Consider the following 72,089-nt stretch of genomic DNA (forward strand, 5'->3'; position numbering starts at 1 on the left):
ATGCTGAGATGAAGCCACCAACACACATATACACAGTCAAGAAGAATGGACTGCTGAATTAAAAAAAAAAAAAAAAAAAACATCAACAATTTCCAGAATTTAAAATCCTGAATCATGACAGGACACTAGTGGAATTCAGGTGTTTCTGGTACATGGACTACTCCCACCCAATGTGAGGTGGAACTGTTGACCTTGTGTACATCCTACTTGACAAATGATTCTGTCATATACGCTAAGCCTATAGGCTAAAAATGATGCCCCAACACTGTGGAGAAACCTCAGGTGACTGTCCAGGCAGTTGGCTGTTTCTGTCAACTCACAATTTTTTTGGAAGCTACTTGCATGCACTTCCTGTTTTTATTTTTATTAGGTAATATTATTTTCCTTCTTGGATCTCTGAGGGAGTTGAAGATTAGTTAGTTATAGTTGAAGATTAATTAGGATAGAAATTGAATTAGATATGTTTTGGACTTACCAAAATAGGCTAGATAATTAAATTATTTTCTCTGAATTTGTCAAATACAAATGGACTAGACATTGTTTAGGTATTTATTACTTGTAATATATTGTATATAGTTATTGTACTCTTGTATATAGTTTTTCTTATGTTAGTCATAACATTTTTCCTTTTTCCTTTTTATTAAAATAGAAAAGGGGAAATATAGTGATACTTTATTTGTACTGAAATGTGATTTTATGTTAATAAATAAAGTTGCCTGGGGGTCAGAGCTATTAGAGCCATAGCAAAAGCTGGGCAGTGGTGGTGCACACCTTTAATCCCAGCACTTGGTAGGCAGAGCTAGGTAGATCTCTGTGTGTTCAAGGATACAGCCAGCATTAGAGACGCATGCCTTTAATCTCAATACCAATCATAGAAGACCTGGAGATCTGTACAGACAGGCAGTGATGAGGCAGTCATGTGGTTGGGTTTATAACCAATGAGAAGGCAGAACAGAAAGTCTATATAAAGACAAAATCATGGGAAGTAGGTCTCTTGGCTGAAGAGGCTAGCTGCAGCAGACGAGTTAGGCTCTTAGCTCTGATCTCTTGGCTTTCTTCTTTGCATTGGTTCTGTGTTTCTTATTTAATAAGACAGTTGGTTACATCTACAGGATGTCACAGCTGGTCTTCAATATATACCAGAATCCCAAAGAAGTGATGCCAGTGAAGAAATGGACTAGCAAGAGATAGCAAGCAGGCTTCTATGCCCTTTATATAGCCTGCCAGCAGAAGGTATAGCCCAGATTAAAGATGCATCTTCCCACCTCAAAAAAAAAGATCCAGATTAAAAAATGGATCATCCCACTTCAAATGATTAAGTAGAAAAATCCTTCACAGGTGTATCCAGCCACTTGGGTTTTAATTAATTCCAGATGTAGTAAAGCTGACAACCAAGAATACCCATCACACGTGATTTACATATTATACCACACTAAGTCATCACAAAGTCCTCTGTGATAAGCATGATTAATGTCTGTGTAGTAGAAAGGAAAAAAAATGGTGATGCAATTTGCCAAATGGTAAGGAGAAGACCCAAAATGTGATCTATCAGTGATTCATCCCACAATATGAAGCACATCTCACTTATGCCTAGAGCTCAGAAAAATGGTTAGAAATTATTTTCTGAATATAGTTGACCATTTATTCAAAAAAAAATAAGACTTCAAACTGAGTACCACATTTACTTAATGTAAAGACTGGAAATACTAGGCACCAAATAAAACTTCCTTCTAGTCAGCAAATATCCATTCAAATCAAACTATTTTTTATTCTTAAACATAAAATATGAAGAAATTACATTGGTAGAAATCCCAAATCTATTATTATGAAAAACAAAACAAAACAGAATGTGTCTCATTACAAGGCATTTAGGGGTCAGGTAAAAACCTGGAGCAAGGGAATCTCACAGGAATCTACAAATATGGCCCCAGATAAGACTCCTAATGATAGCAGTAGGTAGCCTGAACTGGCCATCTCCTGTGGCCAGGTTGATGCCTAGCCCAGTTGTCTCCAGAGAGGCTTCATCCAGCAACTGATGGAAACAGATGCAAAGATCCACAGCCAAATATTAGGCAGAGTTTGGGGAATCCTGCAAAAGAGTGGGCAGGTAGATTGTAGAAGCCAGAGGGGCCAAGGATACCACATGAAAACTCACAACTAACCAGAGCTCAGAGGGGCTCACAGAGACTGAACAGACAACCAGGGAGTCTGCATGGGACTGACCTAGACACTCTGCATATATGTGACAGTTGTGTAGCTTGGTCCTCTTGCAGGACTCCTAACAGTGTGATCAAGGGCTGCCTCCAACTCTTTTACAGGCTTTTGGGACTCTAGTCCTTATACTGGGTTGCTTTGCCCAGGCTTAATACATGGGGAGGTGCTTAGTCTTACTGCAACTTGATATGCCATGCTTTAATGATACTTAAGGGAGATCTGCCCTTTCCTAAACAGAAACAGAGGAGAAGTGGATTTAGGGGATGGGAAGAGAAGGAAGTGAGGAGGGAGGGACTGGGAAGAGAGGAAGGGCGGAAACTGCAGCTAGGATGTAAAATAAATAAATTTGTATAAAAAATAAACAAGTATTTATAAAAATAATGATGTACTTTCACCTTTGAAAAGCTGTTGCAGGACTGGCGAGCTGGCTTAATGGGTAGAATTGTTTCCCACCAAGCTTGGCGACCCAAGTTTGATTCTTAGGACCCACATAATACAAAGAGAAAACAGATTCCTGCCAATTGTCCTCTGAATACATCATATGTGCCCATGGGATCTTCACACAAACACACACACACACACACAGTAACATAAAATAAGTAAATCAAAAGGTAATTTTTAAAAAGCTATCATGTTTATCTGTCAAATCATCCAAGCACAGATTATGATAATTCAGGCTTAGTAGTTTATCACAATATACGACAAAAGCAGCTTTTTTTTTTTGCCTATTTTCATTTTTATTTTGTTAGAGTAATTATCTAAATGGTATCAAGTCAAAGGATATAGGGAATTCTGTGACAAAAAGCCAAAGACGTCAAATTTCTCAAATCCTAAGTATATTATTTTAAATCAAAATATGTTTTTATTTTTGTACTCTGCAAATGTGGAAGATATGCTTATGCTTCTATTTTATTATTTGTATCTGGCAAAATCCTCACAGCTCTGATAGGAAAGATGAGCATTTAATTCACATGATCCCTTCTGGGCCTCATACATATTCCTGACTTTTGATCTTTGTTAGTTTTACTGCTCTTCTAGCTACCTAGACAACTTTAAATACTGTTGAAAGTTCTAATTTGGGGGAGTATTGAAAGTAGAATGCAAATAGAAGCAATAGTGACTACCTTGAAGAGGGCATGTGAGCAGGGTCCACTTTTTAGGTGTGTGATCTGTGCAGATGTAATTCTACATAGTTCAATACTGTGCTATGATTAGTCCTGACATCCTTTAGGTATTAAAGATATCTCAAAATAGAAAGGGCCCCGATAGGCATCAGGTTGTGTGTGTGTGTGTGTGTGTGTGTGTGTGTGTGTGTGTGTGTGAGAGAGAGAGAGAGAGAGAGAGGGGGGGGGGAGAGGGAGGGAAGGAGGAAGGAAGGGAGGAGAGAGAGAGAGAGAGTTGAGAGAGAGAGAGAGAGAGAGAGAGAGAGAGAGAGAGAGAGAGAGTTGAGAGAGAGAGAGAGAGAGAGAGAGAGAGAGAGAGAGAGAGAGAGAGCTTGCCTGTATATGTGAGTTTGCCCACGCGGGCTCCTGTGGATGCCAGAGGTTAATGTGGGAGCACCTTCCTTAGCTGATTGTACATGGGTTCTCTCATTCAACCTAGAGCTCACTGTTTTGGTCAGGCCAGGTGACCAGTGATCTCTGGGGGTTTTCTGCCTCTGTGCTCTAGTGTTGGGTTCAATCATGTACTGCCATGCCTGGCTTTTGTGTGTACGGGTGCTACAGATCTGAAATCAGGTCCTTTATTCACCGAGTCATCTCTTCAACTACCAAAAAAGGTATTTTAGAACTCAGTAAATTGATTCCTTTTCTCTTTTCTATTTTTCTTAAATTGTGGGTTTTTATAAGACAGGCTTACAATGTAACTGAGGATGACCTTAGACTTCTGGTCATCCTTGCCTCCACTACCTAAGTGCTTGGATTGCAAGCATGCACCACCATACCCAATTTATGCAGTGGTGGGTATTTTACAAACTGAACCACATCCATAGTTCTAATAGACTGTCTTTTATTTATTTATTATTATTATTATTATTATTATTATTATTATTATTAGGAAATTTCATACATGTAAGCAATACACCTTTATATAATGTTTCAATATCTAAGGTTTGCCTTCATCTTGTGGTGAAATCACAATAAAACAACAGCAATGGATGTGATATGTCTAGTATAGGGACAAGGAAAAGAATAACAAGTGGAACATAGTATAGAAAAATAGACCTGTGAATATAAATTTTACGTGTCAGTAGTGGCAAGTACTACTATTTAAGTCAGGAACTAGTACCAGGGTAGATTACTCAGTGGATACTGCTAAGATAATTAGATACCCTATGATACACCCTATTTTAAAAAAAGATAGTAGTTCATAAATTTCACATGAAAATGGAAAACTTCAGAAAACTTAAAGTGCAGTAAAGCTTCCTGTGTAGAAATGAAAAGCTGGACATCGTCAGAATTAACAAGTATTACTCTTTGAAAGTCACACCAAGAAGTGAAAAGACTTCTTCTGAGCCTTTTACCTAATATTAAGTATAAAAATAAAAAGACAAGCCATATCAGGTAAAATATTCGCAAAATACATATTTATCAAAGGACATATATCTAGAATAATAATAACAGAAATAACAAAATATAAAATGAGTGAAATATTTGTAGCTGTTAACCAAAACCATTACATAAATATATAATATATCTGGGTCTTATAGGCATGCAATTCTAGTTCCTACAGAGGTTGAGACAGGAGAGTTACAAGTTCAAGGCTGACCTGTGCAATTTAGGGAGCTCTTGTTTAAAAAAAAAAAAAAAGTTTAGCTGGGCGGTGGTGGTGCACGCCTTTAATCCCAGCACTCAGGAGGCAGAGGCAGGCGGATCTCTGTGAGTTGGAGGCCAGCCTGGGCTACCAAGTGAGTTCCAGGAAAGGCGCAAAGCTACACAGAGAAACCCTGTCTTGAAAAACCAAAAAAAAAAAAAGTTTAAGAAGGGCTAAGGATGTAGCTCAGTGGTAAAGTTTAGCATGCATGAGCCAGTGGGATTAATCCCTAGTATTTAAAAAATGCCTGCCTGGGGCTATAATGGTAGAGCACTTGCTTAACATCCTAGGTTCAATTCCAGCACTACAAATAAATGACAGAGAAATATATAAATATATAATAACCTAATGAATTTATGGCTACTCATCAAGCAAATGCAAACTAAAAGCCAAATATAATGACAACTAGAATGGCAATTTTAAATGTCAATATCCAACACTAGGAAGCATGTTGAGAATCATATTGCTAATGGAAATGCTAACTAGTACAGCCACTTTCAAATATAATCAGTGATTTTTTTTTTAATCAAGTTAAACACACCTACCATATGACCCAGACTTTCCACTTCTAGCTGTGTTTGAGAGGATGGAGAGATGGTTCAGCAGTTAAAATACATACTACTCTTACAGAGGACATTTCAGGTCATAGCACCCAGATAGAGCAACTGTTGACAACCACCTATAACTCCAGTGCCAGAAAACCTAATGTCCTCTTCTGGACTGCAGTCATGTGCACAAGTATACAGTTCAATGCACACATAATTACAAGTAAAAATAAAATATTTTAAAAGCATGAATTGACATATGTACTCTGTGTAAATGCTCATTCTAGGCTTATTCACAATATTCAAAGACAGAAAACCCAATGTCCTTTAAATAACAGAGAGATGAAATGTGATATGTGTATGTACATAGGTAATACACTGCTTCCTAGCTACACAAAGTAAAGTGACTGATTTATGCAAATACATGGAATCTATTCAAATGCATTTCCTAATAACAAAAAATTAGACTCATAAAGGGTACATATTATATATTCTGTTAATATGACGTTCCTAAAAATAAAAACCTGTAATGAAAGAAAACAACTGAGTTGCTGGCAGGGTTAAGTGTGAAGGAAGTTCTTATGGTTGTCCAATAGTGGCCAGTTTTCAAAATTCTAAGAATAATGTACTAAAAAAAACAGTAAAATACACTGTGAACAAATCATCGCTCAATTAAAAAAAAAAGACAGAGGAAATTATCTTTCTAAGATCTGGTAAACACAACCCATAAAAAATCTTCAGCTATGGAATATGGTTTTACTAGAATCATAAAAGGTCAACTAGACAATGAAATACTTATTCAGCCTTGGATAGGACAGAGACTAATAATATATTCTTCAGGAACCTCACTGCTTCAGATAGTTATTTTTGTTAGAACTGAAGATACCTGTCTGCGTGTCTTAATTCTCACCTCTTTGCAGCTGCACTGTATCTTAGGAGAAAATCCCCGTCAAACCTGTCTCCCACAGTTCATTTTTTGAACTGTTTTCATGTTTTATCGAATTCCAAGTCTTCCCTGTGCCTCTGCTAAGGCTATTATCTAGAAAAGCCCAAGAAGTGGGTAATGCAGTGTGTCTTCCTCCTCTTTCTATCTGATATCCTCCATCCATTTGAATCATATCATCTATCATTATAGCTGCTTCTGGCTCCACATTCAGGAGGAGAACATTGTGACCTGGCAGGGGGAGCAAGACAGGGGATCTCAGATTCCTTGCTGAGTTTATACCTCTGCTGTGTATCCAATCCCAGAACTATTATCACACAGTCAACACAATAGATTTCCCTCCTGCCCAGTTGTGTCCATTTAACTCCCTCCTTTGTTTCCAATTAACAATTTTCCCATTTTGGTCAAGGTACAGTCAAAATTCTCCATTTGTCCATTTAGAAATGACAACTTAAAGCCAAGATGTTAAAGGAAAGAAAATATGAGAAAAAAAATATTTACCCCAAATGTGGCCTTGGAAAGAAACTATTCAGTAACAATTATATGGACTTAGAATTTCCCCATGTCCCACTGTCAGTTATACCCAACTCATTTTTTAAATAAAATCATTATGCATTTTATTTTAATTTTCTAAAGTTATAAAATAAAGAAGTACCTTTAAGTCTCTAAACCATTTCAGTTCATTATACATAGTATGCATAGAACATTCTAGAAATGCTGAAACTTAAAGACCACTTGCTCAAGCTCATAAACAGTAAACACTGTCTTACCTTCCCAGAACTCTTGCATTGATCCACTGACTTTATAAGTAATTTCACAGAGAAATTATTTGGGTACATTAAGGTGTAGAAATTTATGTCTCATTCACATATATTTTGGAGGGTTCTATTCCATACAGAAGTCATCCCTGAATTCTTGACACTTAAAAAAGTACAGGGTTCACTTTTCTGAATCAACACTCAAAAACACAAGTTGCCTTGAAAGTCAAAAGTATTAATATATATTTGAATTGAGATATTATCAACAAAAATCTTTAACTTGGATCCAATTTCCTTCTTGGTCCCTCTTTTTTGGGAAAGTCAATAAAAACAAAGGTTTTAAAACTTTATTATCATTAATATTATAATAGCTCACATTTAGAAGTACAGCTATTTAAATCTTTTGCTTTTGAGTGAGAAACCTTGGAACACTCCACTCAGCCAATAAAAATTGGATGTCTCCATCAAATCTCTCCCCTCAGAGCTCAAAGACCCTTGTGGAAGAGGAGGCAGAAACAGTGTAAGACCCAGAGGGGATGAAGGACACCAGGAGAACAAGGCTCTCTAAATCAAGTGAGCAAGGCCCACATGAACTCACAGAGACTGAAGTGGCAAGTATGGGGCCTACACTGAAAATCAGTATTCTACAATAGAGTAACACTGGATATATCCACCACTCCAGGGCAGGCCTCATGATCAGGAATAGTTAACTAACATATAATGGATTCCACAGGTTGTGTGTGTGTGTGTGTGTGTGTGTGTGTGTGTGTGTGTGTGTGTGTGTGTGTGTGTGTGTGTTTGTGTGTGGGGGGCGTGGGCGTGTGCGTGCGCGCAAACTAACGTGCTTTCATTTGGTTACAGTTTACTGGGTAATTTTTTTCCTGTTTGGATGTTGTTCTAGTTTGTTTTCTTAGTTTTGAGGGGTTCTGTTTTTGTATTAGGTTTTTTTTTTTTTTTTTTTTTTTTTGAGAAATAACTTAAAGTTGAGCAAGAAGGGAGGGACGGGGAGAGGATCTGGAAGAACTTGAGGAAGGGGAGGAATGTGATCAAAATATATTTAAAATTCTTTTAAATAATAAAAAATAAAATCCCTCTGCTAATCCAGTCAGGAACTTACAATGTACCTTTAATCCATAGACTCAGATTTTTACTGCTCAGACAAGATTTCTATCATGTCTTTACAATTTACTCTCTATTTATTTTTTTTTCTTCCTCTGGAATTAAAATCAATTTTCTTATTGAATTTCCCATATCTTTCATCCAAATATCATGATTAACCATGATTTTCAACTCTCTGTGTTTTACATTTTGAGTTAGGCTTTGGGTTATAATGTTTGGATCTCAATCATGACAGTTATGTCCTTTATTTTTAGCTATTAAATTAGCCTTTTTATTGCCCTCACATTTTCTCAAATGTTCTATGCTCCTTTCTGTTCCAAATATCCCATGCCTCCTAGCAACTCTATGTACCTGGATGTGTCTGATGAATCTTCTTTCTGACTGAAGAATCTGTGAGGTGATTATTTATACTGCAGTAACTTCACTTTGTGGGCTTCAGTTTTAGATTTTAGAAAAACATACTTTAAAGTAACTTCAGGTTGAGTAGGTATAGGCTGATCAAGAAGACTCCCTGCAAAGCAACAGTATAGAAATAGTTAGGTAAGTAGAAACTAGACATACCTTCTGTCTTATTTTGCTTTCTATTGCTGTGACAAAAATTCCAACCAAAAGCTACTTGGAGGAGGAAATGGTTTATTTGGTTTACATGTTCAGGTCAGCCCACCATTGAGGGAAGTTAGGACAGGAATTCAAGACAGGAACCTGGAAGTAGGAACTGAAGCAGAGACTGTCGAGGAATGTTGCTTAGTGACTTTCTCCCCCATGGCTTGTTCAGTTTTCTTATACAACCCAGCACTACCTCCCCAGGGGTGATACCATCCACAGTGGGCTGGGAGGTCCCACACCCGTCTTTAAAACCCTACAAAACTTGCTTACAGTCAGTCTAACAAAGGCAATACCTCAGTTGAGAGCCCTTCCTCCCAGGTGACTCTAGTTTATGTCAAGTTGACAAAAACTAACCACCACATCTCCCTCTCATTTTGACAATCAATGTTTTTTTCCAGGAAAATCTGTACATTTATTCCCTTTGTCAGCCCAATGATCCAGGATGCTATTGTTCAAATATTCCTGCAGCTCATGAAGGAGAAAATTCTCTATCAGCTTGCTCCTGAAGAATGCAAGGCTTGATGTGCTCCCAACAATTGGAGGTCCTAACATTTTTTCCCCAGGAGAAGGTAAAAGATTGGAATTGAGAACTGTATGTCCAGAGTATCTCTTTTCACTCGCAAAACTTTGTAATGCACAAATATTAAAGATTATTTTATTTTGAACCATAAGTTGACTTTGAATTTTAAAACTCAGCCCAATTTTCTCTCCAAATTATACTACCGCTGCTACCTGTGTCCAGGAATTCCTCTATGGATGCACAAACCATTTCCACGAAGAAATTTAAGATGCAAACTCTCACTAGTTGGTAAAAACATCTGGTATCAACTCCACTGCATGGAGAACTTATTTATTAGAAGCATTTTCACAAATTTATTGCCATGAAATCCTACCAGAAAAAAAGATTATTGCCAGAAAGAAGATCCTGATTTTAAAAAAGCTACAAGATTTGTTCCATTTTTAGTATTTGTATAGCTTTCTCAGAAGACCAAACTGTGTTCAGATTAACACCAGCTCCCAGCCTTAATTTTGAAGAATTAATTTCTTTTGAATAATTAATTGGTCAGTTTCTATGAATAATAATCGTCTGATCAAAGTGCACATTATTACTTTATTTATTAGACAAAATTAACATTTACCAGGCAAAAGCATTATCAAACATAAATATCTCAAGCCAAACTGACTTTCATTTCCTTCTTTTCTTTACTATATTGTACTTTAGTCAGCATTCATAACTCAGGTTTCAGTACTAAAGGACCCCATGAAATAGCAATCCGTTCTACCACAAGGCTTAGTGAAATACATTCTTGTATATAATTATTCTCAGTTATATCAACCTAGATGTAAAAATTAAGTCACAATAGCAATATACAGTTGTGTAGTCGAATTTCTAAATAGTCTCATTAAATGAAAAACACAGAGCCAAATATAGGGGTTAAAGCCTTAGAAAGATCGGGAAATAGGGAAAACCACCAGCCAACCTTACCTCACCAACTCTGCAACTTCCAAATGCAAGCTACTTCCTGTCTTACCCACACTTTTATTGCCTTTCTGTTCTGCCCTCTCATTGGCTATCTTAGCCCAGCTACCTCACTTCATCTTCCTACACAGCTCTGTCACTCTCTGTCTGTCTGTACAGACCTCAAGACCTCTATGGTTGGTACTGGGATTAAAGGCGTGTGTCACCACACTTGGCACTATTCCCTATTATGGCCTTGAACACACAGAGACCCTGGCTGAAAGTGATCAAATTAAGGGCGTGTGCTGCCTGACTTCTTATTTACTTAAAATGGCTGGCCTTTTCCTCTAATCTCCAGGCAAGCTTTATTAAAGCACAAATACAATATCACCACACAGTTATATATCTCTAGCCATGCTCCATCCCATATAATTCAGAGGAAATAGTAGTCTCTTCTGTTTCTTAAAACTAATTCTGTGCTCTCCTTTGTTTTATTTCCTTGTTCCTATTCTGATATCTCCTATCTCTAAAACTCTGCTACTGCTTCCAGATGAAACAGGGCTGCTAATATCCCTGTCTTCAAATTATACCACTGCTTCTACCTGTGTTCAGGAATTCCTGTATGGATGCACAAACCATTTCCATGAAGGAATTTAAGATGCAAACTCTCACTAGTTGGTAAAAACATCTGGTATCAGCTCCACTGCATGGAGAACTTATGCCAAGTACAAGTGATGCCTTATATGGCATCCCTAAGTAAACCTCTTAGTTCTAAAATTCCATCATGAGGCCATAAGTTTGGGATCCAGAGCATCATCTGAATGACAAATCCTATACCAAGTTTTGAATCAGTCTCATTGTCCTAAGCTTTCCTCTAAGTCTAAAATCACACTTTCTGACCTATCTATTCCAAATAATGTTCTTCTGTAACAGGCTTCTCATCTCTCATGACTATTAAACTTATGGAAATCTTTTACTTCCACGAGTCTTCTGGACATGCCTAGATACCAACTGTGAAAATATATTAGGAATATATCAGAAGGTTTAGATAGCATTCATTCTAACTACAGTTGTTATCATTTAAATGCAAATACACTATTATTTAATATTTTTCCCGCAGCATGCATTACCTTGAATTTTTTTTAAGTAAGGTCTGCTCCTGTTGAACTGGAACTCATTATGCAGCCAAGGATGGTCTTGAACTTCTGATCCTCCTGTTTGTACCTCCAGGCTGGGCTAGGTTTAGCAGTGTGCATCATAAAGCCTGTTTTTATGTAGTGTTGGTGATCAAATACTGGGTTTTGTGCATACTAACTGAGATTAATTATTAACAAACAATTTATTTTGAAAAATTCAATAAAAAACAACAAAGAAACAATGCAATTTCCATTTACCCCTAACCTGATTTCCACTAAAGCTAACTTTTTACATTAGCATGTTACAATTGTAGCAACTAAGAAACCCAAAGAGCTAGAGAGATGGCTCAAAGGTTAAAAGTGTATACTGCTCTTTTATTTATTTTTTTTTTTTCCGAGACAGGGTTTCTCTGGAACTCACTCTGTAGACCAGGCTGGCCTCAAACGCACAAAGATCCGCCTGCCTCTGCCTCCCAAGTGCTGGGATTAAAGGCGTGCACCACCACCATATACTGCTCTTGTAGAGTCCCTGTTATCCATGTACAATGACTCCCAACACCAGCTCCAGGGGCATCTGATACCATTGGCCTCCGTGGGCACCTGCACTCACATGCACATACCCATACACAGACATACACTATTTATTTGTTTTTAAAACACCATATAAAAGATGACCAAATAAAAATGTTAAAACATTTTTGTATACATCTTATTAAAACAGATTCACAGGTGGCAAAACATATGAAAGATGTCAATACCATACATTATTAGACAAGAAAGGAACAATGGAAATTTTTACCTATTAACTGATGAGAATGCAAAATGGTACAGCAACTTTGAAAGAGTGCTCAGCAATTAGTACAAATTCAAACACTGTTTTGCTGTATGAATGAGTAACCACATATCTTCTTATCTACTCAGATGAGGTGAAAGCTTATGTCCTCATACCAAAAAAAAAAGAAAAACTATACAAGAAAGTTCATAACTGGGTGAAAGTAAACAGACTGTAAAACTGTAAGTAGTTAATAGGTGCAGTACAACAAACAGAACATGGAAAATTTTTGGTAATGTAACTATTTTATGTGACAATGCCATGGTAGATAATTTACAGATTTACTACACTGGAGTTAAAACTGTTATGCTCCCATCCAGAGCGAGATTTGTTTTCAGCCCTACTGGGTTCTTAATATATTGTGGATACTCCAAAGACCCTAGTTCAGTGGATCATTTTTGTATGCTGTAGCCTCAAGGAATGCGGCCCTTGATCCACTGCCTTAAAGCTGGAATTCCAACAGCATTAACATTGTTCCTGCTGGGGCAGGCTGGGAACTGGAAGCCCATGCCATTCATTCTAGTACTAATACATAGCCTGGGGCAATTCACCCTTTTTCCTCCAAGTGCACACTTACAAATAAGTCTTCCCTGTCACACTCCATCTTGCTTCTGTGGCCACCTCTCCCACACCACAGACAGGTTCATATCCAACTATAAAAAGGTACATCCACAAGTTATAGACCATCATAGTTGTAATTCCACATTTACATTTTTTTCTTGATGTATGTGTATTCATTCGTGTGTATGAGTATGGGCACACACATATGCCACAGCACATGTGTGGAAGTCAGAGGAGAACCTCCAGTGCCAATCCTTGCCTTTTACCTAGTGATAGGGACTCTCTTTTTGTTGGTTGCAGCTGTTTAAGGCACCCTGATCTGTAAATTTCCAGAGACTCAATTCTGTGTGAGTGGTTATTTAGAATATATACAGACACTGCTAAATCCAGCTTTATAGGGATTCTAGGGCTTAAAAAATTCAGAATTTTGTGCTTGCATGGCAAACACTTTAACCACTGGAGCCATCTCTCCAGCCCCACATTTACAGTTTTGGGAAGTTAAATTTTAATCATCTAGTCCTGTAGATTCCAATTTCAATGACTTTTTCTTTTTTGCCTCATCGTGACTCACTAGCACTTAAAACAGTACTTGGCACTTGTTAGGTATTAAATGAACTTCTCAGTTGGATGCAAGCCTTCTAGATTAAAGGAACATGGGTCAGGCTGGATACAAGTCCAGTACAGAGGCCAGAAGAAAAAAAAGTTAGGCTTGGTTCTGGTATAGAAGGCAAAGGAAGAGAGCTGCATGGAAAGGGCACAAAGATGTAGGTTCCAGGGTTGATTTACATTTGGTACAGAGCGTGCATAGAAGAGGTAGAAGCAAAACTTAAGGAAATTAACAAGTGTTTAACACATTCTCTCTTTTATTTCGAATACCAAGTAAAAGTATGAAAGTAAAGTGTGTGGGCTAGCACTGTCTGACAAAAAGATAACATTTCCTGAAGTTCTGACCACCCCATTGTCCCTCAAAATCTACGGGATGTACAATACTTCCTCAAATCGCTTGGTAGTATAGCGATTTACTTTGCTTTCTGTTTGTATGGGTCCCAGAAGTCAGGGTCAATGTGGTTACCACTGGTCTAGATCAAAGATCAAAGTGTTCTGCAATGGAATTTATTGCTTTTCTTGAACTCCACTCCCGCTCCAACCTCCAGATCAATCAGGTAAAAGCTGTTGTGGAGAAAAATCTACCCGAAGCCCCTCCAGCCCTCTCGGACCCCGTTTTCTGCTTGCCTGTTCCCACGCCCTCGTTTCATCCTCTACAGGAAACGTCTCTATTCCCAGCCAGCTGACAAAAGGCAGCGCGACCTATCACCACCCTCTGTGCTTTCCCGCCTTCCACCAAGCGCGCCATAAAATCTGCCCAGTTACCCTGGGCAGGTTCCCAGAAGGGCGCATGCGCGTTCTCGGCGTCCGGAAAGCGAGGGCGGAGCGGAGGGGGCCGAGCCCACTGTGGGGCGGGGCGTCTCGGGACACGTGACGTGGTTTGACTGTTTACACGAGGCGCGGGCAGAGCCCTTGGCCTCAGTCAGTCAGGCGCTAGGCAGCGTTTCGGTTTCACTTCCGGTGAGGGGCCGCGCCTGAGAGGGCGGGCTGTGAAGCCAACGGACGGCGAGCGCGGGCGGTGGCAGTGACGGCGGCGCCGCTGCCGGGGGGCGAGCGGTAACGCGGCGGCGGCGGCAGCGGCAGCGGCAGCGGCTGGGCCTTGAGCGCCTGCAGCCCACCTCTCGGAGGCGGGCTCTCGGCGCGAGGACCGAGAAGATGGAGGAGCTGGTGGTGGAAGTGCGGGGCTCCAATGGCGCTTTCTACAAGGTAATCAATCAGCTACCGGACAGGCCCGGTCCTCGGCCTTCTTACCTCCCTTGTGTCCCGTGCGGCGGCGGGCAGGCCCCGCGGGTGCGGTGGGCCCGGCCGGCGCGGCGGGCGCGGCGAGCAGTGGGTTGTGAGGGAAGCGGCGGACTCGGGGCCTGTAGCCATCCTTTGCGCTCCGACTCCCGCCTCAGGCCCGGCGCCCGCCTGGCGGCACGCGAAGGAACGCGGGGAGCTGAGGGCCATTCGCCGACTGAACTCAGTCAGCGAAGCAGGAATTCGAGGCCAGGGGATCCGGCCCTAGGACCGGTGCTGCCTGAGGTGGCAGTGGCTTATCCCTGCTTTCCCAAATAATCCTCTCTCAGTGGGTTCCGGGCCTGGCACGCGGGAAGCGGTGAGGAGCTGGGCGCCTTAGCCTGGCTGTCTCCTGCCTCGTCTGGGCAGCCGTTGGGAGTCTTGGGCTCCTGGGTTTTGATCCTCAATGCAGACTTTGGAGAGCTCCCCAGTTCTGGGCGAGGGAGTGGAGCGAGGAAGAGGTAGTCAGCCCCGAGTCACAATGGCAACTGATTTTTAGTGGCCTCTCTTTGTGCTTTTCGAAGGAGGTTTTTAAACCTAAAAGTTTCTGGAAGACCATGACAACCAAGAGAGCCATTAAAGATTCTGGCCAAAGGGAATATCCACGGCCTCCTAACCTCTTTCTAAGTGGGAGAAATTCAGGAATACCCATGTCTCCGCTTTAAAAATATTAACAAGTCTGCTCATTTAAAATTTTTCTCTGTTTAAGTTCTCAAGGACCAGAATATATGCGATAGAACTTAGGGAAATTAACTGGGACTGTATGATTGCTAGTGAATTTTACCAAGACTGGAGTATTTGTTCTGTTCTCTGAAGTGCAGAAACAAGTATATTCCCTTTGACTTTTTTTTCGAGGTTGTAGGGGACTATATAGTTGAAGTTTTAAATAGGCGTTAATGGAATTACTGAGAGTTTTTATACCTTTCAATATCAGATAACATCGTATGTTTTGGAAGGAACCTTAAAATATTTATATGTAACTGTGGTGCGATTGTTGATACTGCATAAACGTAGATGTAGCAATATTGTAAATTTTCCTTTCTTGAATGTTTATAACCTCTGTAAGGCCCTACCTCACTAGAATATTTTAGTAATGGAAGGAAGCATGGAAAATAGCTATTACCATTATCTAGCAGTTTTAAGTTTATTGTGGAATAACTTGGACATTTCAAATGGGACATACTTGGCTAGACTCAGGAAAGTGACCTTAATAAGTTATGCTTTTACCAAGTTTATGGAGACATTTAGAGGTAAATAAATTTCATTATTATGAAGGAGGTACACTTGTAAAATACTGATTTATAGCAAGAAAATACCTTTTGTTGTAGTGTAGGAGACATAAATAACACACACAGCATATATGTAATTAAATTTACCAGTGCATTTATTTTCAATTTGCTATAATAAAGAATTTTTCCAGTTAGTTTTGGTGAGTTTTCATTAAATTTCTAGATTCTAGAGTGACAGTTTTAGTTGCTAGAGTTGGAGCACTGAGACACAGATGAGCAAGGGATAATAGTTAAGTATTATTTTTGTTCATCTCTAATACCAGCTTAGAGTTGAGTCCACTGTTAGTGGCTTTTAATGAAGTTGGCTTGCAATCAAGGACAAGTAGCCCATCCTACTCTTGAAGGATTTATTGGCTCCAATAGTTTTACTTACAAACTGACTGGAATATTTTTTTAAGTACTCTGTTTTTGCTATTAAAACTTGACTTTGTTTTTCAGCGACATCTTAATTTGAAGGTGAACCAAAAGGAATGGATTATGGATTATCCTTTTATTCCTTGAGGGGAAATATAATACTTTGAAAAAATATATGTTGATGAATTGCTATTGTGTTTAAGCTTGTTTTTTAAAAATAATTCCAACTGGTCTATATTAAGGGAAGAATATTGACTGTACTGAAATAGGTTTAAATTTACATCACTTAGACTGTTGACTGTGACCAGAAAAAGTAAAATGGGTATGCTAAGTTGTTTTATAGTGAAATAGATGACAAAGATGAGAAATAAAGCCCATTATAGAAAAATTGGGAACTTTGTTCATGAAATTGATAGAAATAAAATTTTAAATCCAAACAAATCAAATTCAGTGTAATTGAATTCAGTCTTTGATTTGCTTACCAGAACTACTGTATTCTGAAGGATAGTTGCACATACCCTGAGCACATTAAGTTTGCAGAATAACTTTGTAGAACATATGCTAGGAATGATTTGATTCTTTGAAAGATCACTACAGCCAAGATCTGAAATTCACAAATCATACATCTGTTGTACTAAGGGCCAACCAGTTCAATTTTTTTCTTTTGGTGTTTAATTTTTTTAAACTTTTAGATTCATTTGTGACTGTGTTTGGTTAGTTGGGTGCCTGTGTGTGTCCCATGTCACACTTGCAGAGGTCAGAGGGAAACTTAGAGAGGTTGGTTGTCTCTCTCCACCATGTGGCTACTGGGGGTAGAACTCAGGTCTGCAAGCATTTACCTGCTGAGCCATCTCAAGACCAAGCTTTTTTTTTTTTTTGGTGTTTATTTTTTAAAGTTGAAAGTTAGATTTAGTAATCACCAGAGCCTCTACTTTTAAGCTTTGGTATTTCTTTAACTTAGAAAAAGTTGATCACATGTATCAGTTTTTGAGCCCTTCAGGCATGTTATTTAAAATATGAAGACACTTTGATTTGTATCTCATATGATCTTTACAAAGCATTGCTTAAACCAGTAATGTTGCAATACATTGCAATATATCTTTATTCTAGGAGCACCTGCCCCTATGTAATTTTTTTTTGTGTATTGTAGTTTTGGTGTGTTGAGAATGATAATGAATTAACTTCACTTTAGATATAGAACAGGTGCCATTCAGATATGGAAGAACTCTATATACAAAGATTTCTAGGTTTTGTATTCTAGTCTGAAAATTAGTAAATTGTGTGGGAGACATGATACAATTTTTTAAAAAATAATTTATTTAACTTTATTTTATTGCATTGGTGTGAAGGTGTCAGATCCCCTGGATCTGGAGTTACAGACGTTTGTAGCTGCCATGTGGGTCCTGGGAATTGAACCCCGCTCCTCTACAAGAGCAGCCAGTCTTAACTGCTGAGTCATCTCTCTAGCCCAATACAAAACTTTTTATTTCAAATTATAATGGCTAATATCTAATTCATTATTATGTGTTATTATGCAAATTCATAAATATATTGTCATATTATACTTAAGTATCTTAGCTTTAAGTTTGGCATCTGAGAATAGACTCTCCCATTAACAGAGTATTGTTACCATAGGTAGTAGTTAATTAATATACAATGTACAGTATAGTCAAGATGTTTTTAATGCCAAGCATGGGGGCTCACACCTGTAATCCCAGCACCTAGGAGGCAGAGACTGATAGATCTCTTAAGGTCCATGCCAGCCAGGATACATAGTGAGAACCTATCTTTAAAAAAAAAAAAAAAAATGGTTTTCTTGAAGCTATTAGTGCCCAGCATGTCATTTTTAGATACATTGACTGGTAGCAATCAATGTTATATCACAAATGAACTTTCACAAGCTTTAGAAATTTATAAGCCTGCATAAAATGCAAATAAACTCACATTCATGGTTTGCTCTGAAAGCCAGCAAACTTTGAGTATGGATGTTAATTTGAATGTTGAAAAAAAATGAATGATATAAATTACCACATTTTGTCCTCCCACATCTACATACCTTTTAAAGATTTAGTGTCTTTTTGAAAGCAACACCCCACCTTGGAAATATGCATTGTCCATTTCCATATTCACATGTTCTGAAAACCTACATTTTAATTATGTGCAAAATCTAACAGTGTAGTACTTGGGAGTTCAGATTCTGGCCCACTCTAGGAGATGATTGTGATCATGGTTATGGTAATAGTTACCAGGTGTGGAGTCCTAAGCACTGCTTTGCCTCCATTACTTAACTTTCTCCCACTGTTCTCATTTACATTAGGATGTAGATATATAGGGAGATGAGATAAATAATTACTAATGCTTGTCCTGTCGGGTGCTGAAAGTTTTGGATCTAGGATTTGAAATCAGACAATGAAATGATGAAATATAGATTGAAGAAGTTAAATGTATTCTATTTCCTGACCACTTTTTAATTTCATTATCTTTGCTCATAGTTGTTATTATGACATTTGCCTTAGCATCTCATAACTACAATTGTTCTACAATAAATTTTAACTATGGACACTAAGATGTTATAAATCTCCAGTTTATATATCAGTTTTCTTTTTCATTAACCCTTCTAGTTTGAGATATCGTGTATTTTTCCTATAAATTCTTATGAAGGAAAGATGAAGTTACAAGTCTTTGACCCTGCTGTGACATTTTTTTTACATATTCAAGGAACTCACTAAACTTGAAAAGTATGTAACTTATATGAACAGCATATAAACTTCAGGAAAACAAGTCAGTGGATACTGTTTTCTTTGTGCTTATGTTGTCTTTGGTCAGAGTGAATCATATTTTCCTTAGAATTTGTGGAAGAACTGTTGTTAAACTTTATTGTTCATTCCTTTACATTGCTAGTGCCTACATGTAAAGGGAGGGAATAAAAACTCAATGTATATATGAAGGCTTGAGTTGAATCATACATTTTATATGCCCATGTACCACCTCTAGGAGGGATATTTTAAAAACTATTAAGCTTTCTCTGCATTACACATTTTGTCATAGGTCTCTACTGATAATGTAACATTTAAGTGGTGGTTAGAGGACTACAGCTTATAAAAAGACCTCTTGTGACCAGTTCTTCCCTGTTTTTAAAATAGTTTTTTATCTTTTTAAGTTACTTTATTTTATATGTATGGGTGTTTTGGTAGGTGCTGGGAATTGAACCAGGATCCTCTGGAAGAGCAGCAGCCAGTGCTCTTCATGGAGCCATTTTTCTAACCCCTAGTATGACTTCTTCACACATCTTAAAACCTAAGATGTATTGAAGGATTCAGGGAGAATAAAAGTTTACCCAAATAGTACTGAAATTTCTGTCTTTTGTGTTTCATTTTAATAAAGCAGTATTTGAATTAGATAGTTCTGGCTATGATGACTTAAACTTTCTGTTTTTCCCCTGGTGAACAACCTTAGTGTGTTTGGTCACTGCTTTTTTTTAATCACTTTTTTCTCCAAACCCTAAAGTCTTTTGTCATTTTTTTTCTTCCCAGAGTCAAAGTAGCCATATAGTATTTAGTAACTTTGTGGAAATGTCCCTTTCTTTTTCTATCTTATCTTTAAGCCTTTATTTGACCTTTATGAATTTAGTTTACTTTTCCAAATAGCAGTCAGTGGATCCTATCATAATTATGAGTGGCTAAATCTCATCTCACCTAAGGAAAACATTAGCACTATTAAGTGCCTGACATCCTGTGGAGAACATCAATCTTTAGTCATGCTCGTAAGAGCTTCTGGTTTGATAGACCCATTTAAGCCTTTTTTTTTTTTTTTTTCAAGTACAGGGGGAGAATTTAGCATTCTGAAGTACAAAGGCATTTATGTTTTTTATCTTTTATGAAAATTACATATGTGAATAATTTCATTACAACTTTAAAAGGCTACTCTGTGCCCTTACTTTAAAAATGAGGAATCTCGAATTCCCAGATCCTGCAGCCATTATATGATAGAGCCAACCAAGATTTTGAGCCTATATTTAATTCACAACAAAACTCAACCTTTTAAGTTCTCTGATCCCAGTACTAGCCCTACCTTTCAGATTCAGTGAAGCACTCTTTGGGCATTCATCCAATCTTCCTTTGAATATATCACAGAAATCTTAGCAGCCTGCAGTTTTTACAAACACCAACTTAGCATGATAGCAAAGAATCATAGCAAAATGAAGTTATCCAAGTTGGTAGGTGAGTTGATAGCTCTCTAGAGGAACCTAGTGAATGAGTTAAGAGAGAGGCAAAGATAAAAAGCATCGTTTTAAGAAGTATGATGAAAACATATAGGAATATATGGAACCTGTGGAGGGAAGGTTTGCTAAAAGACCTTGGAACTGACAGGATGTATTGTCCTTAGTATGTGTGCAGGCCAGAGTTCACTGGTGAGATTCCTTTATTCTACTTAGTAATGCAGCAACCAGAAGATATTATATGCCTTCTATATTCAGTTAATATACAAACAGTGACTAAAAATGACTGATTTTGAAACAATCGTGCCAATATCCATACATAGATAAGCCTCATTAACTCAGAGGCAGTGGCTCTGTTGGGATATGATGATTACTCAAACGATTTCTGACAATTCATCCGGAATTACATTCAAGGACTGTGAAAACATTTCTTTATTTCCTTTTTTCCTTTCTCTCCTTTTTAGTTATACCATTTACAGCTCTCCATTGAGAGAATGCTTCATTATTAGGAAATAGGCAAATGTACTGAATGGATATGATTAAATTGGATAATAACTTAGTCAAGTAAGGAGAAAAAAGAATACAGCCATATAGTCGTAAGACGAAGGCTAACTTTTAAAGTGTGCTTTTATGGTTGGCTTGAAAACTTTTAACACTTGTAAATGTATTAAATGAGTAGGATTTACTACAATAGCCACTGAGCTGTCCATAGCTCTTGAACACTCAAAATGTGGCAAGTGAATGGTTGACTGAATTTAATTGTAATCAGTTTTAATGTAAATAGCCACAGATTACTTCTGGTTGCCACAGACAGCACAGTTTTAGGCAAAGACTTTGCTTTGCAAAGGACAATCCTTCACCCAGCTGTACCAAAGTTCAGTTTGCTGTCTAAAGAGTTTAACATTTTCAGTATATAATGCCCTGTAAAAAAATAGTGTTGTTGTGCTGTTGCCAAGGTATAAACAAACATCATACAACTTTCAGCAAAGATGATGAAGCAGTTACCTTTCCTTAGTAAATGAAAGATAATGGAAGTCTTGGTTTTAGTTTGGAATTTAATGATCTCCCCCAGAAATATTATTATTAACTTGGTATTAGCTATTGTATGAGGACAAAGGACGCCGGGGCATGAAATGGGTATCCTTCCCCTTCTCCATAATTTTATTCTGTAGTATATAAAACCAAGAACCTGAGTGAACAATTCACACAACTTTTAATTCAAAATCAGACACCTTTGTTGTTAAATAGGGCAAACAAACAATCTCTTAGCACACTAAAAGCATGCTTGCTTATGAAACAGGGTACATTCTAAAGTATGATGAGTAGTATTGAACTAGAGTTGTTAAAATGTTCTATAGAAATTTTAATAATTTAAATAAATCTGGGAAATAAGCAAGATCAGATGGATGGGAAGAAAATTTGGGTTCCTCATCATTTAAACCTGCAACTATTTGGGTATATATGGTGATGTTTTATTTGTGCTTTAATGAATAAAGCTTGCCTGGAGATCAGAAGAATAAGAACAGCCATTATAAGTAAACTCAGAAGTCAGGCAATGGTAGCACATGCCTTTCCTTTAATCCTATCACTTGGCAGGCAGGAATCTGTCTGTCTTGATCTTTGTGAGTTCAAGACCACACTGGAAACAGAGCCAGGTATGGTGGCACATGCCTTAAATTCTAAAACTAGTTAACAACCATGGAGGTCTGGAGGTCTGTACAGACAGACAGGAAGTGACAGAGCTGGGCAGGAAGAAGAAGTGATATAGCTGGACAGAGAAAGCAAATCAGATGGCAGAACAGCAAGGCATATAGGCATAGGTAGACAGGAAGTAACTCACATTTGGAAGCTGCCAAGTTGGTGAGGTAAGGTTAGCTGTGGCTTTCCCTATTTCCTTGATCTCTCTCTCTCAGGCTTTCACCCCTATATCTGGCTCCGTGTTTTTTATTTAATAAGACCATTTTAGAAATTCATCTACATATATGTATGTATGTATGTATGTATGTATGTATATAAGTATATAAGTACGAGCGCGCGTGAGTGCGTGCGTGCGTGCATGTGTGTCCTTATATATTGTTGTGCTTGTTTCCTGCAGCTTTTGGTTGGACTCATATTTCCATGTCCCTTTAATTTCCAACTGTCTGGGGTCTCCATTGTATCTTTGGCTTCATATTATTCAGGGGCTCCCCATAAGGATTTTATTCCTCATATACATATTGCTTGCTTGGCTTCCAATATTTCTTTTGCAGTTTGGGTTGAAATTTCCATAAAAGCAGGTGAATCGCCAAGGTGTGCCACCAAGGCCATAGTGGTGAATTGAATCCTGGGGAATTAACTTAGTCTGTCACCCAGTGTGAGCAGGGTTCCCTGGTGCTGCTGTCTTCTCAAAAGAACATTTATTGCTTGCCTTATAGATATTTATCCTACCCTCATACATATACGTCATGAGTTAAAAATCCTATTATTCATTGTCTCAGCTTTCTTATTGATGACTTATTTCCAGTCTCAAGCTGCTTTTCATTATCTACAGTTTCATTCTTGCTTCTCCATTCTCCACTGTCTTTGGCTGATTCTCTTTATACTTAAGGGTCAGTAGAAACCTCATCTTTGCAGTATAACTCCCTTATCAAAGTAACAGCACTGCCAACAGAGATCTTTTACCCAGACTTGGAGAGTAATATCTTAGGCACCAGTCCACTTAATAGATGTTCATTGAGTGCATTCTAAGTATTTCCAAGATAATAGTCCATAAACTAAATTTAACTTAGTTGTACTTTCAGTCTGATTTGAAACCTAAAAGGCAAATAGAAGATAGATAAATGAAAAGGGGAAAATGACAATAGAGCACTTATGGAGAAGTTATAGCTTATCCTTAGTACTAGGCAAGTGGTTCTAGAACAAGTTTAATTTTTAAAAATGTAGCCTTAAATGTACCTCTAACTTCATACTCAACACTGAATTGTAATGGCCAGTGTAGCTATCTTTTTAAGATGCTAAACTCTAAGGCATTTTTTCTTATTTAATGTTGTAACTATCTATATTCCTAAAACCTAATATATAGTATCTGGCAAAATAGTTATGGTGAATAAGTGAATACCAGAAACTGATTTTTCAATCAAAGATCCATTTTATTTCAATTTTTGTTTTGTTTTGTGTTGTTTTTTGTTTTTTTGTTTGGTTTGGTTTTTTTTTTGTTTTTCAAGACAGGGTTTTTCTGTGTAGCTCTGGCTGTCCTGAAACTTGCTCTGTAGACCGGGCTGGCCTGGAACTCAGAAATCAGAGATCCGCCTGCCTCTGCTTCCTGAGTGCTGGAATTAAAGGCATGTGCCACCACCACCTGGGACTCATTTTATTCTTAAATATGTCTAAAATTTAACTTAAATGGTCTCCGAGCTTAAAATTTAGTTAATTTGTTGTATTTTTCTTCCAGGCATTTGTAAAAGATGTTCATGAAGATTCTATAACAGTTGCATTTGAAAACAAGTAAGTTTCTCACTATATAATCATAATGTTGAAGACTTTGAATAATTTTATACCCATTCATTTTTTTCTCATTTTCTTAAAAATGAAGTCTGGTTTGAGTGTTTTTCCTATTAACAAACAAGAAGTTTCCAAAGAGCTCAGTATTAAATCAATGGAAGGCCCTCTCCTGCAAATGACTTCAGAGCTCCTTAATGTATAATGTTTATCCTTCCTTATGTTCATTTGATTGTGAAAAAAGGGCACATTCTTCTCTACTATTAGCTGAGAATTTAAATAGCTAGAATATTGGTAATTTTATTGAAAGTTGAAAATGTAGGAATTTGTGGATATTTACAATAAAAAATGGTTGAAGTTTTACAGTATTTTTTAATTATATAGTTTGTTTTGCCAGAAATTATGTTTCTACATTAGGTTATTTTATTCTTCATATATTTTAATCAATAATAATGACAGGTAATCTTTATTGATTTCTGTTTCTAGATCATAAAACAATACTTGAAGATCTAGTTATATGGGCTGTGTGAAAAAGTCAATAGTATAGATGCTGTCATTTTATTGGAAAAAAATCTATTCACTAAATTTGAGTGCTAATAAAGGTCTTTTTTTAGTAGTAGCCAATTGAGACACTAAAGTAAATATATATTTGGTGCTGATGCTAGGATTTTGCTAACTGTAGAGAGTAACATTTAGCTCTTCTGTACCATGATAATTAATAGTACATCCAAAGCAGGCTGAAAATATGTAGATAGTAAAGTAGTGTAGTGATTGTTTAGAACTTATTAGGAGGTGGGAGAGAGGCTGTAACGAAAGTAAAGAATACTTTCTGTTGTGATAAAAATGTTCTACAATTTACTAACAATAATTGTATTTATCTGAGAACATACTACAAACTATTGAATTGTACATTTAAATTGGTGAATTATGTGGTTTATAAATTATATCTTAGGAAATCTCCCAAAATGCAGTCTGTGACACAGAGATACTGAGCAGTAAACACAAATGTCTTGCTTCTAAAATATTAAGAGCAGACCTGCAATTCACTGTCTAGAAAAATCTGAAATTAGATTGTAAGCACAGATACTTTTAGCTAGGAATAGGACAAAGTAATAATAACCTTTGATGCCTGATACACATTTAGAAGGACATTTAGAAGGACATAGATGAAAGGATTGAGAATAAACCATGTTCCGTGCTCTAGACTAATAAAAATGCTAGTCTACAATACAAGTTTAAATAATAGAATACCTTTCTCTGAATGCCTAAAGGCAAAAGTTCCATAATTGCCTTTTTACTTTCTTAAGTATCCATCATTACACAATAGGCAACTATAATATCATACCTCTACTGAAGGAATCATTGATAATTTGGGGAATAATCTTTTAGTAATTAAACTCTTTATTATTTTTATTTTTAATTTTGTGCATGTATGTATATCTATGTGTGAATGTGTTCAGTATGAGTACAGATGTTGATGGAGGCTAGAAGTATCATATCCCCACTGGAACTGGAGTTAGAGGCGGTTGTAAGTTGCCCAACAAGGGTGCTGAGAACCAACTCAGGTCTTCAACAAGCACTCTTAACAGCTAAGTCATACTTCCAGCCTCATTGTGATTATACTTTTATCTGCTTATTTTCTTCACTAGTGAAACACTGTTTTGTAAGTTGAACATTTTGATTTACTACTCTTAGTTTCTCCTATGGACCATAAACTATTAAGCAGACTCCTTGTTATTCTTCATGTATTTCTTTTTTGGCTTTCCATCTAAAAAAGGGGGTGAAGGAAGAGAAAGATTCATCAAGAATACATGAAAGAAAACACATTCAGTATTTTATAGAATAGGATCCTTTCATTTAGGAAGAATAGCTTATTTAGGTTGCTTAGTTTTTAACCTTCCATATTTAATGCCTTTGAACAGTAGATTTGAATCTCTATCTGTGTATGTAAAGAATTAAAGTCATTGTCACTTCTTTGGAACCAAGAAATTTATATTTCACATTCTATGCCTTACAGTTGAAATTTACCAATCAATTTGTAACATGTTAAAAGTCACTAGTTATCAATAGGCATAAAAAGGATGTTCTGTTTTAATTACATTTTTTCTGATATATTCATAAGTCACAGAAAAGAGTAATTTCATCATTGTAGTTGTATGTTTTCTCTAGACCTGCCAGACCTCCACAGTCCCGTGGCCTTCTTATGAAATAATCACTCAGAAACTTAATATTAATTATAACTGCTTGGTCATTAGCTCAGGCTTATTACTGACTAGCTCTTACAATTAAATTAACCCATAATTCATATCTATATTTAGCAACGTGGCTTAGTACCTTTTCTCAGTTCTGCCTTGATGTCTTGATTCCTCTGTGTCTGGCTGGTGACTCCTGACTCTGCCCTTCCTCTAGAATTCTTCTAGTCTGCTCACCCCGCCTATACTTCCTGCCTGGCTACTTGCCAATCAGCGTTTTATTAAACCAGTGTACAAGAGCTTTATCCCACAGCATATCATTTAACAGATTTCCGCAAATTCTGACTTATTTTGTCCTCTTATATAATAGTTCTTTTTTATAAACAGAAAGGAAAAAAAGACAAATTAGTATTCCTCAGTAGTGTTTTACTAAAATGTCCTGTATCAAAATATAGGCATTTAATGAGTCTGAAAAGGTTACTCAGCAGTTAAGGATGCTTGCTGCTCTTAGAGAGGACTGGAATTCAGTTCCTAGCACCTGAAACTCTAGTTCCAGGGAATCTGATACTCTATTCTGGCCTTTGTGCATGCATATGCACAGACATACAGGTATATATTCACAGAAAGTTTTCAATTAATCTAAAATAAATAGGTGTTTTACAAAGAACAGATCTCAGTGTTTTCATATGAAAAAGGTGACTGCTCTAGTGATTGAATTATCCAGTGCCTTTATAAAATTTGTTGCTTAGTATTTTCTCTTTGCAAGTAAAAGCAAAAAAATTATTGGCATCTTAAAACTATTCAGTATTGTTTTAGATTAAGAAATGTAGACAATTTAATTGAACTCCTGTAGGCTGTCTCCATTGGGTTTCTGTGGTTTAGGAGACCCCCCCCCACCAACCCCGTCCATATACATCATACCGATCAGCATCCAGTTACCCATCGCAAGAATAGACCACCTCGTGGGATCTAAAATTTAAAGGGGGAAAAGTGAGTTGAGAATTGCTAATATGCTGACTGCCATTTTGCTTGGGAAGTAGAGGACAGTTTCTGTGGTTATGGAATGTGGTTGTAATTATTTTGCAAGTAGAACTGTTTTGATGATACTACTAACAATTATCAATACTAATTTAAGCATCAAAGGAATTTCTATTGTGGACTTAGGTTTTAAAAGTCTTAAGAGTTGAAATTATTAGATGAAAATCCTTTTGAATAATAGTTTTGATCTGTTGTGTTTAGAGAAATTCTGTGTGGAAGCACAAGCTGCTATGCTGCATGTAGACTTTGTTAAAATGTCTGTACAATGCTATTATGCACCACTCAACAAAAACTGGCCATTTGAAGGCATTTGCTTCTTTAAAACAAGAAAGAGTCACATTTAACCAAAGTTGATTGCAGCATGGTCACTGTTTCCATTAAATACCAGAAGCATGTCAAATGATGATACTTTGTTTATTTGCAGCTGGCAGCCGGACAGACAGATTCCATTCCATGATGTGAGATTCCCACCACCTGTAGGTTATAATAAAGACATAAATGAAAGTGATGAAGTTGAGGTGAGTTCCCCCAGCCATGAAATAACTAAAGACTAAAGGCATATGTTTATTTAATTTGCTTGGACTTTTAAAATATACCTTGCTTTAAACTACCTTGAGTATTAGAATTGAAATGGGCATATTCTTTTGAGTATCGCTTTTAGTTAATAATTTGAAATGTTATATGTGCTTATATTGGACTATTTCAGCAACACTATCAGAGATTATCTTGTCACTGTCCCAAATTCCTTTATTCATTAGTATATTCTTGCCTCCATCTCTAAATCTTTGTTTAGGTAATACTTTTTTCACTTGTTACTGTCCACTTTTTAAACAAAATAAATTTGTAAAAAATAGTTTTACAAAGGAAAGTAATAATTCCAACAAGACATGATGATGATTTATGCCTATAGTACACACTTAGGAGGTGGAGGCTGGAGGATCAGGAGTTCATAGTTTGTTGTCAGCTATATAGCAAGTTAGAGGTCATTTCTATGTACTTGAGATCCTTACCTCCAAAAACAAATTTAAGAAATAATTCTAGAGCCAGGTATGGTGGCACATGCCTTTAATACCAGCTCTCAGGAGACAGAGGCAGATGGACTTCTATGAGTTCGAGGCCCACCAGGTCTATATAGTGAGTTCTATGACAGCCAGCCTACGGAGAGAGACCCTGTCTCAAAAAACAAACAATAATCTATTTAATAGATTAGTAACCTAAAATTTATTTTAGTAGTGGTGAATCTTTCTGATATATACTTTTCAAACCTGTATGTTTTAGATTACTTTTATAGCCCAAATGTCCTTTTATGGGGCATACTGTGAACTACCTGTTCATCTACCATTGAGCTCTTAGAATAAAAGGTGCCGTTGAGACTTGATCAAAATCATTGAATTTGATTCTCTACTCATTGAAAATTGGTTTTGTATTATACTTTGTACTTACACTCTTACAGATTTTTGTGGTCTCTTATCTCCTGTTTCACAGGCCTCATTTTGAGCTGTTTTTTTTTTTTCCTTCTGCAGGACTTGGCATAATGACATTTTTTTTTGCAATTTCATTCATATTTGTAGTATGAAGAAAGCAAATAAATAGATACTTGTTAGAGATAATCAAAATGAAGTTAGGTCCTTAAATGCTACTTTTCTGCTCTGGATGTCAGAGGCACATCAAAACAGGCAGTCTCCTGCCTTTATAAGATTACATTCTAGCTGGAATAGCTAATGTCATAACAAGTGAAAAATCAAATGAAGGAAGAGAAAACGAAATGGAAGATAATGCAGGGGCAGCAGTATGATTTCAGAGTCTAATTGGTGAAGGTCTGTGAATGTCCAAACCTATGTTCTCTCTACAATTTAAATGAGAAAAATAGAATAACATTTATTTGCCTGAAAATGTACTTAGTGTCTCCTGGGCTTGCCTTTGCAAGAGATCTTAGTTATAAATAAAGATGTTATCTAACTCTACAGGTCTTTAGGCTGCTGATATGGCTCAGCAGATAAGGGTACTTGCTACCAAGGATGATGATCTGAGTTAGATCCCCAGAACTTACATGGTAGAAGAAAATAGGCACCTGAGGGTTGTCCTCTGACCTCCACATGTACACCCATACACTTACATCACCAAGTAAATAAATGTATTTGTTCTTTTTCAAAAACCCTCTTCTGTCAACATCTCTGTGGGCTGTAGGCTGTGTAAAAGCAAGGGTCAGGTTTTTTTTTTGTTTTTATTATTTTTTTTGTATGTTTCTATGTAAAGGTTTTGGAGGGTTAAAGAAAACCATTTTGTTCTGTTTTGTTTTTTACTTAGTTGTATGATGTGTAAGGTACAATTGGATGCCTCATAAAACCTAGGGAGCTAGTGAGATAGCACAGCAGGTCACAACACTTAAGTTCTATTAACACTTATATGCAGGTGTCTTCACAAAAGATTCCATGCTACACATTGCAACTGAACTATGGAGTGGTTTTGCAAGAGATTATTATTATAATGTGTGTGAGAGCCAGAAAAGTGGTATTCAGAAGATTGCCAGCATAGGTCTATCCTTTTTATGGAGAAAAGGAGTTTGAAAAGCAGAGTATCCTTCAAGAAAGATAGAGGCCAGGCCCCTAGTGGGCTGAGTGAAAAGTGAACTTAGTGAACAGGTAGTTGTAGGTGGTATCTGTAACTTTGGATTAGTTCTACTTATTAGAATAAAACAAAATGATGTTTAAATGATTTCAGATACATTTTTGTAGCTCATTAAGTATCTACAGAAAAAAAATCTATGTTATAGATGTCAGCTTTTCTCAAGTGCCCATGTTGAAGTACTAAGTATTACTAACATAGAGCAAAGAGGTAAACAAAGTGCTTTTAACAGTGAGTTCTCAGGTTGTTTCTAATTACATATCTTTGTCTAGGTCAGTATATAGGTACAGTTTGGTTGAAGATATGTGGCATATGATTTCAAGATAAGTGAGAAGATTTCCTCAATGTCTGATATATTCTGGTTCTGAATTATGTTAATCATACATATTCTGTTTTGTAATTTTTGTGTAGGTTTATTCCAGAGCAAATGAAAAAGAGCCTTGCTGTTGGTGGTTAGCTAAAGTGAGGATGATAAAGGGTGAGGTAGGAAAATTCATATTTGTTCATACTATTTATGTTTTCTAAACCCAGGTACTACATTTTTATTTGGGTATCTATTTTTACTACCTGATTTTAAGTCATTTTATGAAAATGTCTTTATTATAGGTTTACTAGATACTATGTATATCTAGTAGATACCATTGACTAAAGTTTCCCCTCTTCTGAGAATTTCTATTTCAAAATGATAGTAGGAGCTGGGCATGGTGATCCATGCCCTTAATCCTAGCACTCAAGTAGCTAGCTAAGTCAGGAGGAATGGGGGTTCAAGGTCATCCTTGGCTGCATAGTAAGTACTAGGTTAGCCTGGGCTATTATGAGTACCTGTTTCAAAAAAATAGGAAAAGGTATTATATTTTTCTGTTCTTTTAAAAATATAGCTAAGAATGACTTTGTTTATTTCTCTCAGTTTTATGTGATAGAATATGCAGCATGTGATGCTACATATAATGAAATTGTCACAATTGAGCGACTACGATCTGTTAATCCCAACAAACCTGCTACAAAAGATACTTTCCATAAGATCAAACTGGAGGTGCCAGAAGATTTACGACAAATGTAAGTTGATATACAAAACATGTTATATGAAAAAATTTTGGGAACATGTAAGAGTATGTATTTTTACAAATGCACATGTATACAAATGTATACATGTGTATGCATTCAAGTTAGTAATTCAGAGTGTTAATTTTAAATTTAGTGAACTTTGGCAAAAGTAGTTTGGTTGCAGTACAGAAGTAAAAAAATGTTTTTTCCTAGTTGTATAATCAAGCAAGTCTTGTATTTGTTTAAGCTTACCTTATATATGGCTAAAGTGTATAATATACATCAAGTTTTCTAAACCAACTTTTTCATAATCTTTTAAGATTTTGAAAATGACAGAATGATAATTCTATCGAAACTCAAGACTACAAAGTTTTCTCTTGATGTTTTCCCTACTAGATAAAGTATTTTCAGAAAAATACATACTAAATTAAAGCCAAAGAGGCTTGGAAAAGTCCTATCTATAATCTTTTATCTAGACTGATGTTAAACACTTCAGATAAGAGATTGATTTTTTTTAAAGGTACAGTAAGTCTGATGTGGACTTCCACCCTAAACAAATGTCATATTATTGTTCAGAATACATAGAAATACTCTTTTTAATTTTGGAAATGATATATGCAAGTCATTGTTATATATTTCCTGCTCTCTTTCAACATACTTAGCTACTTTTCTTTAAAAGAAAAAAGAACAAGAGACATTCAGATACCCTGTAGTAGTTGGTTGTGTTTTACTCCTTATTCTTTGGGGGACCCACCTTCCAGCTCTCAAGTAAATATACACAGAGACTTATTCTTTCTTATAATTGCCCAGCCTTAGCTTGGCTTGTTTCTAGCCAGCTTTTATTTTTTTTAAATGTTTTATTCATTTTATATACCAATCAAAGATCTCCCTCCTCCTGCCCCTCCAGCTTTTCCCCTCACCAACCCACCCCTACTCCTTCCTACAAGAAGGTAAGGCCTCCCATGGAGAGTCAGAAGAGCCTGGTACATTTAGTAGAGGCAGGTCCAAGCCCCTCCCCCTGCCTCAAGGCTGTGCAATGTGTCCCATTATAGTTAGTGGGCTCCAAAAAGCCCACCCATGCACCAGGGATGGATCCTGATCCTACTCCCAAGGCACCCCTTAAGCAGATCAAGGTACAAAACTGTTTCCCATATGCAGAGGGCCTAGTTCAGTCCCATTCAGGCTCCACAGCTGTTGGTCTAAAGTTCATGAGTTCCCACTAGTTTGATTTGGTTGTCTCTATATGTCTCTTCATGATCTTGATGCCCTTATTCATAGAATCCCTCTTCTCTCTCTTCGACTGGACTCCTGGAGCTTGGCCTGGTGGTGTAGCCAGCTTTTCGTAACTTAAATTATCCCATCTACCTTTTGCCTCTGGGCTTTACCTTTCTCTGTTTCTGTGTATCTTTTCTTTACTTCTTATTCCATGTCTGGCTGGGTGGCTGGCCCCCTGCATCCTCCTGTCCTTCTCTGGTTCCCCGATCTTCTCCTCCCAGATTTCTTCTTCTATTTATTCTCTTTGCCTGCCAACCCTGCCTATCCTTTCTCCTGCCTTGCTATTGGCTGTTCAGCTCTTTATTAAAACAATCAAGTGTTTTAGACAGGCAAAATAACACAGCTTCACAGAGTTAAACAAATGCAACATAAAAGAATGCAGCACATCCTAAAATAATATTCCACAACACCCTGTAGCTTATCTCCATAAGTTTCAGTTTGGCCCATGAAAAATATTGGCTTATTTTTGTAAACAAAATTGGGAATTATACAGAAGACAGTGACTCCCCTAAATGTGCCTTCTTCAGCAATCTAACCCTACGAGCTATTCCTTAAGAGCATAACTGTTTCACCAGGTGTGGTGGTACATGCTTGTAATCTCAACACTTAGGAGGTAAGGGCCAGTTTCAGTTACATAATTGAGTTTAAGGCTAACCTAGGATAACTTGATAAGACCTTATCTCAAAAGGGGTAGGGGGATGAAAAGCTAGGGCTCATGAGATGACTCTGTAGGTATACTTGCTGCCACACCTGACAACCTGAGTTTGATCCCTGGGTTTCACATAGTAGAAGTAGAGAACCAACTAATATGTTGTCACTTTACCTCCACATGCATGCCATGGACCACATGTGCCCACACATATCATATATATGCTCACACACATCATGCATGTGCACATACAGAAACACATGAGTAAATAAATATTTTAAAATTAGCTAGGGAGACTTAGGAGATAGAGGTCATATAGATACAGTGCCATGTATAAAATTCTCAAAAAACATTTAAAAAATTTTTAATTAGCTGCTTTTTTTACCCTTTCTTTATCAAGTATTTACTTTGACTATTTCAAAGATGTATAATAAAAGAACATAACTTGTAAATCAAGCATTTTATAATAAAAGAAATTTAGTATAAATCTTTGATTCTTAGTATAATTCTATCTGTATATATTTGTGCTAGAGATGGGTAATTATTATGTTAATGATGAATTTTTTTTTTTTATTTCTAGGTGTGCCAAAGAATCAGCACATAAGGATTTTAAGAAGGCAGTTGGTGCCTTCTCTGTAACATATGAACCAGAAAATTATCAGCTGGTCATTTTGGTGAGTATTTTTGAATGGTACAGTTTGGTTTATTCTATTTGGGACATTTGCTTTGGTAACAGTGTTGTTAAATTTAAATCACTCAGTCCATCAATGAAGTCACCTCAAAGCGAGCACACATGTTGATTGACATGCACTTTCGAAGTCTGCGCACTAAGCTGTCTCTTATACTGAGAAATGAAGAAGCCAGTAAGCAACTGGAGGTATGTTTATTTCCCTAGCACTGCTGGTAAAGCTGTCCAGAAATATCTATGTTTCTCAAGTTCAAGTATGGGCAGCTTGTTTATTTCCTATTTCACTCTAGTTTAGAAAATTAAATTATACAAAGTATGATCATACTAAAGTTTTCATGCCTGTTGTTTTGAAATTAGACAACAGCCATGTATTTTAAGGAAATTTTGGGACAATTCACTTTTACCAAAAGTTTGTCAAAGCTGATATAAAGTGAGACAATACTTCTATATAACATGTTTTCATTAAAGTACTAGAGAGTGTTTAAATATCTAATCTTTTTCCTTTCATTATGTATGTTTATCTCTGTTTAAAAGGGTATAGAACTTCTTCATTCTAATTGGTTGTCACTCTTTAAAACTCCTGTCTTCAGATTCCTGCCAGAGGCTATTTCCCTAACTTACTATTTCGTCTCTTAAGGTGCATTTTATCTACTTTTATTAATCCTCCAATAATTGTCATCGCCATACATTTATTTTCATTGATAACTATCTAGTACTTCCATCCATTGCCGTAGAAACTAAGTGGATTTTATTTTAATGTGCCAACTCAAATAGATTGCTGTCAAATTGAAGATACCCTCATCATTATTCATTTTGTTAGGGGGAATCATCAGTTGATGTAGCAAAAGAAAGGGGAAGTTTCAAATTGCAGTTTAAGAGAAAAGGTAGTCAAGGATGTAAAAATGTCACTTTCCAATTTGATATGTGATTGATGAACTCTTAACAGGAAAGGAAAAATTTACTTTTGTTTTCCAAATGACCACTGAGATCTGATTTTTTTTTTTTTTTGCTCATTCTTTCTTGATTTCCCCCATGTTCACTATTTTGTGGTTTGTTTAGTGATTTTCTCATAACTTTTAGGCCACAGCAGCCTTCTTAATTTCATTGTGAGTATTATGAAAATGAAATGTACTCATACACCTCTTCTTAAGCATCTAATTCTTCTTGAATGCTCTTTGCCATACCTTTGGTTTATGTGTATCCATAAATTAGCAGTGGGAAGAATGAACCAGGATAATGAATCAAGATCCAAAAATGTGACTTCTTGAAAAATACTAGATTTTGTACATTTTACTAGTGTTATATTTAAAAATAACTATTCTTCTTTTAAAATTGCTTACATTAGATATAGTCATTCATTCAAATTATCAGGTGTGTTGAATAATTATAAACTACTGTGCATGCCTATTTTATTCACTACTAATATTAAAAGGGTTCATATATACTTATAAGAAATACCCATTTTTCAACATGAGCCACTAATCTGTTTGGTTGTCATTAATGGCATGCTAGAACTAAACATTCAATTTTGATATGCTACTTAAAGACAGTGATTATCCACATGTGTGGGGTATCATTGGAACTTAGTTTTGTCATCACTGAATATTTTAAAGAGTTCATCAAGCTTGTGGATCCAGATCACTGTCTTACAGACTCTGAACACATATATGAAACAAATTTGAGAATTCTCTGTTCTGTGTTTTCTTAACTGATAAACAAGAAAGTTTTAGAATTCCTTTCCTTGGGTGTGGGGAGTATATTATTTTAATGCCACATTTCAGCAAAATGTTTAGATCCCCTATATCTGGTGATTCATTATAAACATGACACCATTTCTAGAAAAAGTACTAATATATCCATAATAAAAGTGCAGTGAATATTTTTTTCCTTAAAGATGGTATTTTTAATTTTGTTACTTAAATTGCATTGAGTCTGTCAGACCAAGTGAGCTGTTTTTTAATTGGGATTATTTTGTCTGCTTCTTAATTATTACATTATGGATATCATTGAATAACAAAGGCAGCCTTGCAAATAGGTTTTCAAAAGTAACCTTGAAAAACTGTCAACAAGTCCTTTCCTGTTAACAACAACAACAAAAAAATATTTTAAATGGCACAGACCTTCAGTAGCCTAAAAAGAACTTATGTGTGATTTTAGAATTAGTTATAAAAAAAACTTATGTGTGATTTTAAAATTAGTTTTCAAATAAAGCAATTTATAGGACCCTAATATATAGGGTCAAGATAATTTACATGGCTGACCTAAATGAAATTGTCTTCATAATTGATAAATCATCTTCATCAGTTGTACATTTCTCTTCAGAGTTCAAGGCAGCTTGCCTCAAGATTTCATGAACAGTTTATCGTAAGAGAAGATCTGATGGGTCTAGCTATTGGTACTCATGGTGCTAATATTCAGCAAGCTAGAAAAGTACCTGGGGTCACTGCTATTGATTTAGATGAGGATACCTGCACATTTCATATTTATGGAGAGGTAAATATTTCACTATATAATCCATTTGCCCCCCCCCAAAGCAAACAAACAGTATTTCAAATAGCAATTTTTTTATCTTGTTATTATGCCCATTCACCCCTCTTTATTAGGATCAAGATGCAGTGAAAAAGGCTAGAAGCTTTCTGGAATTTGCTGAAGATGTTATACAAGTTCCACGTAACTTAGTAGGTAAGTCAAAAGTAACTATAGATATATACCACAAAAATAAAATTCTGTATACAACTTCTATACCAGTTAAATCTCTTTCCATAACTGAAAAGTGTAATCTAATAGGAACAATTTTTGGAATGTAACCTGTTCCTATAGTATATAGAAAATATATACTCAAAGATTCTATTTTCAGAAGATATACAAGAAATACTTTGCTAGTTCAGATCTATAAATGAAAGGATAAGTTTTACCTAGCCTTCTCATAGCATATTTTTTATCATAGCATTAACTTTTTTTTCAGAATGAATGAGAATTAAAACCTTTATAGTTTGGTGGTATGTGATAAAATGATAGCATTCATGTCAGTTATCTTTGAATTCAATATCTGAATGTGGCTTACTTAGATCTATTAAGTTTGAAAGGTAAATTAACTCCAAATACCCTTGGGATTTTATGGAATTAGTGGTAACTCCTCCTTTTAAATTGGTTAATATTGTTTCCTCATCATCAGTGTGATGGATGTTAGCATAGGAACTCTTCACTGGCATTTCCAAATAATTTGCTATTTGGTAGAACATACATACCAAAACCAGGTATAGCTTTATATAAAAACAACAATAACAAAAAACCCAAAATGTATTTTGAATTCATTGAATTTATAAATGAGATTGGGGCATGTCACCTCAATCTTTTGTGAGAGTTTAAAGTGAACAAACTTCCTATGTATTTTATGTACATAGTTTAAAAGATTCATAGTCTGCATTTTGTCAAAATAGAATCATAATAATTTTCCAGTGTTTCACACACACATATATGTTTGTGTTTTTCAAGACAGGATTTCTCTGTAACACAGATCTGACTATCATAGACCTCTCTCTATAAACCAGGCTGGCCTGAAACTCACAGAAATTGCCTGCCTCTGCCTCCTGAGTGCTTGGATTAAAGGTGTGAGCCACTACCACCACCACCCTCGCCCCTGGCATTCCAGTGTCATTTTAAAAGTACTAGTAATAGCCTAGCATTCAGGAGACAAACAGAAGGATCACAAATTCAAGGACAGCATGGGGGTACACATAGCAAGACCCTAACTCCAAAAAATATCCAAGAGTCATTTTTTTCCCATTAATAAAAACAGCTTTAAGGTAAAGTACAAATACTAGTAAAATTAGTAGCTCACAAGTATACTAAAACAGAAGTATGTGAATGTAGTGTTACCATGGTAGCATACATACCAGTTGTATAGAAGTTACATGCATAGCACAGGATGAAGTGATTATGTTAGAACCATGAATGTCCATTAAAGTTTATTTTGATGATGCTATGGTAGGTGAAATGCTTAGATGTATTTGGTAGCTATGTGACTTTGGATATCTGATTTAGCTCTTGAGAGTAGAGGTCCTTTTTTCTTCACTTATTGTGTATATGAATGTGGTAATGGTCTAGCAGCTTAATTGACGTGTGGGTATGCATAATACCCAGCACAGTTCTAGGCAAAATAGCAAACTATGTTTGTTTGTTTTTTGTTTTTTTTTTTTTTTTTTGGAACTACTCCATTTCATTGAAACAGAATTATAGTGAATTGTTCCTTTGGACTTTATTTGGAAGTAACTGCAATATAGGATTAGACTGTTACCAAAAAAGAAGGAGAAATTATATCTGTAGACTTGCATTGAATGAAGAGGATATTTGAAGTTATTTTCACCAGAAAGCCTGTGGCAGTGAATTAGTCTAATTGAGTTCTCTTATTGTATTTATACTTTTAGTAAATAAGAGAATTCTGTTTTATTTTTTTTTTTTTAGGAAATAAATATCAGTTTTTATTAGATGCATTCACATTACTTTTTTTTTCTTTTATTTTACAATACTATTCAGTTCTACATAACAGCCACAGATTCCCTTGCTCTCCCTCTTCCTGCCCCCTTCCCTTTCCCCCCAGCTCACCCCCCCATTCCCACCACCTCCAGATCAAGGCCACCCCCGAGGACTGAGATCGACCTGATAGACTCAGTCCAGGCAGGTCCAGTCCCCTCCTCCCAGATTGAGCCAAGCGTCCCTGTATAAGTCCCAGGTTTCAAACAGCTATTTCATGCAGCAAGCCCAGGACCTGGTACCACTGCCTAGATGCCTCCCAAACAGATCAAGAGAATTCTGTTTTGCAGAGGCATGCCATAACACTGGGAATTCTGGGCTTCTTCAGAAAGCATTTTCCCTAAGGTTTGCTAGGCAGGAGTTGAGGGAGGTGTTGTAATCAGTATTACATGAATTTTCTAGAGTCTTGCCTTCTGATTTATTATCTGTTTTTCACAAGCAAGCCCTCTTCAGTAGGTACACCAATTTATCTTCCTTAAAAATTTACTTGGTCTTTATACAATTTTACAATGAGTTTGTTTAGTCATCAGTCCTTAGGGGGGTAGTCAAGATATTTATTTGAAACATGCTAAAATCCCAGTTTTCTTCATGCTAATTTACATTTTTATTAAAATCAATATTTATGAATATATAAGGATTATACAGAACAAACAAACTGGGAAGACACGAGATAGGTGTTCTGTACATACATGGTATTCATTTGAATACAAGAGTGAAGCAGAAGTAATAACAGATTTTAAATTAGGAATCCTGATTTAGTAGCATGAATTCTGTTATCTAACCACTGACCAGACAAAAGAACTCATGGCGGAGGAGTGAAGAAGCCACACAGCAAGAATGTCAAAACTGGGGCTCTGATTATAAGATCCATGAACCCTTCTGCAAGAAGATCTTTTACTAGATTCTTATTTAGACTAGCTGAAAGCAAGTTTTGACTTCACTTTTCACCAATTTTGCCGCAGGTTAGGAGGTAGAACAAGCATATAGCAGCACTTCCGTCATGGTTTATATAAGTGCTGTAAGTTTCATGGCTGAGCCCTTATAATCTGGTATACCACATACACAGGTTTCTAGAATTACTAATGCTTAGTTTGTAAATTCTTACTTTACACTGATGTATGATGGTGGCTATGAAAGTGATCATGTCCCAGTTTTGTATATAATTGAATTTTACAAAATGAGGCAAACAATCAAGTGCTTTTTATTACTAGTACTTGATTCTGCTTCTGAGTTTCAACAGATGTTTCTGTAGAGTACTTCTAAGCATTTTCATTGGAGTTTTGAGTTATCTGAAAGTGTGCTTTACCTATGAATATGCTGCTCCAAATTGTGACTAATGCATAGAAATAATATTCTGTTAGTAACATTGACCTGAAGAATTTTTACTCCTTTTTGATACTTAGATAGCTTCCTAAGTTCCTTTGAAACTTAAGAGCATTGTTTGCAACATAAGAACATTGTTTGCAGATGTTTGATACTTAGATAGCTTCCTAAGCTTCTTTGAAACATTGTTTGCAACTTAAGAACATTGTTTGCAGATGTGCCATACACAATTCTAAAAGAAATAGCTCATATGTATAAATGAGGAAATGTGAATCAGAGCTAGATAAGAATTGACATTGTCAAATGAGCAAATACATTTATTACTGTAGATGTAACCAACCGTCTTATTAAATAAGAAACACAGAAACAATGTAAAAGAGAAAGCCAAGAGATCAGAGCTCAGAGCTAAAATCTCACCTTTCCTCCTGCTGTCCCAGCTTCCCGAAAGAGAGCTATTTCCTGTCTGTAAGTCGCTTTTCCAGTCATTCTGCCTTCTCATTGGTTATAAACCCAAACACGTGACTGCCTCATCACTGTCTGAATGTACAGCCCCCTAGGTCTTAAAGGCATATGTCTCCAATGTTGGCTGTATCCCTGAACACACAGAGATCTATGGGATTAAAGGTGTGTGCCACCACCGCCACGCTCTTGTCTATGGCTCTAATAGCTCTGACCCCCGGGCAACTTTATTTATTAACATACAATCAAAATCACATTTCAGTACAATTAGAATACCACCACATTTCCCCTTTTCTATTTTAATAAAAAGGAAAAAAAAAGCAAAAGGTTATAACTAACAAAAGAAAAACTATATACAAAAGTACAATAACTATATACAATATATACAAGTAATAAATACCTAAACAGGTATTTGACAAATCAGAGAAAATAATTCCATTATCTATCCTATTTTGGTAAATCCAAGATGTATCTAATGCACTTTCTATCCTAATTAATTTTCAACTATAACTAACTAATCTTCAACCATAACTAACTAATCTTCAACTCCCTCACTTTCTGAATGTACAGCCCCCTAGATCTTAAAGGCATATGTCTCCAATGCTGGCTGTATCCCTGAACATACAGAGATCTATGGGATTAAAGGCGTGTGCCACCACCACCACACTCTGTCTATGGCTCTAATAGCTCTGACCCCCGGGCAACTTTATTTATTAACATACAATCAAAATCACATTTCAGTACAATTAGAATACCACCACATATTACCTTTCTTTTTCTTAATCCCTTTTGTAGAGCAAACTAATGGTAAATAGCACATTACCAGCAAGTTTAAAGTATACACTTTTTTTTTTTTTTTTTCCGAGACAGGATTTCTCTGTGTAGCTTTGTAGACCAGGCTGGCCTCTGATCTGACTGGCTCTGCCTCCGAGTGCTGGGATTAAAGGCGTGTGCCACTACCACCCGGCAAAAGTATACTCTCTTATGTGAAATAAAAGGTTCTCTTTGAATTACCTTTAAAATTTCAAAATGATTCAATTAATTCACAAGTATTAATCAACTGTAGTACCTGACCAAAGGAGTTTAAATAATAACCTAATCAAAAGGACTAATTTATAATTAAACTATCATCTTAAAAAGCTTCTGTTTTGAATCTTATAATCCAGTATGTATATATGAATGTATAAGAGTTTATAGTGGAGTGTGCTTGCAGGATTTGAGTGATGTCTTCTTTAAGCCAAACATGAATTATTTATTTCTTAGGCAAAGTAATAGGAAAAAATGGAAAACTAATTCAAGAGATTGTGGACAAGTCAGGAGTTGTGAGGGTGAGGATTGAGGCTGAAAATGAGAAAAATGTCCCACAAGAAGAGGTATGTAATAGTGTTTATGTTTCTGCTTTGTCTAAAGAGAGTGAGTTTTCTGTTGTTTTATTTAACTTACTAATGTAGAAGCCCCAGTATTATACCCATATATTTTTTTGTCCTTTTTGTGATGCTGTCTGGGCCTGTTGAGCATGAATAAAAATATTCTGATTATGACATGCTTGATACTATGGGCAATAGACTTACTTAATCTGTTTTGGTTTGGTTTTTTGGTTTTTCAAGACAGTTTCTCTGTGTAGCTCTGGCTATCGTGGGACTCACTCTGTAGACCAGGATGGCCTTGAAGTCACAGAGAACCACCTGCCTCTCCCTCATGAGTGCTGGGAATAAAGGCGTGTACCAGTTCCACCCAGTGACTATATGTTTTCTAATGCTGGACATTAGTCATTTTAACCTATATTTGTCTTATTTTGTAATCTTTCAATGGGTGGTCATGAGTTTGCTATTATAAACATGTATCACTAGGTCTGCCATTAATGACAATTAAATAATATGTGTGGAAAACCTTTGTAAATGCTTTTGTTTGAGGGTTGTATAATAAGTGTGTTCATTCTGTGTGTGCTTTTTCTGCACATAAGATCACTTCCGCCAGCATCCTTATATTTGACTTTTATAACCCTCATTCTTATCTATATGCTTATTGGTAGTAACCTTTGAAGTATTTGTAGAGTGTAGGAAGGGAGAACATGATCATTGATGCAATCGTACTCTCAAGATACTATCCACTTTACCTTTAAATTTTAAAAAAGTGCAGTTTATCATCTAAAACTACTTTTACTTTCCTGCCAATTCACTGTCTGCTTTATCTGTGTTGCTTCAGCTAAACATCTTAAATATATTTTACAAAAATGAAATGAATGTCTATATCTTAAATAAAAAGTAATAAAAATAATTGATATAAAATGCACCCCTTCAGAGGTACTATTGGCAATTAGTGGTCATTTTTGAGAGTCTGTCCTTTCCTTCAGTGCTATAGCTACAGAAGATTTGTCCTTGCTCCATCGAATAACCTCCTTCCTGTGCTCAGGCAGGTAGCTCTTAACTAAACTCAGTGGACCAACATATAAAAAGAAGACAATGTCAGGAGGTAACTTCTTGAGAAAACAGTTTCTGTTGGTGCAGTAGTGGAATGCAAAATAGGAGTATGGGTAACAATGACTTAAATGCATCATATCAGTGCATGGAATAGTCAAACAATAAAAATTCAAAAGTCCTCAAAAAAAAGACACTATCTACACGCAGGGTCATAATTTTCACGTTAACTAGTGCTTTTGCAAAAGTTTATTTTAATTGAAGTTAAATCCATTTAGTGTTTTTTAAGATTTATTTTTATCCATTAAATGTGTGTGTGTGTTGTGTGTGTGTGTGTGTGTGTGTAAGAGAGGGAGCGAGAGCACAAGAGAGGATGAAAATAGAGCACAAGAGAGAATGAAGATAGAGCATAAGAGAGAATGGGGTCCCCTCAGAGAGAGAGAAAGAGAAACCATAAGAGAATAGATCCCCTCAAGCTGGAGTTGTAGGCAGTTGTGAGCTGTCTGACATGGGTGCTGGAAACCAAAGTCCATGCTCTTCTAAGCCATCTCCTCTAGCCCCTGATTTGGTTTTTAATTGCATAATTTTTCCCTCCTCTAATTTTAATGTGTCAAAACACTTTATAGTATTTTGTATTCTTAAACATCATCCTTAACAGGAAAAGGTGAACTTTAAACATTTTGTTTGTTCCTAATATGTAGAATTATAAGATATCTTTATAAATAATTGAATGGCTGTACTTAACAAAAGGAAGTCATTGGCAGAGTAATGAAACTAAATAACCTTAAAATTGGTACTTTATTACCTTTTGTGTTTTATGTTTTTATCAAGGAAATTATGCCACCAAATTCCCTACCTTCCAATAATTCAAGGGTTGGACCTAATTCCTCTGAAGAAAAGAAACATTTAGATACAAAGGAAAACAGCACCCATTTTTCTCAACCTAACAGTACAAAAGTCCAGAGGGTAAGAATTAATTTGTCACCTCTAACCACACTAAATATCTTTGGCTCAGATGCCACATTTGGTATTTGAGCTGTTTTCTCTGGTTAGATTTGTAGGCTACTCATTTTATGTTTTCACATATGATTAATACCATATGAGATTACAAACCAAAGTAATGCATATTTTTTTATTTATTCACAGTGACAAACCTTAAGCTGTAAACCTAATGGGGTCACTTTTTTCTGTTGAGGGTGGACTTTTTTTTCCATTCTATATAGCTCCTTAAATTTTGCAGGTGTTGTAAGTCAAAGTGTACCTTCTATTAGATATACTAGTTACTTCTTAAAGCCATATTTTAGAAACTAGTTTTCACTATTTGAACTAACCTAACTATTTAGAAATGCATTTAGAAGTCCTGCAGTGAAAGTCCTGCGTTCAGGCTTCTGTGTATCGTTCATTATAGTTAATCACATCACTTGCATTCCTTATACTGCTTTAGGTGTTAGTGGTTTCATCAGTTGTAGCAGGGGAACCCCAGAAACCTGAACCCAAGGCTTGGCAGGTAGGAAACCATTCCTTGAAAAATACATTTTAAGTTGATATTTTATGTTTATTCCCCTTGTTAAGAAAGACTACAAATGAGCCTCATGGTTGGGGGCTGGTGGAGGAGTGTTTGTGGGTATTTGGATCCACGACCCTGGTCTAAATCTCAAACGACTTCATTCCACTTAGAAGGTCTTCCCTTACATGTCCAATGTCGTTTCCCACCAGTCTTCCCCCTGTGTCTTTTAGGAAAGTTTGAGCTATACTGAAGGTCTTGGATTTCTTTGAAATTTATCATACTCTTTGCTGCTTCTAGATGTGTATACTAGAAATCTGATTGTGGGTTCATTCTACTGGGACTGTTCTTTCTTGACCCTATTGTTTGTGAAGCTTTCTTTCCTTGTCTACTTACCACACGTCTCCCACCTGCTCCATGCTTCTGTGTGCTCAGCCAGAGCACAATGTTACTAGATGTTTTCTTGTTGGTCTCCCCAACCACATTGTAAGCTCCTTGAGGTCAGGGTCCCTTACCTGTCCTTTGAGAATTGCTTATAATAAGGATGGTATGACTTAGAAGAGACTAAAAGCAAAAATGCCATTTTATACAGAGAACTATAACTACAGGTGGATTGGATGGATATTCCTTTCTGCTGTGCATCCCACTTCTCATCTTAGAACAGAGAACCACTTTGTCCTAGTATTGGTATTTTATATTTTTCAATTTATTCAGATCTTCTCATGAGGCACTTAAATTAGAGTAGTCCCTGGGTACTCTATCAGTTTGTACCATGTTGTAAGAGAAAATAGTTTTAAGTGATATTTTTCAAATTCAGCCTAATTAAATCTGCAACACAAAATTTAAAGCCTATTTTGGTGAATACTTGGAAAGCATGTAGTATTCCATCACTTTCTATTTGGCACTTGGAAATAATACAGTTAATACCTTTGTGACTGTGCTAGTGAGAAAAAGAATAATATATTTTTTGGGGGGGGTTGATTTTTATATATCATAGTACAGAAGAAAAAATCCTTACATGTTTTCAACGGCACTTCATAGTTCAGATAGTCATTGCTTCTAGGAGGCAGTGCCTTGCCTACTAGTTGATAATCAGCCTACAAGCAGTGTTTTCTGATGGTTCAGATTTGTTCTTCATCAACAGTATCATTCATATACAGGGATAAAGAAAATTCTGTCCTTCCCTTCCTATCTTGAACCTACTGTATATTAATGTAGGCATCCCAACAATAGCCAATGTACCAAGAAAATGTTCTTTAGAAAAGAGTGACACTTTGCTCAAGGGACAGCTTCTTGGCCTCCTATACCTTTTAGTTTTGCCAAACACTTATAACTATAATACTTTTCATTAGTCATATGTGAATACCAATAACCATGTGTATTTCTTCAATAACAAAATAAGTGAACTGTTCTCAACTTAGAATGTGTCTTAATTGTCCCCTCTTTGTACATCTGTAGCTAGACTTCCCTACTGGTTGTGATATGGAATGGTTTGGGTATTTTTTTCTTCTTTGATGCTAATGAGAAGTGCAAATATTTAGATTGTACTTTTAAAATTATCCCTCTATTAAAGTGATATACATAGAAGATCAGAGTTTTTCTCATGATTGAACTTTGTAAGATTTTTCATAATATATTTTTGAAATTTATACAGATTTATTAAATATTATGCTTATGATTTTGACTTGATTTTTGTTCTTATACAGGTTATTTTAATTTATTCTAATTTTTGTTCATGATTTGAATTCTATTGATTTGGCTAGCAAAATTGAGTTTGTTTTTTACATCTGTATCCCTAGTATCTGATTTTAAACTGAATTTGATTTAGATATAACTTGTAGTAAATAAATTAAAGCATAAGTATTCATCTCATTTACACTACACATCTCCAAGTAAAGCTTGTATAATTTTTAGTTTGTATTTGTTATTTTGCCAAAATTAATGGTAGTCTTTTAAAACAATCTGGTATTTAAGGAAGCACTATATTGATCTGCTCTTATTCAGATGTGAAACTTGGCTTTATATATCGATTTCTATTTTAAACAGATGTTTGTGTGCTTATTGCTTACCAGAGACTAATGCTAGGGATTTAGTCATTAGGTGTGTATGTGGATGTATGTGTGTTTTGTTTTTTTAAGATTGACCATCACTGGTTCTTTAGGTTCACTATTACAATTTCTTTTTCAGGGTATGGTACCATTTGTTTTTGTGGGAACAAAAGACAGCATCGCTAATGCCACTGTTCTTTTGGATTATCACTTGAACTATTTAAAGGTGAGAACAGGATGACTTTTAACTTCTAATCCTCTTGTGCTAAATTATTAAAAGCTTTATAGTAAATCTTTCCAAAACTATGATCTTTCTAAGCTGTGTATAACAATGTATGACCTTGAAAAAATAATACATTGTTTTAGTTCATTTCTTGATTTTTTTTTTTTTTTTTTTTTTTGTAAAATTTTTCTTTGTAAATCTTAGGGCTAATATCCCAGTTCTTAATACATTCCTATATTTATGATTATTCTTCTGTTAAATCCTTAGACTCAATTTAGGTATATGTATGTGTGTGTATATATATATACACCTAAATTTTGGTGTGTGTGTGTGTGTGTGTGTGTGTGTGTGTGTGTGTGTATACCTAAATTGTGTGTGTGTGTGTGTGTGTGTGTGTGTGTGTGTGTGTGTGTGTATCCTTTTGATATAGTTGAACCTTCTAGCTTTTGTGGATGTTTTCCAATCTAAATTTTCTGTCTATAGCACTTACCCTTGTCCATAAGTCATATATTAAGGAAATCCTACCATTTCATGAAGTCCTCTGTTTAAATGTTTACTCTTCATACTTTTCTATTATGTTAATCAAAATATAAACCACTAATGTCTTGTATATGCTCATCTGATTATTGTTACTGTTATGCCTCCTTTAGCTTGCAAGCTGGGAAGTAGGAACCCGGAGGCTATTAGTGGAAAGAGCACGGGATTGGCAATACAGCTGTGAACTAGCTATGTGACTTTAGGCAAGTCACTGGCCTACACTAAATGCTTTTTCAAATTCCCTTTGGCACAAATGTCATAAAATTTAATGAAATGAAATCTTAAGTGTTCTCATTTTTATAATGTCTTATTTCTGAAAAAAAAAAAAAAACATAACCAGAATTATTATATAGGACTTTTGAAAAAGTCTACAAAATAACCTAACTTCTATTTTATTTATAATTCTATCTTAAGATGTGTTTGCTGACTTAAAGAATAAAATGTGAATGAGTCTGCTATTAAGTAAGAGTGAAAGGAAAAAAGGTGCAGTACCTGGTCATTTTGTTCATTCTTAGTGGTCAGGTAATAAGTAAAAGTGGGAAGGTTTCATCCAGCAAGGTTTGCATGGGTAGGATGCCACTTTGATTTGCTTACTTATTTTTTGTTGGACAGTGTGTTTTATGTGCAATCTGTTGTATGTGTTTTCCTTTATAATCTTAGCTAAAATAATTATTATGACCTAGATAGAAAGGGCTGCATTGTATCATGTCCCTTGTTTTTTCAAATAATGCTCTTTCTTAGATATTTTGATTTATTTTTCTCTATTGAATATCTTGTCTGATTATTGGCAGCTGTCCCGTTGCCATTCTTTCAATCACCAAATCATCTTTTGGTTGGGTCTGGCATCTCACCAAGACTGACTGCTTTGCCTAAGTGGAATAACTCTGGAATCCATTCTGTTATGCAATATCTAGATAACACATTCCATGAGCTAGAAATATACTTTTAGAGGAAGCCACTCATTCAGCTATAGTCTTTCTTTTTTCCTATCAAGTTTATTATAGATTCTGGTTTAGAGAACAAGTAAAGTTCACTGTGGATTCTTTCTCAGTCTGACCTTTTCTTTCCCAGATGTCAGAACCAAGATTTTGACAACTTAGTTTTTATGACCTCTTCTTGACTGATACATTGAATATTTGCTGTAGTTACAGATCTTATTCCTTGTAGCTAATAAGTGAGATGCTCATGGGTAAATTAGAAAGGCAAGGGTTAAAATGAAGTTTCATCTGGATTTTACAGAGCCCAAGTTATTACACACCTGTGTATAAGGGTCTATCAGTGGATTTTGGAGTTGATTTATCTTGTTCAACTCAGTTTATATTGTTTGTTATATTTGTTTAAGCAGAGTTTTAGTATTTTAAGAGACATGAGGTAAGATCTAGGTGTTTTGATGTGAGACCTAGGGTTTTCACCCTTCATATAAAGGAATATTAGCATTTTTAGTTCACTCAAAATAAGTGGTCCTTAACTGAATAATTATATTCAAAAATAATACATGTTCTTTAAAAAAATACCCCAAGCATAATACTTTGTAAATTACAATATTAAATGAAAAAATAATTTCATTTAGCTCATTTATAATGTGATTTTTAAAGGTTAGTTGATTAAACCTTAAATGTATGTCATTTATCTGCATTTTTATACTTTTTAGTGTTGTTGTTAGTTAGTCAATCTTACATCAAAAAGTCCCCAAACTAACATATCTCTGCCTTATCCATAGACTAATTGAATAGTAGTGCCAAATCACTCAACCTGAAATTTATTTAGTATAGCTTTAAAATGAGTGTTTTTGTTATATCTCTAAGTCTTGCCATCAGTAAGTGTATCGATAGTAATCTTTCTTTTTAAGACCATTCTATTTCCTGATAATTCTGTGTTAACAGTGTTTACTATAAATTTAGAACTGAAATTGAAATATTTCCAGTATACTTTTTTATCTGGTGAAAAGGAGAAAGGTATTACTAAGTAAAATGTCAAATTATTTTTACTGTTATCTTGTATATTTTAAATAGGAAGTAGACCAGTTGCGTTTGGAGAGATTACAAATTGATGAGCAGTTGCGACAAATTGGAGCTAGTTCTAGACCACCACCAAATCGTACAGATAAGGAAAAAGGCTATGTGACTGATGATGGTCAAGGAATGGGTCGAGGTAGTAGACCTTACAGAAATAGGGGGCACGGCAGACGCGGTCCTGGATATACTTCAGGTACAAACTAAGCATTTTCCTCAGTAACTTTATCTGTTCCTAGACTTAATAGCTGCTAATCTCTACTATTCATTAGAACTACATTATAACAATTTCTCACTACATGGTTCCCAACTCACAGTGGGTCAAATTGTGTTTCAAGAGACATGTAGAGTAAAAGCCTGCTAATGACACACATAGTTCACAGGGCATTTGTGAATTCTGTCCATATTCTGATTGAGAATAAATCTGCTTAAGCCCTTGTGTGTTGATGACCTAAGACCTCTCCTGATTTTATTATTGTACAGCCAAAACTTTTTTCATTTGTGTACTGTGGCTCATTTTTTGTCAGGCATGTGCTGGTCATACTTGCTGGATGGACTGTGTAAATCAGGGGTCTGCATCCTGTGGCTCATAAGGTGATTTTGAGTGGCATGGCCAAAGTCAGCCCTAGGCACAGTCAAGAAGTAGGCGAAGTGTCTCTTTGCCTTCCCAGCTCTTCTATCCGTGCTTCTTTCTTTTCTCCCAGTAACTTTCAATGAACCCAGTGCCCACCTACGAGTTCCTACTGTCTTTCTTGCTTGACTGTGTATCTACTATATAACTTGCTAATGATGGTATAAGGTATAATCCATCTCACAAATATTTGCATTTCAAAAGGGAACTCTTTAAGATGGAAAAGCCTTCAAGATCCACAGGAGTGACGCTATAATGGTGAAGCTATAATTGGTCATTAGCTCCAACAGAGGAAGAGAGAGAGGTAGTAGAGTTGATATTCCAGAGTGGGGAGAGACACCTACTCATAAGGCCAACCTTGAACCTAACCCTTGACCCTCCTCCCAACAGTTTGTTCTTTTGAACAATGAATTTCCACCTCACTGTGGATCTCTTTTCCCTCACTCCCATCCCCTATATCATTAACCCCTCAAACATAATGAGTTGTTTTATAGTCATCCTTTGTTCAGTCAGTCCACTGGGAGTGGGAGGGAAGATTGTGGGCCATGCATCAGGAATGCATATCCCCTTTCATTGGGGATAATCCCACAAGAGACCCTTCTCTGAGGCATAAATACCATGGTGGCCTTTATTGGCCCTTTTTAGAGTTGGCCAAAATGATATCCTTCTGTCCCTGTGCCTAATATTTAAAGCTCTCATTATTGAAGTTTTGATTATCAAAGTGTTTCATTGTTGTAGACAATTTCCCCTCCATGATTGCAGCTATTTAAAGACATGGCATATTCAGGTCTGAACTTAGGTAGCTAACAAAACACCTTTTCTTTAAAAAAAAAAAAATACACCCAAAATTACTTCGGATATAGCAAGCCCTTCATTTTGAATTTAAAATTACTTGTTTTTAAGTGTAGAAGATGAATATATTCTTTGGTAGGCTTCTAAATTGGAAAGAATATTGAATCACCCCTGAAACTTCATCTCTGGAAGCTTCTGTTAACCTTTTTTTAAAGTCAGACAATGGTATATAACTTTTAACTCTCGATAGGAACTAATTCTGAAGCATCAAATGCTTCTGAAACAGAATCTGACCACAGAGATGAACTCAGTGATTGGTCATTAGCTCCAACAGAGGAAGAGAGGGAGAGCTTTCTGCGCAGAGGAGACGGACGACGGCGTGGAGGAGGAGGAAGAGGACAAGGAGGAAGAGGAAGAGGAGGAGCCTTCAAAGGTATAGTGCTTTATATAACTGAGAAGTAAAGGTTATGGGCCAGTGAGATGGCTCAATAGATAAAGGTACTTGGCTGCCAAGCTTGAAACCCTAGTTCAGTCCCCAGGACCCACAAGGTGAAAGGAGTGAAACGATTCTTGCTATTTTATCCTCTGGCCTCTATATGTAAGCTGTGGCATATGTACCCCAACACATACACACCCAAACATAAATTAATAAAGATGTAATATTTTTTAAAGAGAAATAAAGATTAAAGATAAACTGTTAACTGTTTGAAGCTAAGTAAAAGATCTTGGTGGTATAATTTGTCTTGTGCTTATCATCTTAGCAAATGATTATACTTTTTTGTTTGTATAGTAACAGAATAGATACCTTCTTGTGATTAATGGAAGCTATGAATAAATAATGATAACTAATTCATGCTATTTGGGTTTCTAATCAGCATCTGATTGTTAATCCAGATTGACCTCCTGATTCACAAGATAAACCTTCAGAATATTTTGTTTCTTGTTAGAATAGATTATTAATTGTTGTATACTTGGAATTGGTAGACTCTTCATTACATTTTAGCTTCTATTGTTGGTCTAAATGAGGAATCTGAAAATAGAGAATTTTGAGCAAATGTTTTAGAGTCACTAACTGTTGATATTCTAAAAATATTCATACAGGAAACGACGATCATTCCCGAACAGATAATCGTCCACGTAATCCAAGAGAGACGAAAGGAAGAACAACTGATGGATCCCTGCAGGTAAAACTTAGGTGATTCTTTCCATCTAAGTAGTTTGAATGTGGACATTTGAGAGTTGAGAGGTTATTTTGCTTTATTTTCAAACATGCCCAACAATGATAAATTTGTAGTATATTAGATATTTATTCTTCAACATTACAGTTGTGAACAATCTTTGTTCTTTGTGACAAATATATAAATATGAGGATTTCTCCGGAGAACATGTGGTCTTAAATATTTGTGAACACTTTGGCAGCCACATTATAATTTTCAGACCATGTTGGTTGTTCTCCAACCCTCTCAAAAAATATTCTGAATGAAATATTCTAAGTGACCCATCAAGTCCCTTCTCCCTTTAACTGCAGGAATGGCATGTTGTGTTTATCTGTCTCATAGTCATGATAAGATAGGGCTAATGGTGTCTAGCTAGTTTCCCTGGCCCATAAGTCAGCTGTTCGTTTACATGCACAGTCTAGTCTAATCTGAGGATCCCTTCTCAAGTAGCTTTGTCAATGCTTAACCAGTTGTTAAATAATTTCAAATTTACTTCCTGAACACATCCAGGCACCTTTACTAAGTGCTTCATGTGTATTTTATCTCACCTAATCTTACAGTAATCTACTGAGATAAGAAGTTTTGTCTAATTTATAGGTAAGTAAACAGAAGCAGCAGTTCAGTGCCCATAGTCACTTAGCTAGCATATGGTGGAGTGATTGATACTCATTCAGACTTTGGTATCTGATTCTCAGAATTCATGTTCTCTTTCATTTTATCTGTAATTGTTAACTCTAAACTTTTAAACCAAGTAGTAAGAGTTCCTTTCTGACTAGAAACCAATATTCATTATTAGCTAATTTTAACTAAAAGTCTTTATAGTAGAATTTTCTTCAGAATTTATACCAAATCAAGGGAGTGTTAACTAAATGGTAGTTTCTGAAGAACCAGAATAGAAAAGGCTAGTAATGTTCAGCATTAACACTTAAATTAGTTTATGCCCCCTAGAATGTAATTTTTAAATTACATTAATCTTTATACCTTCCTAGGATTCTAGTTCTACAAGTCATTGTTTTCAGATTTCCTCTTGTCATTCTGTTCTTCAGCATTCAAGTTATAGGCCATCTGACTCTTCTTACTGAAGTACAAGTTCCTAGAAAGTAACATTACTATTTTTCTACAGTTGATACTAGACTGATAGAAACTAGGGCCAAAATGCTAGAACATTATTTAAAATTTTTAAATGTCTTTTTATTTATTAAATGTATTTATTTTATGTGTATGAGTATATAGGTGCATCAGGCATTGGATCTCCTGGAACTGGAGTTAAAGGTAGTTGTGAGCCACCATTGGGCACTGGGAACTGAACCCAGATCCTCTGCAAGAACAACAGGGGCTCTTAACCGCTGAGCCATCTTCCCAGCCCCCATTATTTAGACTTTGAAGCAGCTACAAAGGAGGTTTCTAAAGAATCAGGTGGAGATTTTGGTATAGAAAAGCTTACTGATACTTATGATAGATGTAAGGGTGGGAACTAATTTAGCTCATGAATGAGTTGGTTGAGTTCTCATTCTGGTGAAGCTGCAATAAGACATTTTGTCTCTGTCTTGGTTTTCACGGTTGTTGAGAATAAACCATTCTTTTTGAAGTATGTTATTGTGAGTTGTGCTCTGTGTGTGTGTGTGTGTGTGTGTGTGTGTGTGTGTGTGTGTGTATGTGTTCATGTGGTATGCTGTATACTCTGCATATACTGTATGTATCTTCTATTAGCCAATAATAGTAATGTTATAAATGGCCTCACTATTTCATTTTGCTTTAAAGACTATAAAATAGTGTAGGGACCAGCCGACCTATTGAACAGTACCTGAATAGGGGAGCAAGGATTAAGAAAGAAAGAGACAAGAGATAGAAGATAGAATCGGGAGGGCTCTCAGTGAATACTACAGCAATCCTGAATTTATTTCTCTTAGCCTTTTTATACCTAAAGCAAGGGAGGCAAAAGACGTCCTTACCATGGTTCAAGGAACAAACAAGTGAAAATACCTCCTTAACTCTCAAAACATCTAGTAGCCGTGCCTTTGGCCAATCATCCTGTTATTCAGCCTTAAGGAACAAAAACAAGCTTGAATTTTCTGACTTTAAGTCAAGATGGAATTAAGCCACAAGCTGGAGTCACCCTGGGCTCCCACAAAATAGGAGAATACAAAGTTAGATTTTTTTTTCTTAAATTTGAGTGAGATGATCACTGTTTTCCAGCTAAAGAACAATGTTTGAAAAACCTAAATAAAGAGCTTACTGCGTTTTCATTTCTTAACAGTTCTATTTTCATATCCATACCCTCTTTTATTAAGATAGGGCCTCATTTATGTAGCTCTGGCTGGCCTAGAACTCAGAGATCCATCTGCCTGTGTTTCCCCCTTTAACATGTGGAATTCACATTTCAGGCTTAAGATTTCTTGTCAGGCCATTCACATAAGATCTTGTGTGTGTGTGTGTGTGTGTGTGTGTGTGTGTGTGTGTGTGTGTGTGTGTGTGTAACAACTATAACTTGTTTTAGATTAGAATTGACTGCTATAATGAAAAGATTGTCCATACAAAACCATTACAGAATGCCTCCAGTGAAAGTAACCGGCTGCGCACGGGTAAAGATCGTAACCAGAAGAAAGAAAAGCCAGACAGCATGGATGGACAGCAACCACTCGTGAATGGAGTACCCTAAACTGCATAATTCCGAAGTTATATTTCCTCTACCATTTCCGTAATTCTTACCCCATTTTAGAAAACTTTGTTAGGCCAAAGACAAGTAGTAGGCAAGATGGCACAGAGCATGACATGAACACAAATTCTGCAAAGAATTATTTTGATATTGGCCATAAAAAACAATCTTCCAGATTTGCACAAAAAGATCTTGAAATTTGAAGTATAACTTTTAAGTACACTTAACACTTCAGGGCAGGATTTTACTTTTATTTTTTAAAAATACTAAGCAGTGATCTTTATTAACTAGGACCATTCTCCTGCATTGGGCTATAACTCAAAAGTACGTTTCAGTCTTTGTGAGTAAATCACATTTTTGGTAATCATACTAGATCTCTGTCTTCAGTCTCATAAAGTCTTCATGAAATGCTGTGCCATTTCATGTCCTATGTCAATTTATGTTTTGGTCCACTTTTCCAGTATTTTAGTGGACCCTGAAATGTGTGTGATGTGACATATGTCATTTTCATTAGCAAAAAAAAGTTGTATGATCTGTGCCTTTTTTATATCTTGGCAGGTAGGAATATTATATTTGGATGCAGAGTTCAGGGAAGATAAGTTGGAAACACTAAATGTTAAAGATGTAGCAAACTCTGTCAAACAATAGTACTTTATAGAAGAATGCATGCTTTCCATATTTTTTTCTTTACATAAACATCAGCTTAGGCAGTATAAAGAATAAGACTTGTTTTTTGTTTTTGTTTTGTTGCACTGAAGTATGACAAATAGTGTTATTGGAAGGGATGTGTAATTTTTCTGTATAGACAGGAGAAAAAAATCACTGTCTTTTCATTTGGGAGAGGCTAAAAATGTTTTCAGCTATTTGCAAATCTCCTGGTCGAAAGTTAGTAGGATATGCCTGCTCTTTGGCCTGATGACGAATTTCAACTAGAGACTTTTTCTTTTGTCCTCCCCAAGTTTTGTTTTTCATTCATATATTATGTTAAAACTTATTTTGGGGAGATATGAAGGTCATTTTCATGAACATACAAAAACTCTCAGAAGTAGAGGTACTTTGTCTAAGAAACATAGAGAGCAGGTTAAATTTTTTTGTAACTTTGAAAAGCAGACCTAGGATTGGTTAATACTTTTTTTTTCTTTTTTGATGTGTTGAATCTTATTTTTAAGTTTTTTTCTCTTAATGAAATTTACTGAAGAAAAATATGTGAAGGACCTTCACTCTGAGATGTTATATTTTTCTTAAAAAATAACTCTGAGTAGGGGTACCACTGAATCTGTACAGAGCCGTACAAACCGAAGTTCTGCCTCTGATGTACTTTGTGAATTTCTTTGAATTTTCATTTTTATTTACTTTTCCTTGCATACAAATAAGCATATAAAATGGTAACAAACTGCACATGATTTCACAAATATTAAAAGGTCTTTTAAAAGGTATTGCCAAACATTAATGTTGATTTCTAGTTATTTATTCTGGGAATGTATAGTATTTGAAAACAGGAATTGGTACCTTGCACACATCATCTGTAAGCTGTTCAGTTTAAAATACTGTAGATAATTAACCAAGGTAGAATGACCTTGTAATGTAACTGCTCTTGGGCAATATTCTCTGTACATATTAGCGACAACAGATTGGATTTTATGTTGACATTTGTTTGGTTATAGTGCAATATATTTTGTATGCAAGCAGTTTCAATAAAGTTTGATCTTCCTCTGCTAAATTGATGTTGACGCAATCCTTACAATGATTGCTTTTAAATTTTAAGATAGGAAAGAAATCTATAGAAAGTGTTCTGTTACAAAATGTAACTTACCATTGGAAATTCCATATGTCATAGGAGGTTAGCCGTTATTTACCAACTTTCAAGAACATAATCTTTAATAAGGTGAAAAACCAACAAATGGTACACAGTCACAATGTACCGTTAAAATATGCACTAAGTCTCTTTTTTACAAAGGCTGAATTCAGCAAGGCGCTAACTTGCTTAAATGTGAATACTAACTTCTAAAACTGTAATTTGATTCACATGTTTTCAAATGGAGTTGGAGTTGATTCATATTACAATATTTGTGTGCAAAATGTGTATGTTTTTCAGTTTAAAGTCATGTTTTTAAAATCTTATTAAAGTTTCAAAAATCTGAAGATTGTTTATCTTATCTAGATGTAAATTTTTATTAAAAAGTTGCACTTATGAAAAAGCAAAATAGTAGTCTGACAGATGTTTGCTCCATTTTTAAATTTCGACATAAATGGCAAAAATAATGTGTTGGGGCTGGAGGAGATATTTATTACTCAAAGCAAATGATTGTTTTGTTTGTTTTAGGTTTTAGGGTGTGTGTGTGTGTGTGTGTGTGTGTGTGTGTGTATGTGTACATGTGTACATGCATGCACGTGTGCGCACATGTGTGCCTGCAATGTAAATGTAGACATCTGAAGAGATCAGAAGAGGGAATCAAATTCCCTGAAACTGGAGTTACAGGTTGCTGTGAGCCACCTTATTGGTGCTGGGAACTAAACCAAGGTCTTACACACAGCAGTAAGTGCTCTTGACTGCCATCTCTACCCCTGTTTATCAGTGTGACAGGGTCTCACACTAATGGAAGCTGGCTTGGAATGGCTCACCTCAAACTCATGGCCTTACCTCCTGAAAGTTGGGATTTAATATGGGTGTGATCCTGGCTTTTGTGTTCTTAAAAAAAACAAAAGTGAAAGTTTGTGTGCTTTCTAAAGAGAAAAAGGGTGCAAGTTGGGTGGATGGGCAAGAGGTGGGAAAACCATGATCAGAATATACTGTATGAAAAAAAGTTTTAATAGAAATGTAAGACAAAAATAATAATTAAATTCTATTCCATGTTCTCCATTATAAAATTTCACTATGTTAAACATTGACTTATGTCCTTGAATGCATCAGCACACCTGCCATTGAATGTGGAGGAGTAAGCAGGCCGCAGGCCTTTGTAGTGTAAAAAAAGCTATTTATGCATTTTTATTTCATTGTGTGTGTACATGTATACTTGTACAGTATGCATATGGAGGCCAAAGTACAAATTTTTGAAGTTGATTCTTTTCCAAGGTGTGTCCCAGGGATCAAACTCAAGCCCTCAGGCTTAGTGGGAAGCAACTTACTCTTTGAACTCAAGAAAACAAAACATTAGTTTGGGATTTTTTTTTTTTTTTGCATTAATTCCCTTCCCTCCTACTCGCTCTGCCTCACTATCACTCTTCCCTCCAAAGGTCATGTATTTTTTTTTAATCCACTGACTGAATCCATTTAGTGTTACCAGTATGTTCATGGTTATAAGGCCAACTACTGGAGTATGGGTAGTATATCGGGGACTGAATCCTTGAAGAAAACTTATTTATTATCAGATTGTACAGAATTTGGGTATTTTATGCTGAGTGGAAAAATTAGAACCCATTTGTTCAAGATCAAAGTTTTTTTGGTAAATTCTAAGGCATCCTTGTTAGATTTCCCCAGATGTCAGAACATGTAAGATACTGTGTAAAAGAACAGAGTGCTGAGAATCAGTCTTTCTCATTAGAACGTGCTGGTGTAGCAGATAACACACAAAGTAACTGAAGGGAAAGGGTGTGGTGGATGGACCGGGAACTGGATTCCACATTTGGAGCTTAGAATAGCTATGAGCTACTAGATACTTTCATCTCTTGGGCTGTCAATTCAGGGATTAAGGTTAAGGGGATGGGGGAGGGGTGAGTATTCTTACTCTACATTTATACTGTATTCATGTTTTGTGTGGAGAAAGCTTCTTAAAGATAAATATGATGGGAAAGTTAACATTGAGTTAAAGGACAGTTCCCATCCATAGTGTATTGTCACTGCCAGCATGCACAGAGTTAGGTGAAACCATTCCTAATTAAGCATGAGAAACAGGTTTGGCTATAGCATTGATCGACACATTGAAAACCCATTATTTTCAGGAAACTTCCAAGTTTGTTATAACTAGGGCACTTAGAATTTGGGAGTGAGAAGATACTGTTGAGGATATAAGAAAGCAAATAGAAGTTGAATGTGAGAAGAACTTTGAAAACTAAGTAATCAGATTTGCACTTAAGTGTGGCAGTCTTGACTGCTGAAGGGGCTTTGTGCCCAAATCCTAGGCTGGAGACTTAAGTGTCCTGCAGTGCAAACCCCATGACACCTAAGGTTACAACTATGGTGGTATTTTATTTGTACTGATATGTGATTTTCATTGTATGTTAATAAATAAAGTTCCCCGGGGGTCAGAGCTATTAGAGCCATAGCAAGAGCGTGGCGGCGGCGGTGGCGCATGCCTTTAATCCCTTGGTAGAAGAGCTAGGTAGATCTCTGTGTGTTCAGGGAAAAAGCCAGCATTGGAGACATACGCCTTTAAACCTGGAGGGCTGTACTTACAGGCAGTGACGAGGCAGTCATGTGTTTGGGTTTACAACCAATGAGAAGGCAGAACAAAGACTATTTAATGACAGACACACAGGAAGTAGCTCTCTTTAGGGAAGCTAGGAGCACTGCTGGAGGTAAGATTTTAGCTCTGAGCTCTGACCTCTTGGCTTTCTCTTTTACATTGGTTCTGTGTTTTTTATTTTAATAAGACAGTTGGTTACATCTACATACAACTGCTAGCAGCTAGTGTTCACAAAGAGCTGTCTGCTAAAAGCTGTCATCTAGGCTCAGGCTGATTGACATGTAAATTCTAATTTGACTGCCATAGGTCTTGCTCTGTGGGCAGATAGACTCACAGAGAAGCACTTTTGGAGTGCAAGTGTAGTCAGCTATGCCTTTATGTTGGCATGGGAGAATGGAACCCATGTGCTGCTTCCTGCTGACCCTTTGCTAATAACTTACCCTCATGAAACCTTCATTTCTTGTATGATTTGCCTTGACCCACTACTTCACACATTATGTCTAACTTGAGACAAACTATGCCTTGCCCTTTGGAAACTACAAAGGGGATCAAACAGAACCATGCCTTGCATAAATGAGTACCCCTCCTAGGACTGGTGGCAATAAATGAAAATGAGGTGGAGAGGTTGTGGTGGTATTGTGTTCCCCAAAATATTGTGTACCTTAATAAACTTATCTGGGATCAGAGAACAGAAAAGCCACTAGTTAGGAAGTGATAGCACACGCCTTTAATCCTAGCATTCCAGAGACAGAAATCCCTCTGGATCTCTGTGAGTTCAAGGCCACATTGGAAACAGCCAGACATGGTGACTTATGCATTTAATCCCAGGGAGTGATAGTAGAAAGCAGAAAGGTATATAAGGTGTGAGGACCAGAAACTAGAAGCATTTGGCTGGTTAAGCATTTGGCTGGCTAAGCATTTGGCTGGTTAAGCTTCAGGCTTTCAAGCAGCAGTTCAGCTGAGAGCCATTGGGATGAGGACACAGAAGCTTCCTGTCTGAGGAAACAAGACCAGCTGAGAAGTTGGCCAGGTTAGGTTAACTGTGGCTTGTTCTGTCTCTCTGACCTTCCAGCATTTCACCCCAATAACTGGCCCCGGATTTGATTTTATTAATAAGAACTTTTAAGATTCATGCTACAAGAGGTACTCTGTTGGAGTGCTTGCCTCAGGATGCCCTGAGTTCCCTCTCCAATACTACATGAACTGGGTATGATATACAACTGTAATCCAGCCCTCAGGAAGTGAAGGCAGAAGGATCAGAAGTTTGAGGTCAGGCCAAGGTACATAAAACCATCACAAATAAATGTGAATGAGATAAAGTCTCTGATGAACATGTTTATGACCTATGACTATGTACAAAGACTTTGGAAAGCTTACCACAGTAAGCAGGTTGAAATAGTTTAACCCTTGCCAGCCCTTGTAAATCTTCAGGGAAAATAATTTAAGGGGGGGAAGATTCCACTTTCACCCCCTACTATCACTAAAACAGCTGATGCAACCTGAACTTGGGACACTTGAGCAGTATGTATGTACCACCCAGAGGTCTTTGTAGGAAAGTAAGTCTTGGCCTGTGGGGCTTCACTATACTTAATAGGGCATTGGACTTCTAGTTGTGGACGATAAAATATCTTGAGGTTTGAATGGTTATGTGATGAAGAGGTTACATCCATGAAGTAAGTGAAACTGAATTGAAAACTTGTAGTTTTAATGCAGTGGTTCTTAACCTATGGGTCTGATGGCCTTAGGAACTAAGACACTGCTCAGTAGCAAAATTAGAGTTATGAAGTAACAATGAAAATAATTTTGTGGTTAGGGGGTCACCAAAACATGAGGAACTGTATTAAAGGGTTGCAGCATTAGGAAGGTTGAGAACCACTGCTTTAATGCATGATTTACTTTTGCCTGACTGATTTAGCTAGGCTGCTGACCTGTGAGGAAGGAGCAAATATTATCAGGGACTGTGGGGGTCCAGCTCCTCAATAGTCCCCTCCCAGGGTCCAGGAAGAATCTACAATCAGTTGATAATTAATCTCTAAAGAAAAGAAGTGAATCTATACACGAAATTCCTTAGTCCATACACTTTATTATTCTGTCAGTTCTCTCTCTACAAGCTTATACTCTGCTCTCATTTTTAGCTCCTTTCTTGCCCAATTTCTCTACATTTATCTGTTGTCCCCTCTAGGTTCTATCTTAATTTCTTCATCTTAGTTCTGCCCCTTCTAGGTTCTCATCGATCTAGTTCATATCATATCAGCTCCTCTCCCATCTCCTTTCTCTCTCAGCTTGTTCTTCCCCATCTGGCTCTTCCTCATCTTCCATCTCATTCCTCTAGTACTCTCTTCTAGCCCTTCAATCTAGTTCTTCCCCATCTCAGTTTGTTCCTCTTAATTTTTTACCCATCTAGTTCTTCCATTCTCTTTTTTTCTTCTCTGTCCTTGTGCCCTGGAAGTCCTGGTGTATATATATATATACACTTACAAGCATAATCCCTCGGCAGTGCAAAGCCAGGCTTCCAAGGTCAAATGGAGGGGTGATAAGAATCACATAGAGAGGGCAAAACCGTTAATTATCATTTGCAATCCCAAAGGGAAGTGACCAATAGGAAAATGAATTAACTAAAGGCTAAATTCGGGTAATAGCTAAGAAGAGGGATCTTATGTGCTCTACTATGGTCTTAAATGTGATTGGTAGAAAATGTTAAGACTCTATAAGTTGCTAGGTCAATGGGAGAAAATAAAACTGTTCTTTTTTCCTATGGCTCCTATCTGTTCAAGCTATCTGCCGTTTTTTTGCAGGTGGGGGAAAGTGTGCTCAGTCGCTAGGCAACCTGTGTACAGCTAGATGCCTCTGGTGATAGAGGGAGATCTGGAGCTAGAGGTAAGATTTGGTGGTAGGCAGGCATGGTGCTGGAAAAGTGGCTGAGAGCTACATCCTGATTGACAAGCAGAGAGAGAACTGAGCCTGGCATGGGCTTTCAAAACCTCAAAGCCCACCCCTGGTGACATATTTCCTCCAACAAGGCCACACCTCCTAATCCTCTAATTCTATCAAAGAATTCTACTCCCTGGTGACTAAGCATTCAAGTACATGAGCCTATGGGGGGCATTCCTATTCAAACTACCATAGAAACTATGAATTTGAGTGGGATCAAATGGGGGGTGGTACATGGGGCATGAGAGCGAGGAAAAGGAAGGGGAAATAATGTAGTTATATTTTGATTTTTTTAAAAAATTTAGAGAAACTTTAATTTTAAAAACTGGAAAAAATAATTTTCTTCTTCAACAATTTCATACATGTATACTATGTATCTTATCCACCTCTCACCCCCACTCAAACTTTCCCCAGGTTCCCCTATTACATCTCCCTTCTAACTTCATGTCCTTTTAAAATTAGTTTATATTTTAAAATCAACTGAGTCCAACTGATACTACCTGTGTGTACATGAGTGTGGGGGTCATCCACTGGAGGATGAAGAACCTACCAGTAGCAGCACCCCAAAGAAAAGTTACTCTCACTCCTGCAGCAGCCATCAATTGCCAACAGCTAGGGTGGGTGCTCAGCTTGGGGGGGGGACTTGAGAGCCCCTCCTCCATTCATACCATAATTATTTATTGGCTTGATCTTGTGCAGACAGCCACAACTGCTATGAGCTTATATGTACAATGGCTATGCTATGTCCTGAAAGCAGCATTTCACAGCACTGTTACCCATTCTCAGATTCCTGTGTTCTTTCTTTCTCCTTGTCCTAGTTAGGGTCACTATTGCTGGGATAAAACACCATGACCAAAACAAGTTGGGAAGGAAAGTATTTACTTGGCTTACACTTCCACATCATAGTCCATCATTGAAGGAAGTTAGTACAGGAAATCAACACAGGGCAGGAACCTGAAGGCAGGAGCTGATGCAGAAGTCATGGTGGAGTGCTGCTTACTGGCTTGCTCCTTCCTCATGGCTTAATCTGCCTGATCTCTTCTATAAGCCAGGACCACCTGCCTTGGGGCAGAGAGGTGGTCAATCCCACAAAGGGCTGGGCCCTCCCACATCAATCACTAATTAAGAAAATGCTCTGCCAGCCTACATTCCAATCTTATGGAAGCATTTTCTCAATTGAGGCTGTCTTCAATCTAGTTGCTCTAGATTATGTCAAGTTAAAATAAAACTAGCCAGCCCACTCCTCTTCCATAATGTTACTAGAACGTTGGGTCAGGGGAGGGTTGATATAGATTTCCCATGTATAGATGAACACTCAAGTTTTCTTAATCTCAGGAATTTGACCAATAATGAGTCTCTAAATCAGCTACTACTCAATGGAAAAAGAAACATCTCTTACCAAGGTTGCAAAGAGCACAAATCTACAGGTGTAAACAATAAATAGATAGAAGCCAGTTTGACAGCATATCATTTCGGTAGTAGATTCCCCCCTCAGGCCTATGATCTAAGCATGCAGGCTTTTGATCAGGTTTACAGTACCAGGCCTGATTTCTCTCTCTCTCTCTCTCTCTCTCTCTCTCTCTCTCTCTCTCTCTCTCTCTCTCTCTCTCTCTCTCCTCTCTCTCTCTCTCTCTTCCTCCATCCCTCCTCCCTCCTTCCTTCCTCTTTCTTTCTTTCTTTCTTTCTTTTGCTTTCTTTCTTTCTTTCTTTTCTTTCTTTCTTTCTTTCTTTCTTTCTTTCTTTCTTTTCTTTCTTTCTTTCTTTCTTTCTTTCTTTCTTTCTTTCTTTTCTTTCTTTCTTTCTTTCTTTCTTTCTTTCTTTCTTTCTAGATAGAGTCTCTATATAACCCTGGTTATCTGGCTATGCTGGAATTCACTATGAAGACTAGGGTGGACCCTCTACCTCTCAGAGATCTGCCTATCTCTGCTTCCTGAGTTCTGGGATTAAATGTGTGCACATCATGCCTCATCTTCCTTTTCTTATTCATAAAACAAATGTATTTATATTGATATTTCTAAACAGTATTTTGTGGGGGCTGGAGAAATGGTTCAGTGATTAACAGCACTTGCTTCTCTTACAGAGGATCTAGATTCAGTTTCCAGTATCCATAAGGAAGCATGAAGCATGTTCACAAACATGTAGTGTTTAGTTCAAAACTCAAACACTTGTGAAAAATCCAGGCATGTCTGTGAACATACTGTGACTCCCAGTGCTGTGGGGACTGGAGACATAAACATCACTGGGGCTCGTTGGCCAACAGCCTAGTTGTAGTTTCAGTGCGAGACCCCTTCTCAAGGTGAAGAGTGATAGAATGAGACATCGCTGTCTTCCTCTGGCCTCTGCATGTGTACTGAAGTGCTCACATCTGTAATATGCACATGTAACACACACACACACACACACACACACACACACACACACACACACACAAGCTAATGGGTATTGGCCAAGACAGAGTAAAGGGAGCCATTACAAACTGTTGATGGGTAAGTAGGGCAACTACAAAACAATTTGGATGTTTCCAAAGATTCAAAAACAAAATTGTCATATGATATATCAATGATTGTTTTGGGTATATAGCAGAAAGAAATGCAGTCTGAATACAGAAACAATAACTACATTCCCAAGTCTATTGCCAAACCATTCAAAATAGCCAAGAAATGAAATCAACCTAAGCTTGTTTCCTTTAAGTCCGGAAGAGAAATCTAAGCCATTAGCTAGCCACACTTTGACACTCACTATTGCTAAATTTAAGGAGGCAATTCCACATAGTTTATCTGGTAATTAAAAGAGTTTTATTTCAGGGGTAACTGACAACCAATAAGGGGTCAATTACAGGATCCAGGAGAGATGAGGTACAGTCCAGCATAGTTCTCTGGCGAACTCTGACTTGGTCTGCAAATTCAGCCTCCAGGACCATGAAGAGCTAAGAGAGTGAACACATATGTATCTTGTGTCTTAAGTGGTCCCTCTTGGCCACACCCCAGGGCCAGGTCATAGGCAGGTATGGCAGTTACTTGCTGCACACTAGGGGCAGTGTTTCGAGGTCAAAGCTGGAACAGCTACCCACTATATTTCTCCCTCTTTTGTCTAAATAAGAACGTTCTAACCTAATGCAAAACTATATACAATAGGAACGATTATCAAATATTGTCCAGGAGGAATAAGAGGTAATGACCTAGACAAGACAGAACTACAATCAATAAGAACAACACCAAACAAGAAACACATACTAAAATCCAGAGGTGTCTCAAGCATAGGTAAATGGCATGTTACAGAGCTCATTCTAAAAGGTGTTCTATCCTGAAGAACCTGAATCTAATTTTAGCTAAGGTACAAGATTGTAATTATAACTGTTAGTCAATCCCATCAAAGACCTAAGAAGGAATATAATAACACCTGAGAAATGGGAGAAGGTTGCAAGCAACTTTCAGGAGTCTTGCAAGAGTAGACAGAGACAGCTGGAAGACTGGAGACCTAGAGTTTTTAAGTATCATTGGTGCGTTCAAATTGGCTACAGGCCTAGAGTATCTGTCAGACCATTTTCAGGTTTTTTTGAAAGACTATCTTACCCTGTCTTGGCAGAGTTCAAATAGTCGCTTTTCCTTGTGTCCTGCTCTTTCAGAAGGGACAGTATTCATATTGTCAGCAGTTGAAGCAAGGGCAGTTCTTAGGCCAGTAGACCATTTTGTGCCAAGAGGAAGACAAACTATCAAACAGAAATGTCTCAGAAGCCAAACATTTTCTTGGGATCAGATCGGTGCTGCCTGAAGCAACCATGTCTCACATCAATGGAATTCTAAGTTATCAAAACATTTAAATGCCATATTCTCTAAGTCTATGAAGTGTTTGAAGATTACCTATCCATCTGACATATGTTTTTGTAAGTCTGAAGAACCTAACATAACTATAGAATGACAAGCACAGGGTGGTGGTGGCATACGCCTTTAATTCTAGCACTTGGGAAGCAGAGGCAGGAGGATCTCTGTGAGTTCAAGGCCAGCCTGGTCTACAGAATGAGTTCCAGAATAGGCCCCAAAAGCTACACAGAGAAACCCTGTTTTGAAAAACCAAAAAGAAAGAGAAAGAAAGAAAGAAAGAAAGAAAGAAAGAAAGAAAGAAAGAAAGAAAGAAAGAAAGAAAGAAAGAAAGAAAGAAAGAAAGAAAGAAAGAAAGAAAGAAATGACAAGCATGAGTGACTACAGCTCAGTAAGTCTTCTCTACTAAAAATAAGTTAAGGACTAAGGCTTCACATAACAAGATAAACAGTCTGTAAGCAGATGTACCATATAAGGACAATGACCTCAAGATTGTAACAATACACAAAATAGCTTAAACAGAGGTAGGAATGTATGTGTATATATATGTGTGTGTATATATATATATATGTATATATATAATATGATATGTAATATGCAATATGACAATAATCCTAAATATGTATCAATGTACAAAATATCCTAAGCAGAGGTAGAACATACATATAGTATGGCAAGTATAATTTTACATTTGTATCAATATACAAAATATTTCAAACAGGAGTAGGAATATGTGTACAATACAACAAATATAGTTTTTTTTTTTTTGGTTTTTCGAGACAGGGTTTCTCTGTGTAGCTTTGCGCCTTTCCTGGAGCTCACTTGGTAGCCCAGGCTGGCCTCGAACTCACAGAGATCCACCTGCCTCTGCCTCCCGAGTGCTGGGATTAAAGGTGTGCGCCACCACCGCCCGGCCAAATATAGTTTTATATCTGTATCAATATACAAATTATCTTAAATAGGAATACAAAAATAGTTTACATTTGTACCAATATATAAGAATCCATATCAGTGTAAATTATGGCTGATAATTTATTGAATTAGTTTGCTAGTAAATACAATAATCTACCTTAATGTCCTATACCTATCCATTCCCCTTTTTCTTTTCAAAAAAAGAATACTGAGCCCAAATTTTGTTGTTCCACCTCCAACTGTACAACCATCCATTCATAACCCTGAGAAAAATGAAACATTTTGGAGGGGTTGTCGTTTTCTTATAATTAGTTCCTGCTGTTTAGGGGGAAATGCTCTGTGGGGTTTTGTAAGAAAGCTCAGATTGTTAGGTCTCAATAGGGCTAGCCATAGAGTCTGCTGCTAGTCTCAAAATGGATAAGATTGTTTGAGATTCTGGCTGGAAGTGTAGTATGAGGGACCATCTTATCTTAGAACTGTCCTGAAGAGTTTTTAGCCCAACGTTGATCACTGAGTAATGTTTGTGAGTGTCATGGCATTATTTTGGACTGGATAGAGTTGTCATTATTGTGGGGCCCCATCTTTTTTTCTGGAGACTTCAGTGATTGCTGTTGGAGAAGACAATTATGTTACTGTGGAAAACTTGAACATTATTAATATTAGAATGAAAAGTTTGGATTTAAAGATGACATGACATGTAATCTTTAATTAATGTAAGAAAGAAATGTAAGAAAGAATTCTGAGAAATCAAGAATAAGTATGGAGAGAAATAGAATCTTGGTGACAATGGTCCTTTTTTGTATTTTTTTTATTTTATAATTTAATTTAATTTTGCATATCAGCCATGGATTCCCTTTGTCTCCCCACTTCCGCACCCCCACCCCTGCCTTTCCCCCAGCCCACCCCCCATTCCCATCTCCTCCAGGGCAAAGACTCCCCTGGGGATTGAGTTCAACCTGGTAGATTCAGTTCAGACAGGTCCAGTCCCCTCCTCCCAGGCTGAGCTAAGTGTCCCTGCATAAGCCCCAGGTTCCAAACATCCAGCTCATGCACTGAGGACAGGTTCTGGTCCCACAGCCTGGGGGCCTCCCAAACAGTTCAAGCTAATCAACTGTCTCACTTATCCAGAGGGCCTGATCCAGTTGGGGGCTCCTCAGCTATTGGTTCATAGTTCATGTGTTTCCATTCGTTTGGCTATTTGTCCCTGTGCTTTTTCCAATCAATGGTCCTTTTTTATTGGTCTTTTTTGTCTCCCATCAGGCGACTCTTTTGATATGAGATAGAATCTCTTGATTTTTTTCTTTTAGCAATATACTTGGGTTTAGAGAAGGAGGGAGACAAATTCCAACTCCAAAGCTAGCTTGATATATAATTGAATCAGGACCACAACTTTTCTAGAATTAAAAAGATATATATGTTAGGCAGTGATGTTTTACCTTGTGTAGATTGCTACCAATAGATTATTTTCTTCTGCTGTAGATGTCTGGGTATCCAAAGCCTTATGATTTTTGGAAGATGGGTATTTTTATCATCCTTTAAGACAAAAAAACAAACAAACAAACAAAAAAAAAAACCAGAACCCTGCCCCAACCCTTGTTAAGTTTTTCTTACAACTTGTAGAGACATCACATCTGTGGGTGAGCCTCTACTTCTCCTCATCAAGGGGTTCTGTTTGAATCAAATTTTTATTAATAACTAAACCAACTAAAGTATTCATAGCTTATCTTCTCCTGTGGAAACAAAAGCAAAACCCCTTCCCCAACATAGGACGTATCCTGGTTTCCATTCTGACGTCAACACATCTTCGAAGTAAATCCATTGGTTTAGCTCAGGAGGTTTTTTTTCTGTCCAATGTCTGTCTTTCTGCTGCTGTTGTCCCTTTCTCATCAGCATTGAGAAAATTCATGGTTAATAAAGCATTATGCAATCTATTTCTAGGAGTTATTGTTACCTTTTGTATTTATTTAGTATATCCATTAAAGTTTGATTAGATCTTTCTGTGACTGCTTGGCCTGTAAGATTGTGTGTTATACTTATAATATGGTTTATATTGTAATATGAAAAAAAAACCTGACTCATTTTATTTGAGACATATGCTGGGGCATTATCAGTCTTAATTTGTACAGGTATTCCCATGATGGCCATAACTTCTAATAGGTGTGTAGTAATCACAGAATCAGCCTTTTCAGAACTCATAGGAGTTGCCTGTAGATGAATTTCTAAAATAGTCTTATTAAATATGTAGCTATCTCTTCCTTCATAGTTTTAAAATCTCTCATCTGCTGGATGATGACAGGATAAACCATTGTATGAGAGCCATCTGGAGATGTTATGACCTATATGGTCTTGCCCTTCTGCTTATTAGGTCCCTTGTTATCTTTACTGAGAGTTTCTCCCAGGGCTTGCAAACAAGCACCTAGGGTCTGTTCTAGGGAGTGAACCTCCTCTCTTGCAAGGGATTCCAGATTTCTCATGAAATCATGGAACTTTTTTATGTTCTTCTGAAACACATGATTCCATAGACCTTATTTTATCAGTTAATGATAATCTTTCTTCCTTATAAAGTGTCTGAGCAGCAACAACATCACCCTGGAGAGTTATTATTCTATCCATTAAGTATTCATATTTACTATCAATAAAATCAAATCTGTTTGTACATTTATTATTAATGGACTGAAGTTCTTGCAGTAGGTTAGCAGGTTCCAAACTAAGGAGCCTGTTATGTAAGCCTGTATTAATAAAACAACCTTCTCAAAGTGTGTGCCCCAATATTTAATGCCAATGCCCCTGTAATGGCATGCATGGGCACATTCCATTACACTGATGATGCTTTGACAATGGCCCTGAGCTAGGAAAATATTCTCACTGTGATGTATGGTCTCTCACTATAAAGGCTATCTACATGTTTCTGGAAGCTAAATGAGGGTAGAGCTTGGAGTCAGGCCACTGGAGCTCATATTTGGGCACTGTAGAAAGAGCAATCCAAAGAGATATTTTATAGCCCAATAAAGGAAAACTACTAGCCTCAAAGATACCAGCGGCAAATAAGGCTTGTGGCCTGTTTGTTCTCTTTAGGTATCAGAAACAGTATATCCACATCTAGATATGTTATTCAAATATGTGAACCAATTCACCACACTGGTAGCCAAATTTAAGAAGAGACAGACCCCTGTGCAAAGAAGCCTCACAATCAATACCATAAAACATTACCTGCTATCCCCATTTATTTTTATCCCTTAGTGTTTATGTATCTGTGACTAGCTTTACCTTATTCAACATTCCAACCAGCAATGAGTTTACTAAGTCAAATTCCATGAGATAGGGATCAGGAAGGATCAGATCATGGGGATCTGATCATATCTGATCAGGAAGATAAATCACATCAATAATTTTTATGTTTTTTAAATGTGTATATGTATGCACACATGAACACACATGCACCACAGAATGTGAATGCAGATCAACAGACAACCTGTGTGAGTCAGTTCTTTTCTTCCACTCTGTGGGACCCAACCATCAAACTTAGATCATTGGGACTGGTGGTAAAGCCCTTTCCTGCTTAGTTTTCATGCCAGCCCAATGTTTATGTTTTTCAAGTGGTTAGATAACATTTATTATGTATAAGATAATTTGAAATATATGCCTTTTACAGAAGGGTCAAATCTAGGTGATTAACACATCACATCACTTTTAACTATTTTTTGGGTAATAGCACATTAATATCCACTCTACATTTAAGTGAACAATATATAATAATCTTGCTGTACCATACATACATCTCTTGAAATGCATTTTTCTTAATAATTTAACTATAATTATATGTCTTTTGGTCTATCATTCTCTATGTGCCTTTCTTCCTGCTCTCTCCAACCTCTACTAATCATTCTTATACTGTTTGTCCATGTTCCGCTATTTTACATCCCACATGTGAGTGGGATCACTTGTTTGGTGCCTAGCTTATTATTTCACTTAACTTAATGTTCCTAGATCCATTCATTTTGCCACGAGCAACAGGATTTTTTTCCTTTTTCTTCCTGAAATATACTCCATATGTATACATAGCTCTTTATTCACCAGGTGATGTATATGTATATTTATGTGAAGCCACATGTATTCAAAGCAATCTAGAGTCAAAGGAGCAAAACTAGAGCCATCATACTACATAGCTTCCAAGTACTACAAAGCTCTAACAACTCAAAAAAAAAAAAGCATGGTTCTAACATACAAGAAACAATGGAACATAATAGAGAACCCAGAAATAAATCCAAACACTTACATCTAATTCATCTTTTACCAAAGCACCAAGAACATACATTGGAGATGGGTGTGGTGATACATTTTGTACCCAAATAAAGCTTGCTGAAAGATCAGAGAAACAGAACAAGCCAGCCACGTTCTTACCTCTATGAAAATCTCAGCCTCAGGAGCAAGAGTTCCTGTCTCCTCATGCCTTATATACCTTTCTCTGCCCAGACATCACTTCCTGGGATTAAAGATGTGTGTCCTTGTGCCAGGCAGTGATGGTTCACACCTTTAATCCCAGCACTCAGGAGGCAGAGCCAGGTGGATCTCTCTGAGTTCAAGGCAAGCAAGGACTTCAGAGCAAGATATAGGACAGGCACCAAAACTACATGGAGAAACCCTGTCTCATAAAACTAAGAGAGAGAGAGAGAGAGAGAGAGAGAGAGAGAGAGAGAGAGAGAGAGAGAGAGCTGTGTTCTTCCCAAGCAAAAACATGAGCTCTCAAGTGCTGGGATTAAAGGTGTGTGCCACCACACCTGGCTCTGTTCCCAGTGTGGCCTTGAACTCACAGAGATCCAGATGGATCTCTGCCTCCCGAGTGCTAGGATTAAGGGTGTGTGAGACCCCTGCCTGACCTCTATGTCTAAACTAGTGGCTGGCTCTGTCCTCTGATTCCCAGGCAAGTTTATTAGGGTACACAATATATCACCACAGAAGGGCTAACTTCCCTTTCTTTTTTATGTCACTGTCAGCCTCCCTTTATAGCCTAGGCTAGCCACAAACTTACTCTCTGGTCCCAAACTTGTGATTCTTCCCACAGCCACATCAGCACTGAGAGTACAAACATGTATTACCATGCTAGACCCTAAAGCTAATTTTTTCAATACATGATGTATGGGGAATATTTAAAACTTGGAATTCTGTGTAGTAAAGAAGAAAATCAGACTCTTATCTCTTAGATAAAAATACATACCAAAGTGGATCAAATATTTTAATGTAAGACTCAAAACTATAAAGTTATGGGAAATCCATCATGCCATTTTTTATGTAGAACCTCAAAAGTATATGGAATATCTGGGGATAAATCTTAGTAGAAGTATGATTTCCTAGCACGTGAAAAGACCTGCATTCAATCAGAGAGCTGCAAAAAAAATTTTGAAGAGTCCATACTACAAAATTTAAAATGAACAAATGGAGTTATCCACAAAAAATAAAACTTTGTAAAGCAAAGGAAAGAACACAACTAGACATACTACATAAAGATGAGAGAAAATGTTTGCCAACTATACATCTAATAAGGAATTAATATCCCAAATATTTTCTTAAACAAGTAAGAAAACAAAGAATACCATTAATTTAAATAGAGTTTAATATCAGTACTGGATAAAATACATTAAGAGGCTAAAAATGCAGACCAAGAACCATTGAAGTAACATAGAATTGCAAGAAGTGTCTCCTAACTTGCAGCCTAAAAGAATAAAGGGGTGAGGAGCTAAACATGAGGACTCCAAAGCTCAAAAAAGGGGCCCATAGAATTATGACCCAGATCTTTAAGAAAGAGGCACTTGCTGGGTATGGTGGCACATAATTTTAATCCAGTACTTGAGAAGCAAAGGCAGTTTGATTTTATGAGTTCAAATCAGTCAAGTTTACATAATGAGTTCCCAGCAAGTCAAGTGTACATAGTGAGGCCCTGTCTCAGAAAGGAAGGAA

At 36.7% G+C, this 72,089-nt stretch overlaps 1 protein-coding gene across 12 annotated transcripts; it reads left to right on the forward strand.

The window, feature by feature from the left end:
• Nucleotides 1-14,481: 14,481 nt before the first annotated feature.
• On the forward strand, nt 14,482-56,274 carry Fmr1 (FMRP translational regulator 1). Of its 12 annotated transcripts, XM_037199238.1 has the most exons (18): nt 14,484-14,796; nt 24,161-24,213; nt 27,862-27,955; nt 30,474-30,545; nt 30,970-31,118; nt 33,611-33,704; nt 33,791-33,907; nt 36,041-36,211; nt 36,322-36,400; nt 41,297-41,406; nt 43,282-43,416; nt 43,895-43,957; nt 46,142-46,228; nt 48,775-48,970; nt 50,448-50,630; nt 51,299-51,381; nt 51,975-52,011; nt 53,963-53,997. In XM_037199238.1, the coding sequence occupies exons 1-17, from the start codon at nt 14,746-14,748 to the stop codon at nt 51,975-51,977; spliced, it is 1,740 nt and encodes a 579-aa protein (XP_037055133.1). In that variant the 5' UTR covers nt 14,484-14,745; the 3' UTR covers nt 51,978-52,011; nt 53,963-53,997. The 12 variants fall into 12 exon arrangements, with proteins under 12 accessions (XP_037055135.1, XP_037055134.1, XP_037055133.1 ...); XM_037199240.1 differs by lacking the exon at nt 48,775-48,970 and having other exon boundaries at nt 14,482-14,796; nt 50,523-50,630; nt 53,963-54,029; XM_028862456.2 differs by lacking the exon at nt 51,975-52,011 and having other exon boundaries at nt 14,486-14,796; nt 53,963-56,274.
• The last annotated feature ends 15,815 nt before the right edge of the window (nt 56,275-72,089 follow it).

This window comes from Peromyscus leucopus, chromosome X (assembly GCF_004664715.2).
Source record: "Peromyscus leucopus breed LL Stock chromosome X, UCI_PerLeu_2.1, whole genome shotgun sequence".
In the NCBI taxonomy this organism is placed as follows: domain Eukaryota; kingdom Metazoa; phylum Chordata; class Mammalia; order Rodentia; family Cricetidae; genus Peromyscus; species Peromyscus leucopus.

Coding starts and splice junctions, on each gene's coding strand:
- Fmr1 (XM_028862456.2), top strand. CDS start 14,746: ATGGAGGAGCTGGTGGTGGAAGTGCGGGGCTCCAATGGCGCTTTCTAC. Junction 14,797..24,160: donor CCAATGGCGCTTTCTACAAG/GTAATCAATCAG, acceptor TTTTTCTTCCAG/GCATTTGTAAAAGATGTTCA. Junction 36,401..41,296: donor AGTTCCACGTAACTTAGTAG/GTAAGTCAAAAG, acceptor TTTATTTCTTAG/GCAAAGTAATAGGAAAAAAT.